The sequence below is a fragment of the Euphorbia lathyris genome, chromosome 1 (genome assembly GCF_963576675.1).
Source record: "Euphorbia lathyris chromosome 1, ddEupLath1.1, whole genome shotgun sequence".
NCBI lineage: Eukaryota > Viridiplantae > Streptophyta > Magnoliopsida > Malpighiales > Euphorbiaceae > Euphorbia > Euphorbia lathyris.
This window is the reverse complement of record NC_088910.1, coordinates 19,791,897-19,863,985: the sequence shown is the minus strand read 5'-3', so window position 1 is coordinate 19,863,985 and position 72,089 is coordinate 19,791,897. Positions and strand designations below refer to the sequence as shown.

At 37.9% G+C, this 72,089-nt stretch overlaps 3 protein-coding genes across 5 annotated transcripts in view; 1 reads left to right on the top strand and 2 right to left on the bottom strand.

Annotated features, from left to right (window-relative positions):
- Positions 1 to 34,183: 34,183 nt before the first annotated feature.
- Positions 34,184 to 36,430, top strand: LOC136223844 (uncharacterized). The gene is made up of 3 exons (XM_066012015.1): positions 34,184 to 34,476; positions 35,599 to 35,744; positions 36,153 to 36,430. The coding sequence occupies exons 1-3, from the start codon at positions 34,392 to 34,394 to the stop codon at positions 36,168 to 36,170; spliced, it is 249 nt and encodes an 82-aa protein (XP_065868087.1). The 5' UTR covers positions 34,184 to 34,391; the 3' UTR covers positions 36,171 to 36,430.
- Positions 36,431 to 37,354: 924 nt separating this feature from the next.
- LOC136223836 (large ribosomal subunit protein eL8y) lies at positions 37,355 to 40,863 on the bottom strand. The gene is made up of 7 exons (XM_066012009.1): positions 40,726 to 40,863; positions 40,590 to 40,637; positions 40,308 to 40,509; positions 38,239 to 38,408; positions 37,875 to 38,003; positions 37,708 to 37,800; positions 37,355 to 37,611 (listed from the first exon to the last, which is right to left on the bottom strand). Exons 1-7 carry the CDS (start codon positions 40,726 to 40,728, stop codon positions 37,480 to 37,482), a joined length of 777 nt encoding a protein of 258 aa, XP_065868081.1. The 5' UTR covers positions 40,729 to 40,863; the 3' UTR covers positions 37,355 to 37,479.
- Positions 40,864 to 64,947: 24,084 nt separating this feature from the next.
- LOC136223815 (glutamate synthase 1 [NADH], chloroplastic) overlaps positions 64,948 to 72,089 on the bottom strand; it is an 11,575-nt gene continuing 4,433 nt past the window's right edge. For all 3 annotated transcript variants that reach the window (XM_066011987.1, XM_066011995.1, XM_066012000.1), the window contains 11 exons: positions 71,809 to 72,089; positions 70,843 to 71,712; positions 70,459 to 70,613; positions 70,031 to 70,192; positions 68,262 to 69,863; positions 67,578 to 67,796; positions 67,190 to 67,458; positions 66,718 to 67,023; positions 66,371 to 66,638; positions 65,981 to 66,238; positions 64,948 to 65,572 (listed from right to left, as the gene is read on the bottom strand). The exon at positions 71,809 to 72,089 is cut by the window's right edge and continues 189 nt beyond it. In XM_066011987.1, the coding sequence (XP_065868059.1) occupies positions 65,291 to 65,572; positions 65,981 to 66,238; positions 66,371 to 66,638; positions 66,718 to 67,023; positions 67,190 to 67,458; positions 67,578 to 67,796; positions 68,262 to 69,863; positions 70,031 to 70,192; positions 70,459 to 70,613; positions 70,843 to 71,712; positions 71,809 to 72,089 (4,672 nt within the window). In that variant the 3' untranslated portion in view covers positions 64,948 to 65,290. The remainder of the gene's footprint in view (positions 65,573 to 65,980; positions 66,239 to 66,370; positions 66,639 to 66,717; positions 67,024 to 67,189; positions 67,459 to 67,577; positions 67,797 to 68,261; positions 69,864 to 70,030; positions 70,193 to 70,458; positions 70,614 to 70,842; positions 71,713 to 71,808) is intronic.

Genomic DNA, 72,089 nt, shown 5'->3' with positions numbered 1-72,089 from the left:
AAGGCATTTGTAAGGGCCTTACGCCATCTTATGTTCAAGCACAAGCTGATGATTTTAGTCCTCCTTGAAATGAGGAAACCTAGCTCTCATATGTTGAATTTGGGTTGGAGTCTTAATTATACTAATTCTAAAGTTGTTGATGCAGAAGGTTTCAGTGGCGATATTTGGATGTTGTGAGGTTGTAACAATGTTGATGTTCGAGTTATTTGCAAGAAGCAGCAATTCATTCATTCAAAAGTTTGATTTTTTCAGATCAGGAACTCAGAGTATTGAGACTTTACTTATGTGTATGTTTGTCCACAACTTTCTTTAAAACAGGAGTTCATGGCAGATATTATCTTCCAGACGCATAGATTAGGTGGTTTAGGGCTGCATAAATCTCATGAAAGTAATCTTGCAATGTTAGCTAAGTTGAACTGGCACTTTCTAACCGAGCTTGGGAATCTTTAGGTGAAAATCCTTTGAGGGAAGTATTGTGTTGGTCATTGTGGCCTCGATATGTTTACCAATCATAAAAACCAGAGTCATACATGGAGGAGCATGGTAAGGAGTCTGCTCTCCTAAAGCATGGCATTGGGAGATTAGTTCGAAGGGGTAAGGATATGAGCTTTTCGTTAGATCCTTGGGTGGATTCGAAATCACTTGTGCTTGATAGTTTAATGTATCCCACACATCTAGAACTAATGAAACATGTGGTAGATTATTGGTGCACTACCGGGGGTTGGGACTGATCTTCTCTTACTAATCTGTTACTGCCTAGTTGTCTATTTAAGCTTACCTATTTTGTTATCTTCCCCAATAATTCTAATGAAGACTATTGGACCTAATTACCATCATCATAGGGTCATTTTTCTATCTCCTCGGTGTGCGACCTTGTTAGAGTATGCCCTAGTCGCAAAATGTTATATTTAACGATATTGTTAATTATAAGGCATAATCTATTAAGTCTTACTTACTTGTGCAAGATGATTAACAATGTATCCAAGATTAGTGATCTGCACATGTTTGGCGGGTTGAGGACTTGGTCAAGTGAAGTCGTGTGGCAATAAGATACTAATCTAAATATCCCTAGTTTGTTATTATCGTGAGAATGAAAATTAACTAAAGACTACTATGTGCATTGGTTGTGATGGTGTTTTACTGATCACAGACATGGAGTGTCAAACCAAGGGCATTAGGGTTTATGGGAAATAAACTCTAGATTAACACCACACGGTTATCAATGTCACGGGTGGTTATCATGTAATGGTCATTTTTTACGTTTAGAGTGAGAAGTAGAAAAGATCAAAACAGTTCTTCATTCTCTGAAGCAAAAATGCCTCTTGTACCTATGGTTCGGCCTATGAGGTTGATACGGGTAAGTGAATTTTGATTCTCGTGATTGCAAGCTGTAGATCTTATTCCGCAAGTGACGAAGTAGAGGGAGTTCTCTCTTCAACTCTTTATTCTCATTCAGAAGATTCTAACTGCTCTACGAAAGGTGAAAGGTATTTTTCCCTAGACAAACCTCCCTATTTACACTAGGTAGCTAGTAAAGTAAATATAATTTCACAAGGAAAGGCTCAAGAGTTCTTTTCGCTTCCAATTTCATTCACGTGGGGATTGTTGAAAATTTTATATTAAATAACAACTTTCGTTGTTGTTTTTTTTGTTAACTTGAGTCTTAAATATATAACAGATAAATGAAGTTTAGAATAACTTAAAATATGTCAACGTATTCTATGTCATGAGATCTTTTTATCGATATATTATGAATGAAAATTGATGCTCAAAGTGAACCACTTGAAATGGTTTGGAGAAGGACAGAGGAAATTAAGCTTCTGCATCCCACATAGGAAAGAAGTGAAAGTTTCCACTAGTTTATAAGTAAAGGGCTTTTACAAGCCTTTAACTAATTACTAGAGAAAAGACTCTCTCACGGATAGGGTGCAATTGAAGCACCGCCGGATTAGGGGTGTACCTGCATGACGCAGACGGCATGAATGTAGCTCTAAAACGGGGGCCTTTGGGCCAGCCTGCTTTTGCTTCGGTCATTTTTTTTTATCTTGTAAACACCTAAGCTGAATTAATTTTTTATTTCAGAGTTTTAATTCCAGCAGTCACCTGTGTTCATGAAGAATCGTATTCATTCATGAATAGTCGTGTCTATTCGTGAATAATCGTATTTGTTCATGTTCGTTCATGAATAGTCATATCCGTTCGTGAACATTCGTATTTGTTCGTGAACAGTCGTGTTCGTTCGAATTCTATATATATATATATATATATACAGGAATATTCACATGGACCTTAATGACCAGGTGAATTTGGTCATTCAATGTTAGATGTGGGCGTATTAAATCTAAGCCACATGATGTTTCGAATCTCCACCTTAGGATTCTAATAAGCCTAGATCTAATGGTGAATGACCAAATATTACATGGTCATTAAGGTGCATGTGATCAAAACCGTATATATATATATATATAATTCGAACTGTCAGTTGAGAGACACAACACTACAAATTCAAATTGTCATTTCTCTGAAATTATCCTACTCTTGTTTATTCAATCTTATCTACTCCTTTGTCCGGTGATAACGTCTTACACACGGTAAGAGTTCGCTTACGCATCTGTTGTATCTTGAGAGACGATCATCAATAGCGATGAAAGCTATTTTAAAGAGACTCTTAATACAAGATTCAGATTTCTATTTACTGTTTATGTTTTTTTCGTTTTAATTATGTTTTTCTGTTTACTGTTTCAGTCGCTTTTATTTAATCTTTATTTTTTATATTTAATATGAGAATATATTTTTTACTGTACCAAGTAAATTTACATAATTAATGTGACTATAAGGGAATGATAACAAGGTGCATTATTTCTTTGATTAAGTGTTATATGCGTATTGAAATATCAAAAACTCAATAAAATTTCAAAGGATTAGGCAGGTGAGTATGTTTTTTTTCCTTTATTTTTTTAATCAGAAGCAGTCCAATAAGAAGATGACAAGCCTTTAATTATTTAAAATAAGAATAAATAATTGAAATCTAATCAAAACCTATATTTTAGTTATAAACAAAGATTAGTGAAAAGAATGGGAAATCAATGTCCACATGATGTCATACTAGAACTTGGAGACCATATAGAGAGCAAGTCATTCATTTTCACAAAAGTCAACTTAGCCCTAAAATAGAGCCATATTATTTGTCTAATTAATTCTCAAAGGTTCAATTAACATATGATTAATTGTTCTTTTTCAATTAATAAAATAAATCCAAGGGTTAATCAATTTTTATAATCTCATTAAGAATTCTCAATTCCTTTTATGAAATTTATAGGGTACGTAAATATCGGGATAAAGAAAAATATATCAATTCAGTAAGATGAAATGAATACTGATACAGTTGATTGTCTATAAAGATGGTTGTAACAGATCATCCCACTACATGAAGTTGGTGAGAAGAAAAAGAAGTTAAATGGTTACAATGACGTGGCAAGTTGGCTAGTAGCAAATTGTATTTTTGTTTTTTCATTTTCTACATTTAGTGAGTTATATATAAAGTTGATATAGTGTACTTCATTGATCAAGTATCATTAATGGAAGGGTTAATACATCATTTGTCTCTGAATTTGTTCAAAAAGTTTGATTAGTCTGATGAAATTTCAAAGTGTCTCAATAGCACTTTCAACTTGATCAAAATGTCTTGATAGCTCTCTCAATTTGTTTAAAATACAATCAATTAATCGCGCAGTGACAAAGAAGTAAGTTGCATGCAGCAGGTGTATTGCACGCACTTTAGAAAAGTAAAAAGACAAATGCTGGAGTATGAGAGTCTAATATTAGATATGATAAGTTTTAGAGTTGAGCAAGTAACTTCTTTTTTTAATATGTTCTAATTTATTCTATGATTTTATGTAATAATATTTCAAAGTGTGTGCAACACACCTTCCATATGTAACTTACTTCTTTGCAACCGAGTGATTAATTGATTGCATTTTAAGCAAATTGAGGGGGCTATTAGAACACTTTGAAAGTTCAGTGGACCAATCAAATTTTTTAGACAAAGTGTAGAGTGCAAATGATGTATTAAGGCTTAATGGAAGATACATTTGATTCATCTTTCTCAATATGGTATTAGAAAATATGTGTGCATACACCTCAAGCAGAATGATGTAGTGGAAATGAGACATAAAAGTTTAATTGTTATAGCTTAAGCATTATTATACTAGGAAGACTTACCTTCATATTTCTGGGGAGAGGCTATATTGCATGTCGTAATACTTTCGAATATTTCACCAAGAATGTTAAATTAGAGCAGTCCTTATCAAAAATTATATGGTTATGTCATACTACTAATAACTTGCCTAACAAAGATAAGTTTTCTGTTAGAGCCTTTTCAGATATACATCTATGTGGTTCAGCAGGTAGAAAATGCTTTGAAGTCTATCCACATACCAAGAAATTACATGTTTCTAAAGACATCATTTTCAATGAGCTCAAGTTTGCTTATCTCCAAGATAACTTGTTTGAAGCAGTTGATATGGGTGTTATTACTGGTTCTTTACTAGTTACTACTCTAGAATCTGCTACACATTCACTCTTTAGCTTTAGTTCTCTCGTAACTCGGAAGCATAATGTCCTTATAGCATTTCCCACTTTATAAACACTTACTCAGGGTGTGAAACAAGAATTAGGTTCCACTTTTTCAATCAAAGCCATGGGTTCAGCTAAGTATTTTTTTTAGCATAAAACTTTCTAGATCAACATGATATTTTTGTTAGATATATATGTATTATATTTGTAAATAAATCAAGGTAAATCAATTAGCTTAATTAGGTAAATCAATTAGCCTAATTAGCTCCTTGAATTATGGTATTATTGTGGTATATATATACTCTTTGTGATAATGAAAAGAGATGGGGATTTCCATCATCTTTCATGGTATCAGAGCACATGCTCCTTTTTTCTTTCTTTTCTCTCTTGTTCCTCAGAAACCCTAAATTCAATTTCCTTCCACCATCAAAATCACCATGGCCGAAACATGGCTCATGGACACGGGTCCCTCCTCCCACATGATGGCAGACTCATGTACACTCACTTCCTATTTTAATTCGAGCACTTATAATCCTCTTATTATTGGCAATGGTAAGACTATTCTTGTTTATGGTTATGGAAGCACAACTTTCCGCCCCCATCTCACATCCAAATCTCATTTCTCCCCACTCACCTTCGCCCTTACCTAGCTCGCCTACCCAAAGCACAGCATCACCGGCTCATACCACCCCTACCACCCACTCTTCTCGGCCAAGCCATTCCCAGGCCCAACACCAGCCCGTCTTACCGCCCACCACCGATGCAGTCATTACAGCCCACAACACCTAGACCCTCACAACCCGCTACATCCTATAGCATGACTACACGTGGAAGATCCGGTATTGCTAAGCCTAACTCTAAATATGCCCTCAACGTCACCTCAACCATAACCATGTCCCCTCTTCCTAAAAATCCCATTAGTGCTCTCCGTGACCCTAACTGGAAGTCTGTTATGCTAGATGAATATAATGCTCTTATTAAAAATGGAACGTGGGTTTTAGTACCTCGTCCTCCTGATGTGAATGTTATTCGTTCCATGTGGATTTTTAGACTTAAAAAGCATGCTGATGGTTCTTTTGAGAGGTACATAGCCCGTCTTATAGGTGATGGCAGGTCTCAACAAGCTGGGTTGATTGTGATGAAACATTTAGTCCTATTGTCAAACCGGCCACTATTCGCATCGTTCTTACTATTGCCTTTTCCAAGTCTTGGTCTATTCATCAGTTGGACGTCAAAAATGTTGGTCCCGTGTGATTAGTTCCAAGGGGGGGTTAGGAACTAATATAACTTTTTCTTAAATTAATCTTGCTGACTTGATAATTTTGGTGAGTTTATTAACTCAGCTTTGGCCAGCTTGGCCGATCTTAATGTAAGACATCTTTAGTCAGATGCTGACTAAGACTGTTTCACTTGAGAGTTGGGAATTGACACTTTTGTGGTCAGCTTCCAACTCAGCACTCTAATTTACTCGGTGTCAGGTTTAAACAGTTTATATGCTGAGTAAATATAACAAGCAACACATGCACATATATATATATATATATATATAATCAAGAGAGTTAGAAATTACTCAGTATCACTTATCCTGGTTCGGCTACTCTGCCTACGTCCAGTCCCCAGACTCGTCCGAGCTTTTAGAATCCAATACTGAGCTCTTTAAGGGTAGAGCACAAACCAGTTACAAGGCAGTTGAATATGCAAGAGTACCTTCCTCTATTCGTCTACTCAACTCCTACTAAATGCTACAACCCAGCACCTAGATTTCTCTTCCACTGAGTATTTACAACTAAACACTCAGCTTGACACTCTCAATTTACAATTGATACAACTTGCTCTTTTTGGAATAAGAACACTTTAGATGATTATAAACCAATCAATCTAGCATTTACACAAGGAATAGAAAGTGGGTGTAAGATTTCTTTCTTGTTTTTGAGTGCTTTGAACTTGTATTTTTCTCTCTTGTATTTTCTGTAATTCGACAATGATCCAAGAGAATTGCTTGTCCTTTTATAGTTGAACTTTGAGGATTAAATGATTTGAATTTGATGTGTCCGTTGAATCCAAAACGGCTCTTTTGGGGGACAAGCTTCTGGTCAGCTTCAGATGTGCAGGCCTATCATGTTTTCTGATTTCCTCAGATGTCAGGCTTGTCTTCTTCCTACAGGCTTTGTCTTCTTGCGGCAGTTTGTCTTATAGCAAAGAACAGTTGACCCATACACCTTGGAATTTGGCTTTTGCGTAATTCCAAGACTTCTATTATTGGTGCAGACAGTTGTCGAATTTGTCTTTTAGCTAACGGATCATTCATGCTGTCCTGAAGATCACTCAGCTTCACTTCGATAGTCATTGTCTTTGATTGTCACCAATTCTCATACTGAGTTCTTTTTCACTCAGCTTCCATGGTCAGCTTCGTTCTACAAGATCTAGTTCTGAAGCAAACTTCTTTTATGCTGAGTTCCGTTCCACTCAGCTTCTTTGATCAGCTTCTTTCTTGAGCTGTTGTTTTGAAGATGACTTATCTTCTCTTATGCTGAGTCGTTCTTCACTCAGCTTGTATTGTGTTCTCATGCTGACTTTGTCCTATCTTAATCTTTATTTCCTTTTGCATTTATACTCAATATTGAACAAACGGATTAGTATAATTAAATCAAAGCACTTAAATTTAATTGTCTCTTAATCATGGTTTAAACTTAAATGATTTTTTCAAATCAAAATCTTGTGGAAAGGTGTTTCAACAAACTCCCCCATTTTGATGTTGGCAAAATATTTAATTTATGGAACTCAGTATTGAAATTCCCCATGATTGAATTACATTTTATTCTTCTGAAATTACTCCCCCGTAAGGGTTGCATATATTGTCTTAGCTTAACTCTAAACCTTCTCAAGACTTACTTGAGTAATTAGGGAAGACATGTTTATACTGACTTAGTTCAATCCTAGACTTTCTAAGATCTAATTCAGATGAACCTAGGTCAACTTTCAGAAGAGTTCAATGTTTACTCAGTCTGATACATGAATAGTTTTGGTATCAGAGTTTATATGTGGATGTATCAGAGTTGATGTGTACTGAGCATATATTTTGAATTTATTTGTTTGTTCAAATCAGCATATAGTATAAAGATAAGCATCACTTATGGAAGACAATGTGAATGAAAAAGATGCTTAATATAAATGGCCAGCATACAAAAAATACATAAGTTAATTTCTTATAACTAAGCCTGAGCTACCCCTTTGCCTTTGTCTTTCTTCTTACTGCCCGAAGTTTCTCCTGCCTTTCCTGCCTTGGGCTGAGTTTCATCAGCTTGTGCTTTCTCCCCCATTTTGCCACCATCAGGCGGAGGAGCAATGAAGGTGTCATTGAGAGCAGCACGAGTTAGCTTGACCGAGTATGCCTTGAGACGTTTCGTGCTTTCAAATAACCCATCAAGCACTGGAACTCCATCATCCAGAACTGAACCTGGGACGCTAATAGATGAGCTGATCATGTTAAGCATGTATTCCTGTGACTTAGTTAGCCATGACATTACTTCCGCTAGCTGGGCATAAGATTGATGGTACATTCTAAGTATAGCCTTGTCGTAAATGTCACGCTGAGCGTTTGTGTGACGCACATGGTGAAAGAGGCTTTGAGTGGTTTGGAGGATAGTATTGGTTTTGATCATATCAGTTTCCATCTCCTCTTTACTCAGATTCAGAAGACGGACAGCTTCACTAATTTCATCCATCGTACATTGGGAAGATGAAGAGAGAAGGTCACGAGTACCAGTCAGCTCAGAAGATAACTTGGTAAAACAATGATCTAACTTGGCAGAGGTAGCGTAGCCCATGTTGACTGTTGGTAAAGCATTGATCTGTCCTTGAAGTGAATTCATGTGATTCACCATCATCAATATCAGCTCAGTCAGCTTGACAAAGGATTCTTGCTTGGGTTGCTGGGTTTGGACTAAGGTCATGACACTTACTAAATCTTTGAGATTCTTGATCTCATTGAGGAGCTGAGTGACAGACGAAATCTCTTGTGATTTAGCATTTGCGGACCCAACAGCATCGGCATGAGAATTGTTTAAGTCCTGAAGAAGATGTTGAGCCAAGTCAATGATGCGACGTCCGGACTCGATTGCATGAAGATAGGCAAATTGTGCCTCAGGATTTAACTCAGTGGCCGAAATTCTAGTAGCACCTGATTGAGGAGGTGTTTGGTGATGTCCTTGAGTAGAAGTGCCAGTATGGTCAGCAGCTAGACTTTGATGTTGATGAGCAGCAGGAGCTGTCTGCTCAATGTTCTGCGAAATAGGATGGGAAGGAGGTGGATCTGCAGAGATCGTTACCTGCTCAACATGGACTTGAGTTGGTGCAGGGAGAGGCACCTCAGGTTGAGCAGGATTTTCCTTAGCGTGCTTGTCTCCTTGAGCATCTAGGACTTCGAGCTCTTGCTCGGCTTGGTTTGGATTTTTTGGAGTCTTGGCATGTTGCTCGGTATGAGTAATAGAGGCTTGTTTTTCCTGTGTAGAGGGCTCAGGATGCGATGAGAAGAACTTAAATTGAGTATCTGTAAGGTCTGTGATTTCATCCCTCAGAGGTGAATCTCCCAGGAGGTCAATAACTAGAGATCTGTAGGCCTTCTTCTTAAGCCTTTTCAACTTTTTGGTCTTTGGGGGAGCGGGGTCAGCAGGAATGGAATCAAGAGATGATTCTACGCCGAGATCAGTGTTGAGTCCTTCATTGACCATTTCTTGTTCTGAGAGCTCATCATCAACTGTCTCATTCTGTACATCTGGACTTTCAACTTCCTCAACATTCTCTGTTTGTTCTTGCTCACCATAAGCTTCTTGATGTTGCTCAACATCCTCATCATGATCATGCTGACCTTCATTGTCGCTCTGTTCTTCTGCTTCTTGATCAGCAGGAATTTGCTCAAGGTCAATCTCTTGGCTTCTGATGAAGTGAGAATCATCAGGAACAGCAAAGCCAAGAGGGACAGCTTCAGCTGGACTTAGCTCAGAAGTTCTCTTCTTCTTCTTCAGAGGGGTTTCCTCACTTTCTGGTTCATCAGGCTCATCTTGCCTCTTTCTTTTCTCTGCTGACTTACCCTGATCAGCATTAACTTTCTTCCCCTTTGAGACAACCCGAATTTTCTTGGGGACAGCATCAACATCCTTTGAGCTGGTTTGGATTGCTTTGCGTTTCTTGTCTCGCTTAGTTTGGACAGCAGCTTCGGCTACAGCGATATTTTCTTCCTGAGGTTGCTCATCATCAGCTTCCTCCTGAGCTTCCCCTTGAGCTTCCTCGATGACCCCTTTTCCCTTCTTGGGCTTGATAGGTTGGTCATATACTAACCCAAACAGCAAGGCAGCTGTGATTTCGGTTCCCACAGTTTCTGTTTCATTGATCAAGTCAATTTGATGATCTTCTAGGATTCTGGTTATAAGGGAACCCAGCCTGAGCTTGATAGTACTTCGTTGGAGTGCTCCTACCAGAAATACGGGCATATTAAGGGGAATGTAGGTCAGCATGTGCCAAATGAAGCACTGTTCGAAATTTGAAGCTGATGATGCTGAGTTGATTTTTGGAAAGATGAAGTTAGTGAGGAGATAGTGAGCCATCTTTTGGTTTTGACCCATACATGTACTGGGTATTTCCCCTTTGTGACTTTCTGGTTTACAAAATGATACCGTGTGGTCAAGCTTTTCTTTAGTGGTCCTGAATTCTGTTCCGGTGTTTGGAAGGTTTAGTAAGGTTGCGAGATAGGAAGGGGTAATGGTGAGCTTCTTACCTTTAACGCGAGTTACTAGATGGTCAGCATCACTCCCATCAACACAAATGTTGGAGTAAAATTCACGTACTAACCTAGGATAGGTTCTTCCAGCGAGCGAAAAGAGTCCAGCCCATTCGTTTTTCGCAATCCACTCACAAAATGGTTGCTCATGTGCTATGAAGCTTGGAGAGAACCAACGACACCTGAGCACCTCATGATTCTTGACACTTGGGTACACCTTAACGAAGAATTTCTCATTCGACTGCTTGTCCTTCTTCTTCTTCTTTGAAGAGGTTGCGAGGTCAGTTTTGGGGTTCTTGTTTGGAGTTTGGTCATGCTGACCTTGTTGAGGAGGAGACTTAGGGTTTGCGTTGGTGTGGTCGTCGTTGTTACCACCACCGGAAGGATTTTGGGATTTCTTCATGATTATGAATTCTTTGAGAGGATTTTGGGATTTCAGAGAGAAAGATTTGAATGTCAAGGATTTCGAGTGTAAAGAGTGATAAGTGGGGATACTTCCACTATTTATAGAGGTGCTAATTGATCCTATTCGTTCAACTAGCCGTTTAACCTCGAGATTATCAACCGACAGAGATTCTGGCATTTATGACACGTTCGACGCATGGGTTTTCTCATTATTGCTTACGTTATCCTAGGTGGCTATTAATGCGTGTGCTAGCATTTAATGTTTTAAATGGGTTTTTCTCAGCATTAAGAATATCAAACGTTTGTGATTCTGAGTAGTCAGTTTTACGTAGGATAGTTGTTTGTGGACTTAGTAACTCAGCTTAGGAAAATCACTCAGCATGTGTGTCTACTCAGCTTAGGGTGATTTCATGTTATTTTTAACTCAGCATGCAGTAGTTACTAAATTATCACAAATCACTTAGCATGGTAATCACTCAACATTCAATTTAGCACATAAAATTATTGAAGAGGATTAGACATACCGATAGCTTCCTGTAGTATGTTAAATTGCTCACGAGCCAAGGGCTTCGTAAAGATATCTGCAAGTTGTTTATCTGTTGGTACGTAGGTCAGCTTGATCGCACCCTTGAGTACATGATCTATGATGAAGTGATGTCTTATGCTGACATGCTTCATCCTGCTGTATTGGATTGGATTCTTAGATAAGTCAATGGCACTCTTGTTGTCACAATTGACTTATATTGTTTCTGTTTTGACACCATAATCCTCAAGCTGTTGCTTAATCCATAGGACTTGGGCCACACAGCTTCCAACAGCAACGTACTCAGCTTCAGTTGTAGACAAAGCTACTGATGATTGCTTCTTACTAAACCACGAAACCAGACAGCTTCCTAGGAATTGACATCCTCCTGAGGTGCTTTTTCGTTCTAGCTTATCTCGTCCATAGTCAGCATCAGTATATCCAATCAGTGTGAAGTCACTTGTATTTGGATCACTATAAGAAATTCATTCTATAGCGACCAAATTTAACGAAGGTACTTCTGATACTCTCGTTAAAAATCACTTTTTACGTGAGTAAAAAATTACTCTAGCTAAACATTAGATTATTAACGACCGTAAATAAAAATGGATGTTATTAACATACATTACCCTCGTTTTAATATGTCATTATTAACGATAACAAAAATACCTTCATTATTAGTAAGCTCTTATCGCCAATTGATACTAAATAATTTATTTTCAAGATTTCCCTCCACTTCCATAAAAAAAAAGAAATTATTTCCCTCCACCACAAAATATAATAATAATGAAACAAATTTAAAAACTCTAACTTCCCCCTCTTCACCACCTGTTCGACCTCACTCCCCCCAATACCTAACTGACCGAACGATCCACCACGAGTGAAGTGGGAGAGAGAAACTCGAGGGATCAGACAAGTAGTATTAGCCGTAGCAACCCATGATTCCATTCTCAGTCTGGCCCATGGAAACAGAGTTGGGCATCAATTGAAGCCATATTGGGAATCTGAAATGGTAAGGTATTTGAGCACTGCAATCCAAAAGCTCTAAACTTTTACAGGCATGTTTTCTTCTTCCCTTATTTTTTAAATCCAAAATTAGAAAAAGATGGAAGAGGTAAGAATTCAATAATGGTGTTGAGATTTACTGTCGAAAAATCTAAAGAAGTGTCTACAAATTCACTTTCAGAAATGCTTGAGGCTTTCGGTTTCCTTTTTTTTTATTATGTGTTATTTTATTCTTTGATTTGGATTAATGCTTAAATCCCTGATTCTGTTTTTCTTATTCGAACGAGTTTGTTTGATTGTAAACATGTTCTTTGGTTTTTGATAATTTTTTGATTAATTGTAGTCTGATTGAGGTTGAATATGTCTGATGTGTTGTACGTTCAGGTGACAAAATATCCTCCACCCACATAATTTAGCAATGGCTCTAACATGTTGATATTCAAGTATTGATAAATTCCCTACAATGACAACATGTCCCTCCTATAGCGGTCACTGGTGGTGAGGTTCAAGATCTCGGTTTCTAACTCTCTTTCTACTTCTGTGCAGATTAGAATCCATTGGAATGATATTCCAAAATCCTGGAAACTGTTGTTAAGTATTACATGTTTCATTATGCTAACTTCTATTTTAGCAATGTAGTCAGCTATCACAGGGAGCATTTTCATCTTTGAGAAAGTGATCATTCTCATGATATTTCAGGTCTACCAAATTAAACTGTAGTCTGCTAAAGGTGATGTCTTGTTTGTTTGTATTTTTAGAATTGTTTCAAATGAGTTGATTATTGTATAAACTGTTAAAGTGAGTATGTTATATTTTGATTTTGAACAGTGTGGAGAAGCAGAGAATGTTGGAGAGTTGCGCAGGACTTGTGGAAGAATGTTAGTGCTTACTGAAATTAAGATTAAAAATGTTTTATTAGCTATGTACGTTTGTTCCCAATTTATTTTCAATCTTGAGATGAATTGATTTTTGTTTTCCTTTTCCCAACTGTTGTGAAAAAGATAAATTTGCTTATATTTTATTGAATTTATAATATGCTGGAATTATTTAATATGTATTTTATTGTATTCAATATTTAGCCAATTTTATATTTTGATAACACAATTACTCACATACATAATTAAAAAAGCATTAATGGCTCAAATGATGACATAATCTTAATAAATTACAATTTTTAGTTTTAGTAAATTCGTGAGTGGAGTTTTTGTATTAACTATCATTTTTAGTGACTATAAAAAAAACTGTTACTCATTATAATGTAACAGTAATGACGGTAGAATATAAGAATAACGACTGTCTATTCATTTATTGAAATGACATAATAACGACGGTAAATTATGGAAATAACGATAGTTTGTCCTCATATTAAAATCTAAAATTAATGACGGTATAATTAATTAACAACGACGGTCGTTACTATCCTAATTATTAAGCAATAACAACATGATATTAACGGTCGTTGTTTGTTTTCAACGACGGGATTAAGTATACTGTCGTTAATACTTTTAACGAGAAAGGCTTTAACGAGGGTCCACGACGGTATATACGGTCGTTATAGGTTAATAACGACGGTATTTATATTTTTAACGACAGAATTTACTCTCGTTATAGAACTAATTTCTTGTAGTGGATACCATAAACCTGCATTAACTGAGCTCTGCAAATATCTGAAAATTCTTTTTACAGCTACTAAGTGAGATTCCCTGGGGTCAGCTTGATATCTTGCACAATAACATACTGAGTACTGGATATCAGGTCTACTAGCGGTAAGGTAAAGTAGAGAGCCAATCATACCTCGATATAGTTTACTATCTACAGATTTACCTTTCTCATCTTTGCATAGGACAGTATCAGTACCCATTGGGGTTGATATGAGTTTACAATCTTCCATATCGAATTTCTTTAGCATTTCTTTGGCGTATTTGGACTGACTAATGAAGATGTCGTTCTTACCTTGCTTGATTTGAAGTCCAAGGAAGAAGTTGAGTTCTCCCATCATAGACATCTCGAACTCAGTTTGCATCTGTTTACTAAACTCTTTTCACAAAGATTCGTCAGTAGCACCAAAGATTATATCGTCTACGTAAATTTGTGCCAGCAGGGTATGTTTACCCTTTTTCTTAATGAAAAAGGTGGTGTCAGCTTTGCCTCTGACATAATTCCTGGTCAGCAGGAAGTTGGTCAACCTCTCATACCAAGCTCTTGGAGCTTGCTTTAGGCCATATAGGGCCTTTTTGAGTTTATAAACGTGGTTTGGAAATTTTAGATCTTCAAACCCTGGAGGCTGACTGACATATACCTCTTTGTTTATAAAGCCATTAAGAAAAGCACTTTTAACATCCATTTGATATAACTTAAAATTCATATAGCTAGCATATGTACACAGTATACGTATAGCCTCTAACCTAGCAACGGGTGCAAAGGTCTCACCGTAGTCGATGCCCTCTTGCTGACTATAGCCTTGGGCTACAAGTCGGGCTTTATTTCGGACTACATTTCCTAGCTCATCTAATTTATTTCTAAAGACCCACTTTGTTCCTATGGTCTTTTGATTCCTAGGTCTAGGTACTAAATCCCATACCTCATTTCTTGTGAATTGATCAAGCTCTTCTTGCATAGCGTTGATCCAATATTCATCGTGCTCAGCATCAGCGAAATTCTTTGGCTCATGTATTGAGACGAAGGCAACATTGCTGAGATACTTCCTAAGCTGATCTCTTGTCATCAGCTTGTTGTCAGCAGCATTAAGAATGGACTTCTCCGAATGTCCTCTTGGGATTTTTATTTCTTTGGGCAATGCTGAGTTGTTTGGAACAGGTGTTTCTATAATCTCTGTAGGAATAGACTGGTCAGCAAAGGTTATTTCAATTTCTTGCTTACCTTTGGTCAGCTCTTGTATTGATGACTCAGAAGCTCTATTTTGTTCAGCGGAAGCTGAGCTTGGTTCATCTTCATTGAGCTGAGTTGTCTTTCCTGCAGGGTCAGCTTCATCGAACTCAATATGGACAGACTCTTCTACAACCTGAGTTCGTTTATTATACACTCTATATGCTTTGCTGTTAGTTGAGTACCCTAAAAAGATCGCTTTGTCAGCTTTGGCATCAAATTTTGCAAGATTGTCTTTTGTGTTGAGTATAAAACATTTACACCCAAAGGCACGAAAGTAGCCAATGTTGGGCTTTCATCCTTTCCAAAGTTCATATGGGGTTTTCTTAAGAATAGGTCTAACTAAAGCCCTATTGAGAATGTAGCATGCTGTGTGGACAGCTTCACCCCGGAAATACTTTGGAAGCCTATTTTCACTCAGCATTGTCCTAGCTATTTCGACACTTGTTCTGTTCTTCCTTTCAACAACCCCATTTTGTTGAGGCGTTCTAGGAGCAGAGAAATTGTGGTCAATACCACTGGTTTCACAGAATTCATCAAACTGTTGGTTTTTTAATTCTCCACCATTGTCACTTCTAATATGAGCTACTCTTAGGTCTTTGTCATTTTCAAGTTTCTTAATCAATGTGGTGAACATCTCAAATGTTTCATCCTTGCTACTCAGCAAGATGATCCAAGTGTACCGAGAGAAATCATCTACAATGACTAAGGAAAATTTCTTACCTCCCAAGCTGAGTGGCTGGACAGGTCCGAAAAGATCCAAGTGTAGTAATTCCAATGGTCTTTTGGGTGAGACAATATTTTTACTTTGAAATGACTTCTTAGTTTGTTTGCCTTGCTGACAAGCATTACACAATTGATCTTTTTCAAATTTAAGTTTGGGCAATCCCTCAACTAGTTGCTTTCTAGCTAGTTTGGCAAGAAGATCCATGCTTACATGACCAAGTCTTCTATGCCATAGCCAGGAGTTATCCTCTTTAGACACTAAGCATATATTTTTAGAAAACTGTTTTTCTAGACTCAGCATGTATACATTGTCTACACGAGGGGCAGTTAAAATCACTTCGTTTGTTTTTCCCTCGAGTATTTGACACTGAGTATCATCAAATACAACCTTTCTGCCGCTCTTGCAAAGCTGAGCTACACTCAGCAGATTGTATTTGAGATCTTTAACTAAGGAGACTGACTCAATAGTTGGGTTACCTCTGATAGTACCTGAGCCGACTATCTTACCCTTCTTATTGTCTCCAAAGCTTACACTTCCACCTCGTTTAAGCTCTAGTGTGATGAACTGAGTTTCATCACCAGTCATGTGCCTCGAGCATGCGCTGTCTATATACCACAGTTTTGATTTCTCCACGCATCTCAGGCTCACCTGCATTTTAGACTATTCATCTTTAGGTACCCAATTCTTTTTGGGTCCTCGTTTGTTAGCATAAACAGGTGCAAAGTCATATTTTAATTTATGACGACATACTTTTATCGTGTGGCCACTTTTACCACAAAAGTCACAATGAATTACCCTTTGAGGTTGATGTTGAGTGTGGTCAGCATTATTGTGCTGAGCATGCCAACATACCTTAGTGGTATGTCCTTTCTTTCCGCAGAAGTCACATTGGACTGTCCGCTTATTGTACCAACACACTTCTCTTGTGTGCCCCTTTTTCCAGCAACAGTCACACTGTGTGAACTGTTTATACTGACTAGTACTTGAGTACTCAGCATGGGATTTTTTATTTGAGCCTCTTATTTGGCTCTGTAGGGAAATGACATCCTTTTTCAGTTTCTTTGAATCTGATTGGACCTTCGAGACAAACTTGTGCATAAGTTCTATGTTACTATGCAAAGTTGAGTTGTCTTGGAGGAGATATCGGAGGTCACTCAGCTTGACCTCTTCAATCTCATCACACCGCCTGCTGAGTGCCTTTACTTTCTTATTGCACTTTTTTGTTAGTGCATATAAATCACTCAGGGCGTTTATCATTTCAGTTCTAAGCACAAGTAAGGATGTTACCTCATTATTGTGTTCCTCCTGGTCAGTTTCATCAGAGAGGTCAGCTTGCTTAGAATAAGTGCAGTCAGCATCATCGGCCATGAAACATATATTTGCCGTTTCATTTGCATCAGCTTCAGATCAGGTTGACTCATCACTATCACTCCATGTGGCCACCATTGCCTTTTTGCTTCCCTTCTTTTCCTTCTTCAGATTAGGGCAGCTTGACTTGATGTGCCCAGTTTGGTGACACTCAAAGCATGTGACAGATTTGGAGCTGTCCTTTTTGTATTTATCACTAGACTCAGCTTTGTACCTGTCGCCTCTTCTGAATGGCCTCTTGCTGTTCTTTTCATTCTTTCTGAACAGTTTCTTCATCTTCCTTGTGAACATTGCCATTTCCTCATCGTCCGATGAATCAGCTTCGGTTGAGTCAGCTTTCATGACGAGTGATTTTTGTTTCTTGTCTTCTGACTTTTCTTTTGCCTCAAAATTTTCCATAGAGATCTCATGAGTCAGCAGAGATCCGATTAGCTCGTCATATTTATATGTGGTCAAGTCTTGAGCTTCCTCCACAGCAGTTTTCTTAGCTTACCAACTCTTTGGTAAGCTTCTCAGGATTTTCTTCACGTGCTCTTCTTCAGTGAAGTTCTTGCCGAGCCTTTTTAGCTCATTTATGATGTTGGTGAATCTAGCGTTCATTCCGGAGATGTTCTCATCGTCGTTCATCTCGAACAGCTCATATAATCTCATATGTTGGTTCACATTTGACTCTTTGACCTTGCTTGTACCTTCGTAGGTTACTTCAAGCTTTTTCCAAATCTCCTGTGCTGACTCGCAACCTGAAATCTTATTGTATTCTGTAGCATCTAACGCACAGTGAAGCATATTGATAGCCGAAGCATTGTTTTGTAATTTTTTAAGGTCATCTTCTGACCACTCAGTTTCACTCTTAACAACTTTCTCATTGTCAACAGTTTTATATGGCACATATGGGCCTTGAACTATTGCAAGCCATGCACTCATGTTTGTGGCTTGAATAAAGTTCTTCATCCTATTCTTCCAGAATGTATAATTGGATCCAAAGAATAGGGGAGGCCGACTAATTGATAATCCCTCTGGGAGTATCTGTGTTGTTTGGTTCCCGGGAAGGAAACGAGTGCTGTTCTCAGCCATTTATCGGGATCAGCTCAAGATAGTTATATCTTTGAGTAGTGAGCTTAGGCTCTGATACCACTTGTTGGTCCCGTGTGATTAGTTCCAAGGGGGGGGGGGGGGTTAGGAACTAATATAACATTTCTTAAATTAATCTTGCTGACTTGATAATTTTGGTGAGTTTATTAACTCAGCTTTGGTCAGCTTGGCCGATTTTAATGTAAGACAGCTTTAGTCAGATGCTAACTAAGACTGTTTCACTTGAGAGTTGGGAATTGACACTTTTGTGGTTAGCTTCCAACTCAGCACTCTAATTTACTTAGTGTCAGGTTTAAACAGTTTATATGCTGAGTAAATATAACAAGCAACACATGCACATATATATATAATCAAGAGAGTTAGAAATTACTCAGTATCACTTATCCTGGTTCGGCTTCTCTGCCTACGTCCAGTCCCCAGACTCGTCCGGGCTTTTAGAATCCAATACTGAGCTCTTTAAGGGTAGAGCACAAACCGGTTACAAGGCAGTTGAATATGCAAGAGTACCTTCCTCTATTCGTCTACTCAACTCCTACTAAGTGCTACAACCCAGCACCTAGATTTTTCTTCCACTGAGTATTTACAACTAAACACTTAGCTTGACACTCTCAATTTACAATTGATACAACTTGCTCTTTTTGGAATAAGAACACTTTAGATGATTACAAACCAATCAATCTAGCATTTACACAAGGAATAGAAAGTGGGTGTAAGATTTCTTTCTTATTTTTGAGTGCTTTGAACTTGTATTTTTCTCTCTTGTATTTTCTGTAATTCGGCAATGATCCAAGAGAATTGCTTGTCCTTTTATAGTAGAACTTTGAGGATCAAATGATTTGAATTTGATGTGTCCGTTGAATCCAAAACGGCTCTTTTGGGGGACAAGCTTCTGGTCAGCTTCAGATGTGCAGGCCTATCATGTTTTCTGATTTCCTCAGATGTCAGGCTTGTCTTCTTCCTACAGGCTTTGTCTTCTTGCGGCAGTTTGTCTTATAGCAAAGAACAGTTGACCCATACACCTTGGAATTTGGCTTTTGCGTAATTCCAAGACTTCTATTATTGGTGCAGACAGTTGTCGAATTTGTCTTTTAGCTAACGGATCATTCATGCTGTCCTGAAGATCACTCAGCTTCACTTCGATAGTTATTGTCTTTGATTGTCACCAATTCTCATACTGAGTTATTTTTCACTCAGCTTCCATGGTCAGCTTCGTTCTGCAAGATCTAGTTCTGAAGCAAACTTCTTTTATGCTGAGTTCCGTTCCACTCAGCTTTTTGATCAGCTTCTTTCTTGAGCTGTTGTTTTGAAGATGACTTATCTTCTCTTATGCTGAGTCGTTCTTCACTCAGCTTGTATTGTGTTCTCATGCTGACTTTGTCCTATCTTAATCTTTATTTCCTTTTGCATTTATACTCAATATTGAACAAACGGATTAGTACAATTAAATCAAAGCACTTAAATTTAATTGTCTCTTAATCATGGTTTAAACTTAAATGATTTTGTCAAATCAAAATCTTGTGGAAAGGTGTTCAATAAAAAATGCCTTTCTTCATGGGCACTTGTCAGAAACGGTATATATGCATCAGCCACTGGGTTTTCGTGATCCAGCTTGCCCTGATCATGTCTGTTTTCTCAAGAAATCTTTATATGGCCTCAAACAGGCTCCTCAGGCCTGGTACCAACGTTTTGCTGACTTTGTAGCTACTATTGGTTTTATGCACAGTAAATCTGATCACTCTTTGCTTATCTACTGTCATGGACCTTATACTGCATATCTTCTCTTGTATGTGGATGATATTATTTTGATATGTTCTTCAGAGTCTCTCCGGCTTTCTATCATGGCACGTCTTAGTGTTGAATTTGCTATGAAAGACTTAGATCTTCTTAGTTCATTTTTGGGCATTGTCGTTTCACATACCCCCGGTCATCTATTCGTTGCTCAAAAATAATATGATGTGGACATTTTGGAATGCGCAGGCATGGCTAACTGTAATTCTTGTGCTACTCCGGTTGATTGTAAAGGGAAGCTCAGTGCCATTTCCATTGTTCCTTATGGTTATCCCACGCTTTTCCAACGACTAGCTAGAGCTCTTCAGTATCTTACCTTCACCCGCCCCGATATTTCCTATGTAGTTCAGCAGATCTGTCTTTTTATGCATGATCCGCAGGTCATACACATGAATGCTCTCAAACGAATTCTCTGCTACATCAAAGGCACCCTTCATTATGGCTTGCATCTGACTCGGTCTTCTCTTTCCTCCTTGGTTTTCTACACTGATGCTGATTAGGGAGGGTGTCCTGACACTCGTCGATCTACTTCGGGCTACTGCATTTTTTGGGAGGTAATCTGATCTCTTGGTCCTCCAAACGACATCCCATTCTTTCCAAATCCAGTGCGGAGGCAGAATATCATGACGTTGCTAATGTTGTCTCTGAATCTTGCTGGCTTCGGAATCTGTTACTCAAGTTATGATGCCCCATAGTCAAAGTCACACTCGTCTACTGCGACAATGTGAGTGCTATTTACCTATCAGTAAATCTGGTTCAGCATTAACAAACTAAGCACATTGAAATGGACATTCATTTTGTTCGTGAAAAAGTTCAGCGTGGTGAGGTGCGAGTTCTTCATGTACCGTCTCGTTACCAAATTGCAGATGTTTTCACTAAAGGACTTCCCTGGGGTCTCTTTGATGATTTTCGTGCCAGTCTCAATGTTCGTCAACCTACCGTTTCGACTGCGGGGGAGTGTTAGATATATATGTATTATATTTGTAAATAAATCAAGGTAAATCAAGATTTCAAAAAAAAAAATCAAGGTAAATCAATTAGCGTAATTAGGTAAATCAATTAGCCTAATTAGCTCCTTGAATTATGGTATTATTAGCTCCTTGAATTATGGTATTATTAGCTCCTTGAATTATGGTATTGTTGTGGTATATATATACTCTTTGTGATTAATGAGAAGAGAGGGGGATTTCATCATCTTTCGATTTTAATTTCTCAAAACAAATACATTGTTGGTTTTATATAAGATTCGTGCTTGCAAAATGCAAATACTATTTTTAGTCCTTTTCCTAGTGGCATTCAACTAGATGCACCGTCATATTTGTGTTCTGATCATGACTAGTATAAAAGGATGGTTGATAGATTGCTCTACTTAAGTGTGACTAGTTAGGATCTTTCCTATATTACACAATAGTTGAGTCAATTCATGAACAAGCCTACACAATTACAAATGGAGGCATTATTACATGTCTTAAGGTATCTTACAAGGACATCTCGTAAAGGCTTATTTTATCCCTCAAGCTGTGATTTCAACCTAACTGCCTATTGTGATTCCGATTGTGCATGTTGTAAAAAGAAACCAGAAAATTAGTATTTGGTTACCGCCTTTTATTGGGTGATGCATTGATTTCCTAGAAATCTAAAAAGCATGGCACTCTTAATAAGTCCTTATTCCAAGAACAATACATGTCTATGGCCACTACTTCTTCTGAGTTGAAGGTGGCAAACATACTTGTTAAATGAATTCAAATTCAATCCTCACTTCCCTACACCTATGTTTTGTGACAACAAGACAACAATCCATAGCTACTAATCTAATTTTCCATGAGAAAACTATACATATAGACATTGATAACCAAATTGTTGGAGATTGTCTTACCTCAGGCTTTATTGTCAAACCTTACATTGAGTATGTATATCAATTAGCATACCTCTTTACAAACCTACTTACATCTAATCATATGAGTTATATGTTTGTCCAATATGAAGATCATATTGAGGAATGGGTGTTGGAATGAAGAAGGATGTATTGAACTAGTGAGATAAAGATGAATGTAGATGCACCTAATTGTCTATAGTGATAGGTGCAACATATTATCTTGTTACTTGAAGTAGTTCAAGTTAGCATAAAGAAGTTAGTTTGATGGTTAAGATGATGTGACAAGTTAGTTACTTAGTAGCAAATTGTATTTTTGTTTCTTCCTTTTCTACAATCAATTAGCTATATGTAAAGTTGATGCAATATACTTTATTGATCGAGTATCATTAACGGAAAGATACATTTGATTCATCTTTCTCAAAACGAAGGTACTACATATGGGTAGAACTTAAGGTAAATCACAACATCGGGTACTTAAGATCGAACAACGTCCTAATAAGATTACGGAAGTACATTTTGTATCAAAATAATAATAATTTAACTTTGCATTTTCTACCAATAAATTCACTTTAAATATTTTGAGACCAGATTCTTACTGAAAATGCTCACTAAACATAATGTGTACTAATTTAACAAATCAAATAAACATAATATGTAATTTAAGTAAGTTGAAATAACTAATAAGACATTTGTAGAGATCGGTTAATTAATTTTTTTAGTTCTAAACTTAAGAGGATGGTGGTGTATTTAACCTAATATAAAAGTAAAAATCAACATATCAATTTCTCATAATTTATAAATTATTTTCATTTTAATTATTTTAGTTTCTAATATAACATAATTAATTTTAATATATGTATGATATCTTATACTTTTGTTTTCCCTGTGCAGGGTATATTATACTTGCACTAACAACAACAACAACAAAGCCTTAGTTCCGAAATGATTCGAGGTCGGCTAACATGAACCATCATATAAAACCATGAAATCAAGTCGTGTCAGCGATACAAATTCGCTCCCTCCACTCCGTCCTATCCACTATTATATTTTCCTCAATTCCTAATAAACTCATATCACTCTCGATCACCCTCCTCCAAGTTTGCTTAGGTCTTCCCCTACCCCTCACCACTACATCCATTTGCCACTCTTCGGTTCTCCTAACCGGAGCATCAAGCGCTCTACGTCTCACATGGCCAAACCACCTTAGTCGGTTTTCTCTCATTTTATTCTCAATAGATGTGATCCCTACTTTTGTCCTAATTATTTCATTACTCACCCGATCCTTTCTCGTATGACCACACATCCATCTCAACATACGCATCTCCGCTACCGACATCTTATGGATGTGGCAGTGTTTCACTGCCCAACACTCCGTACCATATAACAATGCTGGTCTAATTGCCGTCCGGTAGAATTTTCCCTTCAATCTATTAGGCATGTCGGGGTCACAAAGGAAACCCGTAGCACTCTTCCACTTCGACCAACCAGCTTTAATCCTATGAGCAACATCTCCATCCGTTTGGATAATAGATCCTAAATACCGGAAGCAATCCGAGGCCTGAACAACTCTCCCATCTAGGGTGATTGTCCCTGCCTCCCTACTCCTATGGCCGCTAAACTTACACTCCAAATATTCTGTCTTACTTCGGCTCAACTTAAAGCCTCTAGATTCTAGAGTTTGTCTCCATCTTATTATACTTGCACTAAATTTTACTAAATTGATTTTTAATATAATAAAATATTTGATATCAATTTTTTTTTTTGATAAACAAATCAGAAATTTTTACAAATCGATTTCTTACTAAACGATAGTATATTTAAGGGTTAAGGTGCAAAAATACCCCTAACGTTTTGGGTCAGGAGTAATTTTACCCCTAACGTTGGAAGCCAAGAGCAATTTTACCCCTAACGTTAATAAATTGGGTCAATTTGAGAAATAATTCGTCAAACTGTCTTCTTGGTCATGAATTTTGTTATCTACACATCATACGTGTGTCATTTTATCAGTAACAAATCACAAACATTCGTTGGGATGTGAAAAAAATAAAAAAAAATATACTGTCTTTTTGTACGGATTAGACAAAAAAAATTTCTAAAAATCCACCGAATTTATAAATATTAATCTCAAATTCTATTATTAAATTATAAAAAGCATGAAATTGTTTTTTTAGAACGAATTGTTATGCAATTGGTGTAGAATAATGAATAAAAATATCAGTGTTTTATAATAGTGTCTGAAATTGACCCAATTTATCAACGTTAGGGGTAAAATTGCTCTTGACTTCCAACGTTAGGGGTAAAATTGTACCATTTTAGACGTTAAGGGTAAAATTGCTCCTGGCCAAAAACGTTAGGGGTATTTTTGCACCTTAACCCTATATTTAATATTAAATTAGGAATTTTATTAAATTAACATCTTACTATATAGTTTTTTTTTTTTTTTTTTTAAATCTTACTACATAGTTGTATTATAGGAAATTGCAAATTCTACTAAATCGATATTTTACAAAATTATAGTTATATCAAATTAGAAATCTTGTTTTTTCATTAAAAAAATTAGAAATATTATTAAATTGATATCTTATTAAATCTAACTCTATCTTACTAAATCTACTATATAACTCTATCTTACTAAATCTACTATATAGTAGTACATCTTATATATATATATATATATATATATATATTTTTTTTTATAAAAATGCTCAACCATTTCATTAAGTACATCATGAAGATAGTAAGAAAAAAGACCTTACATAAGTACAGGCTAATGTCTAATACAATTTCCATAAAGGAAATATAAAGACTACAAAGAGCAAAAATAACCATAAAAGGTACATTTAAAACAGTAAAACGATAAAACTCATACTTCTCCCGAATCCACCTCCACATGAAAGCCACTGCAAACCAATCGTCATCCTTTAGTTTCTTCCGACTAACTGGACTACTTGGATCTGAGTCCTTTTTACTGGTGCAACCCCGTAGATCGGTATATCTACGTATAAAATAACACGTTTCCGCTCTTGCTAAATCTGAAAAAAGCGTAAACAACGGAGATATAGCTAACAGATGCGAATCAACTGGAGAAAATCCGAAGAAAAGGTATAGGTTTTCAACTGGAAACATAAAAACAAAAATAAAAGAGCACACTAACAATCTAGAAAAAACATAAATACAGCCATAGATGGGAGGAGGAAGAAGAAAGACAAGCTTCCTTCTCCCTCCTCCTACTAGATCTGGTTGTTTTGTTCTAGTTTATGATTGTAAAAAACCAAGTTTAGAAAAGAAAAAAAGAGAAAAAAAGAAATGGAAGAAAGAAGAAAGCAAGAGCAGGGGAGGAGGGGGAGGAGGGCGGCGGCCATACTAGGTGAGGAGAAAGGGATGGGGGGCGGCAAGAATGGGTGGGATACCTAGAGAGAAGGCAGAGCTTAGAGAGAGGTAAAACACCGATATGAAGTTTTTATTATTGGGACTTTGGCTCCAATATCTACAGTACATCTTATATTTGATCTTATAAAGATATATTATCCAAAAATAGTACTCTATTATGTAATGCTTAGATACTTTTGTAACTATGTTAAGAATTTGTTTACTAAAATTTCAATTGATATATATACGTTAAATTGATATAAAAACTTTCATAAATAATTTATACTTTTAAATACATATGTGAGACATAAGATATTCAATGTGAAATAATTTTAAATTAATAAAATCAAATAAATCAAAAATTCTTCAAATTTCTTATAACTTAGGAGATTCTTAAATTGAGAACCCAATGAATGTGGTCAAGCGATAAAGCGATAGGGGTTTCTTCCACCCTTAACTAATAATGAGGGTTCAAACCTCACTTTGATCATGTAGTAATCTTAAATTCTTAGGCCAATTGTCTCATTTATTTGCTTACCGAAATCTGGAGTTTGTATTTTCAACTTAGGTTAGTGTTGTGTTATAGTTATAGATGAGTTCTAGTTAAACCGGAGAAGATGGTGTTACAGGTGATGATATGGTTTGTTAATGTCTCTCACCCTTACTTTTAGCTTATTATGTAATGACATTTGCTTCGAGATGGTGATTGAAACGTCTAGTTTAATCACTCCTTTAAGATGATAACTAAAAAGTTGACTAGATGAGAAATTTTGTGGGCTCTATTTTCTTAGGCATCACGAGTATGGTGTGTTTTCTGGAGACATTTAAGATATTTTTATGGTTAATAGTAGAGTGGCATTAATTTGATCCCGTTGTTCATCTGTTGTTTTCTTTTTGTTGTGTTTTTTAGACTTGTAAACCTTTATGTATTCACCAAACGAGTTTACACAATTAATTAGATAAATCAGCTAACAAAAAAAATAATAAGCTAATAGCTAATATAATCAGCTAACAGATATTTGTCAAACACGCTATAATTTTAAGAAGGGACATTTACCCTTATTAATTTAGGGTGTTGTTAAATCCAGCCCCAATTTTCCACCTCTAGCCCCGTGAAAGGACGAAAGTACCCTTTGAGGCTTTGAGGTGGGAAATTGGGGGAAAAACCTCTCCCGGCACGCGGGCGTGAGGTAATCACGCCTCACCACAGGGTGAGGCGTGAGGCTATCACGTCCGCACCTACGATGAGGCGTGATAGCCTCACGCCTCACCCTGTAGTGAGGCGTGATTACCACATGCCCGCATGAATAAATCACAAAAAAAAAAAATTGTTGATAATTGTGGTTAACTCGAATTATCCGTTTAGAAATAAAATTACGACATTTTAACTCGGATTACCCTTTAACAAATAAAATTTAAAAACATAAACATTAAAATAAAAGTTAATAAACATAAAAGAGTACATATAATATCAAAAAGTGTTAAAATGTATGAAGTTCTATAAAAATAATTTAGCTCGCCCGACGCCACGTCTCCATAAACTCATCCATCTCCCTCTTAATGCGTGGAGCATCCTCGTCAGATCGGTGGGTAGCCGCTAGTTGGGTGACACGCCACAACCAGCTAACCCACTGCAAAAAAAAAAATAAATAAATAAATATTAAAAAATAAACACATATAAACTAATACTAAATAATAATATTAAATAATAATAAACTTACAAATTCGCTGTTGGCGCGAGCATGCTGGACCGGTCCAGCCTGTGGTGCATGAAGGAGATGAGGATGCGAATATCGCATATACCAGTCCATATAAGCAGGATCACAGGCAGTGGGATCGTATCCAACTGGTCGGCATCTCCTCCGATCAATGCCCCGAGCCGATGGAAATCTCCGCCAGGTATCCTCAACTATGACAGAGGAATGCGTGAGCTTGTACGATAAAGATCTCCATGGTCGTACTGCTTTATCAGGTCTAATACGCTCAGTTGGGATAGGCTGAGTATATCCGACCTGTCGCAGCGCTCGATCGGGCATATACGGCTCGACGATGTCTCTACACCGTATCCAACCGGCGTAGGACACTCGAAGCCGATCATCATCGGGGACAGGACCATAAGGCAACCACGTCACCTGAAAAAAAATACTCAATAATAAATAATAATATACTATAAATAATACTTAAATTAATTCTAAAATTTTATAAAATACCTCTGCTGGCGTCATACGGTCCAGCTGCCCGCGTATGGTATCTAGTCGGGCGGTTGTCTTGCCTGGTACCCCGACCTCCCATCTCAGTGCACGGGCATGGTCAGCTGGGATCACGTGAGCTAGTCTATACGGCCGGAACACCGAAAAATACTCGTATATCCACGCCTGCAGTAGGGTCAAACATCCGCATATACCAGAACAATCTCATCTGCTCCCTATCCTCAGCTGTCGGTACAACGTGGCAAGTGTAGCAGACCCCCATGAAAATCCAGCTGCCCCTCTGACACCGCCGTAAACCTCAGCAAGATGGGCCGGCCTAATCCTATCTCCACTCTTGTCAACAAACAAAGTGGATCCAAGCATAAGCCACATCCACGCTGTGGCCCGAGTAGCGTCATCCCTACCCTGGATGACAAGCTTGTGTACAACCTGAACAAATACACCTCCACCACTCTATAAATGTCGGCCCGGCAATAGAAGCTGCTCCCGATCCACCCCAAACATCATCATGCACATGGCATGAAGCCCGTCAGTAGTGGAAGACTCGGACACCATCGGACCGTAGATCGGGATCCGAAGAATCTGCCATACATCATGCAACTGGATAGTTATCTCCCCGAACGGCATGTGGAAGAAGTTCGTATCGGGCTGCCACCGCTCCACGAACGCAGTCAACAGTGGAGTGTCGAGGTTCCTAAACATGATATGTGGAAGGTGAGACAAACCAGTCTTCTCGATCATCTCCTTCAGCTGTAAAATGACACATATACAATTTATACAATTACTGAATGTTTTTTATGTTTATAGTTAAAAATACAAATTACAATAAATGTTGACAAACTATATTATTCTTACCTCGGGTGACGCACTAGAAAACCACTGACACAAATCTCGGCATGTTGTTGATCTGTTGTAGCATGTCAGAAATGACCGAAGCTCTCCTCCCAGCATCTGTGAGGCAACATGTCCTAGAAAACTAGGAATCACGGAACCATCAACGGGGCCACCATCCACCGGTCCACTAACTAGCCAGCTCTCGTCCTCACTAGCTTTGGGACGTTTACTGGTCCCTGAAAGTTATAAAATTATACTAAAGTTGTAAAATTATACTAAAGTTATACTAAAATTATACTAAAATTATAAAATTATACTAAAATTATAAAATTATACTAAAGTTATACTAAAGTTATAAAATTATGCTAAAATTATACTAAAGTTATACTAAAATTATACTAAACTATACTAAAGTTATAAAATTATGCTAAAATACTAAAGTTATACTAAAGTTATACTAAAATTATAAAATTATACTAAAATTATAAAATTATACTAAAATATACTAAAGTTATAAAATTATGCTAAAGTTATATTAAAATTATACTAAAATTATACTAAAGTTATAAAATTATACTAAAATACTAAAATTATACTAAAGTTATACTAAAATTATAAAATTATACTAAAAAATACCTGTAGTCGCAAAGCGACCTCCTACGCGCTGGGTCGGCTGTCTGCCCGGGGTCGGCTGCTCATCGCTATCATCAACCTCGCGATCACGTGCAGCTGCAGACTGTCGCAGTACCTGGGCTACCACATCCAGGTAGTCCTCCATAGAATCGCTATCAGGCTCTCTGTCACCAAAATCCGTTGCCCCCTCCAATCCATGAATATCGGGCTGATCCACAATCGGCCCCCTCCTCAACTGGTCCGTCGCAGCCCCTCTCCGCCTACGACCGGATATATCAATATCACACAATCTCGTATGGCGTGGTGTATCATCCTCGTCGTCCATATCTAGACGACGAGCAGATGACGGGATGGATTTCCCACCCCTAGTAGGCCGCTCCGTCTACAAAAAATTACATCTAGTTAATAAAAAATGGTAACATATAAATTATAAATTACACTAAATTAATTTAAATGTAAATAATGTAAACTTTAAAAAAAAACCTTGGGCGTATGCAAATCACGCCCGCACCACTGGTCGGGCGTATGAACATCACGTCCGACCAGTGGTGCGGGCATTCGAGCATCACGCCCGACCAGTGGTGCGGGCATGTGGCTATCACACCCGCACCACTGGTCGGGCGTGATGCTCTTACGCCGGAACCACAGGTCGGGCGTGATGTTCATACGCCCGACTGCGATTCCGGCGATTTTCAAAATCTGCCAAAAAGATTCAAATCAAAGCGAAATTCAACGAAATAAAACCGTAAATCTTACCATTTTCGCTTTCCCTTTATGGCTTTTGTCACCATCCATGATTCGGTTCAAAAATTAGTCCGTATTTGATCGATTATTGTATAGGGTTCTTGAGAGGTTTTGGGTTTTTTCAATTTTGGTGCAAAGGGTAGTTCGGTCTTTTTCCGAGGCTAGAGGTATAAATTAGTAGCTAGGAATAGTAATTCACTTAGGGTCCGTTTGGTATGCCGTAATGCAATGTAATGTAATCAAGGTCGTAATGTAATCAAAGTTGTAAGGTAATGGAATGGAATAGTGATTCTATTACCATGTTTGGTTGATAATTATGATGTAATGTATACTTATATTTTCCTAATTAAATGCGATCATAAAATTTTATCTACATAATTAAAATCAATGAAAAATGTGAAAAATCGAATCGAAATCAAATACAAAATTAGATTAACCGAAATCAATAAATTAGTATATAGTTTTTCGCTTTTTCATATTTTTTTACATTTTTCTCGTTTCTTTTAATTTCCATTTTCAACATTTTTCACCGCTTTTTTTTCATTTTTCGCATTTTTTCGGTTTTTCATTTTTTTTTTCATTTTTCTCGTTTTCAATTTTCATATTTTTCTACTTGTTGCGTTTTTTACAAGAATGAGAGGTGAGATTGAGATGTGAGATTTGAGAAATGAGAGGTTAGATGACAATGTAATGAGAATTCAAGTCATTTTTCTATGTAATGGGGATTACAAGATTTCTTCAAAAAAATTTAACTCAATGTTTTCTCATTCCATTACAATGAAATTGTAATATGCAACAAAACATAGTAATTAGCCTTCAATGTAATGGTCATTACATTACGAAGGTCATTACATCTTACCAAACGGCACCTTAATTTATCCTTTACATATGTTCAAGTAGCATTAAAAGACTAGTTTGCCCTTGATGAGGCCGTTCAACTTGGGAGCCTTTCTATAGAAGTTGGCCTCAAAATGTTTTGAGCTAACATGGGCCTGGTCCCCATTAAAGGAAAATTATAAAGAAATTCATATTTTAAAAACTATTTACAATTATGTCAAGAAAATATATTTTAAGGATTAAAATTAATAACTTAAAAGTCTGCAATATATTTTCTAGTGTTTATAAATTATGAATTGCAGTCTAAATTTTTTAAATTATGGTGTAAAATCATAATATATAGAACATAATAACATATTAAGAATTAAGTTTGGTAATATGATTTAGTTGTAATTTTATACTTAATTATGATATTCATGTATTTGACCCTTACAATTATACTGAAATAGAGAAAAATATTACTATATTATAAGAAATTTGAAAAAACTAAATGTTTTTTTATTAGTTAAAATATATATCCATTGTATAATTATAGTTAAAATAATATTATTTTTAAAACTATTTTTTAAATTGTGTCAATTCAAGTTCAACTGATTTTTTATTATTTAATTGAAATGATAAAATATATTGAAAATATACAACCTGTTTATGCACTCGACTTTTTTTTTTTAACAATGCACTCGACTAGTGAGGTAAAAAAGAAGAAACAAACATTTTTTTCTTTTTGTGTATTTTTTTTTATGAGATGATTTTCGATTTAAATATTTGTTACCCTCCCCCACTAATTACTATTAGCGAGTTAATGGAAGAACTTTTTTCCTCTTTAATCCTTGTCATTTCCACATGTGGTTATTTGTCTTTAAATATTAAAATTTATTAACTAGTGCTAATTGCTATGAGTGGCAATGGATTTTCACCACTTCATCAAGTTATTTTGTACTCGGTTGATCACAGTAATGTCAAACTGATCCCGTAATTGAAATATACTAGAAAACATACGATCTGATGAAATATATGAGTTTAAAGGTCTACACATGCTTCTCAAGTTAAATGCACTGTTGGTCACTGAATTTATATGATTATCTTAAAATAGTTATTCAACTTCAATTGTCTCACTAAAATCGTTGAACTTTGAGTTTTGTTCCAATTATGTCATTCCGACGATTTCAGTAGTTAAAAGTCATCAGAATGATGTCATGACTGATATGTCAGTATGAATCAACTCAGATTTCTGACCAAAACGACAATTGGTAATCATGTGTCGGTTATTTTTATGAAAAAACTAAATTTTATTTTTTTTCTTTATAAAAATATCTCGACACGTGGCTATCAGAAGATATATATGTGGGTGACATGTATCATTTCAATTAGAGATTTAAGTTGACTCATGCTGATGTGTAACTCATGTCATCATTTTGGTCTCTTTTAATCAGTAAAATTGTCGGAGTGACCTAATTGAGACAAAATTCAAAGTTGAATCAATTTATTGAGACAAATTGAAATTGAATGACCATTTTGAAACAACCATCTATGTTCAGTGAACATTTAACCCCATGCTTCCCATATGCAATCAATCAAGCCTCCCTACCCCTCACGTCATTTAAACACTACAACTGCATCACTGTTATACCAAGGGTGTTTAGGACCACAAACCAACCCCTATAAATAAAGGGATCCTATCTCACAGGCAAAAATCTATTTTTTTTTTTTATTGAATACTAATTTGATCGTCAGAGTGTACTCCAACAACCATTCCAAACGATATAAATACCAAGATCACCTCGGTCCCAACTTCTTATCACAATCTATTACACTAACTACTGCATGATGATTAATTGATTATAGAATAGATTGAATCTATAATTAAATGGATTAAAGATTCTACTAGTTATTACAAGGAAAATTCAGTGTCGGCCCAGCTGATATCATCCAATATAATGAATGGGTAACTAATCAACACATATTAACTTTTTTTTTTTTGGACGCCGACACAATGATGTCGGCTAGTGTTGCAATTTGATAGAGAAATCAAAATTAGATTGGTAAATCAGAATTCATAGGTGGAAACACTAAGTTTTACAATTTGGTATTATTATACAATTAACCTTTTCAATGCTTAATCCACCATATTATACTTTCTTTTAGCTTTTAATCTCAATTAGATTTTCCATGTTTTCATTGCCCCCGTCATACTGTAATCGAACCGAACCAAACTAAACTGAACTTTAATCTATCTATATTCGGCTGGTTATAAAATTAACGAACTCGAACTCAGCATTCTGTTCGTGAACTGCTCGCGAGCAGTTCGTTAATTCAGTTCATAAACTTCGCTTACGAATTACTCATTAATTACATTCATTAACTATACCGATTTAAATTTCTTTTTAACACAAAACTACATAATTTTAAAATCTACAAAATTAAATTGTTTTACATTTCCCTTTTATAGAAATATTATTATTAAAAAAAATAATCAAATCAAGGTTGGTATATGCATGCTCATGAATATTATAATCGAGTTTGTTCATTAATCTATAATAAAATCTACTCTTGAGTTTATGAGCCGAACTTTATCACATGCACCTTAATGAACATGTAGAATTTGCTCATTCACCATTAGATCTAAGTTTATTAGAATCCTAAGGTATTCAAAACACTCTGAGGCTTAGATTTAACAAACCTAGATCTAACGGTGAATGAGCACTTATAATTGCATTTCGTTATTAACTAGAATTTTTTGGTGAATTCTTTTGGTGTAATATTTAGGGTTTATTTGGGTAAATTGCACCCGTGGCCACTGAACTTTACGAAAGAATTAAAATTCCTTAAAATATCATACTTGAAGGCCGCCAACCATCATTTTGAGGCTAAGAATTGAATTTCATACGTTGTAATTTACATGGGTTTCTTTTGTTAAATTAGAATTTTAATAATATTACAATAATATAAAATTCATCTATCTCTGTTTATAGTTTAACCGCCACACTCAAATTGAACCTAAATCGAAATTATCAAGTCTCAGAATGCTATTATATGATTATAATTAATAAAAAAAACTTCAACACAATTTCAATTGAAGATTCAACTTCATCATCTCCTATTTATTAATTTATTATTTTAAACTATACTAAAATAAACAACAGTAAAAATAAAAAGAGTAATCTCACAGGGAATCAGAAATCAGAACAGCGACCATTTCGTTCCCAATCGCCGTAACGAGTAGGCTCCGGTCCTCTAGGCCCACCCATTTCTCCGGTCTCTTTATTCACATCGTAATCATCTTCCTCTTCTTCATCTTCTCCGTTTTCGATTGCAGGATTCTGTTTGATCGCGTCTTCTTCTTCTTCTTTCTTTTCTTGCGATGGTACTTGCTCCGATTTGCTGGACGAGCTCATCCACCGACTCAAAGAGTAGCACACAGAGCGAGTCACAGGCTCCGATCCGGCAGAGGTAAAGGCTAATTTCGGAGTGGAGCTGCTGAACAGCGATGATGAAAATACACGGCCGAGATTGCTGCTCGCCATCGTCAATTAAGGGAAAAGAGATTTTGATTTAACACTTTTATGAGAGGCAGCGATTTTGGGTCGGTACCGATTAGGAGATGGGGATTTAAACTACGGTGTCGTTTTGGTTGGGCTTCAAGCCCTAGATTCACTTTTGGGCCCAACTAGAGGAAGAATGTTTGAAGAAGATAAAAGTAGAATGAGACAGACGAAGACAGAGAAAGCTGATTGAAGGAAGAAATGGGAGGAGGAGGTCAGCAGCTTTTGAAGAGAATTCCACGAATTAAATTCCCACAGCGACATGGAAAAGCTTCATCATCTTCAGGTTTCTGATTCATTTATTTCTACTTTCTGATTGACTGATTCTTCAATTTTGATGGATTGCTTGCTGAATTATGATTTGAGAATAGTATAATTGGAATAAAGGGGATGGATCAATGATTGATCTGTTGCTGTTAGCTAATGTTTACTATGAAATTATTGCTCAATTATTTAGTCCAGCTAAAAAAAGAAAAAAAGTCCAGGAAATTATTAGGGATTTGGTATAAACATTGATTGAACATATGTAAATTTGAGCAGAGTTGAGATGTTATACTTTGATTCACATGTATCTGGGTCCATATTTCTGAAGATTGAGGCGTTATTTGCTTGACCTCCATAATTACTTGATTAGAACAAGAACAACTACTACTTTAGCAAAATATAGTGGAGATTATAGACTTATAGTGGTTTTAGATGAAATGAGACTGTGCTGGAACTATGTGTGCTTGGGGATAAAGGGTCAACTTGGCCCTTCAAGGCTTCAACAACATGGCTTGCAAGATCAATTTCGCTCAAACTGAACTTTGGCTATTAAATTAGCCCTTCAACTTGGCATTTCTGATCAAATTAGTCTAAAATGAGTATTCAAGCAAAAAAAATTGACACGTGTCAAAACCGTCACCAATCATATGGTAACAAGTGTTACTTTAGAGGTCAATGTGATGGCCAAATGTTATAGATTTTACTTAACATGTGATTAGCATTGATCCAGTTCTAAAAACAGATTATATTCTAGGGTCGCTTAGTGGGGACGCGTAGTGCACCGGGCTGCCCTTTATGGAAACATAACTTGAAACGTTTCATACAAGTTTTTAAGAATTTCAAAAACGTGAAATGCTTTAAAATTAAAATTTCCGATGCTAACATAAGTTGTTAAATGCATTCCATTCAGTTAAGAATGGATCTGGCTAATAAAATGGGACAAAGGAAACTCTTACTATAGTTTGATGGAAACCATTTTGTTTTCTTATCAATCACTTATTTCAGCTATATATTATGAGAAAAAGGAAATGTAAATTTGGTGCTAGGCAGCTTGGGTTTTTCATTTGTGTTTAGCGTATTGTATTTCGTGTTATGCAATTGGATAATGGTTTCTCATGTTTGCTTTGTAAATCCCAAACTCAAGAAACATCAACGAGTCAAGACATTCATCACTTCTCAGTGTCGAAGTCGGATGTTCTGGCACCACCCTTGGATACAGCTGTAGGTGGCAAAGCTTCTCTGCAGCCTAAGCGGACGCCTGTCTCTGAGAGAGAAATAGAGGCTGTTCTGGTAAGCCTAACAGTCATCTTAACTTCAAAGTTCATATTTTGTTATTCACCGTATTTCGAGTGAAATGAGTGATTGCGCTTCTTATTAGAAGAATTCGCAGACATGAATCTTTTGAGTTGCTGCTCCCATTTTCATTTTAATTGTTTTAGCCTCCTTTATGTGGAAATAGATATGGAAATCGAAAGACGATATTTGTAAGAGATTTCTTATTATTATCAGGGATAATGGGATGTGATAACATATTACATATTAAAAATTCAGTTTCGGATACGAAACATGAAATGCGAAATGCTATAAAATCGAAGTTTCTGTAGAACATAAGTTATGTCCCGAAATGCTATAGAATCAAAATATGTTTCCTACATAAATGCTGATCTGCACTATCCTTTACCCTTTTCGTGTTTGCAGCTGGGTGGATGCCTTTGATGCTGCGATTGTAACAGTAGCCTCCGCCGGACAGATCTACTAAAGATGCGTGTTGTCTACAAGCTTGAATTGTTTATATTACTTTTTGTCAAAATGTTAGAAGTTGTAATGAAAGATGGAGCCATAAAGAGAGTTATCTCTCGGATCGTTAGGAATAATAAGACCGGCTGCTTCCACGATGTACCCTTCCAATTTTTAAAGTTTAAACACAATGTGTTGTATTATAATATACAAATTTGCAAAAATCTCCTCTTCCTAGATATCTTATTGGTGTTCTTATTTACTGCTTTACTCCAAATAATAAATATGACATGTTTTTAGGCATTGATCAAACCGAATTCACCAACAGAATGGATTAAACATTCAAGCATCCAGTTGCGTTTACATGGACCATAATGACCACGTAAATTTGGTCATTCATTGTTAGATCTAGACGGATTAAATATAAACCTTAGGATGTTTTGAATTTCCACTTTAGGATTTTAATCCGTCTAGATCTAATAATGAATGATCAAATTTACATGGTCATTAGGATCCATGTGAACGCAACTGCATCCCCATTCCATTCATTTGCAACCCAAGTTAAATGCACACGTACACTCCTATTAAGCCTCTCTTTTAATATAAACAAGTAAAGAAATTATTAAAATGTATAAATAATATAAAACCACCTATAAAATTAAACAAATTAATAAATCTGAAGTCATAATTGTTTTTTTATTTTTTTAAAAAAGGGAATGACTAGTTCCATTTTTTTTATATACAAACAAGAGGTTGTAGTAAGTATAGTTTGCCCTTTACAACCTTAATTGTCAGAAATATAATATTTATTGACATTGCATAAATTTGGTACAATTTGCTGTTTGGTATCCAAACTTCTAGATGGGCCTTTTAGATAACTCAAGAGGTTTTTGTAATTGAGCAAAGACTTGTCGGATCAGGAGCGTTAATCTCTCGAACCGGTCTCTATCTTTGACCGAACCGAACTCGAATAGAACTCGAACCAGTCTCTAGCTTTGACCTAACCAAACTCGAATAGTTTATAACACATGCTTTGATTTAACTATCACTTTTGAAATGCCATAGCTAGAAAACCTTTAGGCAATTAAGTATTTCCAACAATTCCTAATAATAACATTATTATAGGGCATATTGTAATAATAAATATAGCTTTTGCTCCTAGATAGCATATGAAAGATTCCATCATTAATTGAAACTTCAGTTTAAATTGCATGTATTAAAAAAATCCCAAGAAAACAGTAAAACTAGCAAAACTTGTGATAGAAAGTTCACTATCCACCTACAAAACTCAGTTCATTCTCTGGGCAGCCTCCTTTGCTAAGACTCTTTCCTTTGCTTTGCTCTTGGCCTGCGATTTCGATCCCATAATGCCACCACCCCACTTCTTTCGGTGCTCATCAAACTTGTCGTTGAAATTGGCCTATATTCATATAAGAAATCAACAATCAACACTAGCAGCATCATACAAAAAACTTCTTACAGGTTGCATATCATATCAGAAGACAATATTTATTACCTTAACAGCCTCCAAAATTTTTGAAAATTCCATTTTATCTTCATTCTTCACGGAGGTAATGCACAAAGCTGCAGCAGTTTTTTTGTGGACAATCTGATTTCACCACAAACAATTTAAGAGACCACAACAAAAATAAATCAGAAATGGAACAAGGACAGAAAACTCACCGCTCCAAGCCTTGATTTGCCCTTCACAATTGCGTAAGGTACCTCCATTTTGCGGCACAATGCAGGCAGCCATACGACCAGCTCAATTGGGTCGACATCATGTGCTATTACAACCAATTGAGCCTTGTTCTACAGAGATGAAGCAATAAGATATTAATGTGGACAAGAGAGAAATATAATGTCAAAACGAAGCAATTACATATCAAGAATTTGACACGAGAAAAGATAATTGCAAAATGCAACTGTTACAAATCAGAATGTGTAAGCATATACTTGATTCATTACCTTAAAGAAATGATGATAAGAAAAGTTCCCAAATTATATATATAACAGCAGTCCGACCCAAGTAAATTAACTATGGTACCTGCTCAATGAGGTAAGTCACATGGTTAAGCCCATATTTAACGACAATCGGCTTCTTTGATTCCACAGTTTTTCCATCAGCCTCGGCTTGTGCCCTCTGAAGAAGCCTTTCCTTCTTGGCTGCCTTGTCTTCAGGCCTATACTTGAGCAGTAACTTAAAAAGCTGTGTCGCTGTAATGCAAACCAATAACATAAATAAAGGTATTGGTATATAACTCGGAGAAGCAACATATATTCTTCACAGTATTCACATCTCATCCAACTATTTTGTTGCCCTTGTGGAGAAAACAGTAGCTTCAATTTCATAAAATTCAAAAAGCTAGAAATTTAAGCACAACAACAACAACAAAAAATGAATATATGATAGTGTCAGTAAACATGCCTTCTTCAAATACTTTTTACAAAGCTATTATAGAGAAGAGCTGGCCACTCCTAATGTCCAGATGGCCTTATTTTTTAGGCAAACAAGATGATGAGACACTTCTAATACTGTATCCATGTACTGCCCTCAGGTATCAAATTTTAAATCTATCCGACTTTAAAATGAATTATGCTCTTCTTTGACAACTTAGAAGAGCTCTTTGCCTAAGGTTTCCGTAACAAAAAAGGGGCAATCCAGTAAGTGAATGCTGTCAAGCCAGGAGGTCAGCCGGTGGAGTATGAGGGTCCTAGTTCTTAGCTGAAGTACTACTTGCTTGTGTATCACCCCACCCTTCTCGTCTACATAGAACTGGAAAATTTCGAAACAGGTAAGCATACATTCTTTCATAAGAATAGGCATAAGGCTTAGCGCAGTAATAGGGCGCCGGGACTAGCTACCTTGGAATTCTATCTTTAGCTTAAAGCGGGTTTGAATGGACCAACATCACTCAATTCTCCAACTGGATGTGTGCATTTTACCACTATATATCAAATATCAAACTGAGGGTCGAGAAGGAGAAAGAGATTAGCAATGGCTGTAACAATAAAGAACAAAAAAGGATACTTCCATTGCCTGTAAGATAATTGCCAAGAGGAGGCATTTTTCTGCATCGAAGGAAAGATAAAATTGAAGCAAGCTACAATTAATACTAGAAGATCCTACGAGATAGATTTCTTATTGAGAAGAAGATGAGTTCCTCACCATGCTGTCATGGAACCAATTGAACTAAAAGCTCAAGCTGGTAGTTAAGACTGGATCATAGATCTTATATAAATGTTCGACACATGCCATCATCATGACCCATTTGAGTGATTTGGTAGGGATCACTTCTTAACCTGACGGTGAGAGAACCGGACACCCCTCTATATCCCACGGCACTCAAAGCGGATCTGAATGTACCAAAACAACCTTCACGCAGGCCAACTAAAAGTTTGTTGGATTGTCAAGGCATTTATTACTTATATATATTCCATTGCGGAGAGAAAAAGGATGAACAATCTCCGCTTCTAGCCGCACTCTATAACCAAGCAGCCAGACATACCACTCTGAAGCTAGCTAGCTTTCGTTCTAACCCGATTTATATCTCTCATAGTGAAATGGACCACCTATCTGAATGTCGAAAATGCACCAGCCACTCCATATGATGTTGGGAGAGAGTGTAATGGCACCTGATCTCATTTCATTCATGAGTGTTCACTCGAGCTTGATCTTCTATTTCTATTAGACAATCACTTGACTTTGTGAAAGACATACCCGGTGGAATTCAACTAAACCAATCCAGCAAGCGAACTTGTAGGTTTGACTGGCTTGAAAGCAGGAAACTCTCATCGGAGAACGAGTTCCCCCGCCTTTCATTAATATATGGCTATCAGTCCTAATATCCATAACAAAAAAAAAAGAGCTGGCCAGTCCTAATGTCCAGATTACCTTATATTTTCGGCAAACAAGATGATGAGACGCGTGTAATATGTATCAAAGTGAAGATGCTTGATGTATCAAATTTTAAATCTCTGAGTTTAAAAAGCTATGAAAAGAAATGAGAATTTCAATTACTATTCAGTTGTAGAAAGAAACAATACGAAAAATTTCAATTAGATTCTTAATCATGATTAAGTTTAGCACTGATAGATTAATTAAATAACACTGACCGAGGTTTTTGTCCAAAGTTTTAGTGAACTGGTTAACGGCAGGAGGAACCTTGAGACGTTGTTTAAGAATCCTTCTTTGCCTCTGAATACGAACAACATGAGGCCACTTGACAAACCTAGTCAAGTCCTTTTTGGGTGGCAATGCGCCGCCTATACCAAACTGCTTTGGCCGCTTTTCAATCAAAGGATTCACAACCTTTTCCTGTAATTATCATCAATCATTCAAGCAACAAGCCTCAAACCATGAAAATCAATACAATAAACAGACATTAAACTACTTACAGTTTTCTTCTTCGCCGGAACTGGGGCCTTCACACCTCTTTTAGGAGCCTGTAGCAATTAATTGATAAAAAGGTTAAAGAAACAATATCCTCTTGCTGAATGTAAGCAAATTTAAGCTTTCAAAAACGAGAAATACCATTGATAAAACCCTTTCTTTACTCCGGTAGGGTGGCTGCTGCAGAACGACTAGTATATGGTGGCGATCGGCGGAATTTATATACTCAAGTAACACTAACCAAATCGACCTATAAAATCACACACAAATGGTCTTGGGCCCGGCTTCAATCCATCTTGAGAAATTTACATATAAGATAAATTCACTTTTCATTTACATAAAAAGCATAAATAATAAATTACTTGTTAATATATCAAAAGTGTTAATTTTTATTTTATAAATGTCAAATTAATTTTTAAAAAATTAACTGCTGAGATGGGCAGCCAAACCTTTTACTGTCAATATCTTTTGGTATGATATAATTAAAATTAGCATTTGATATAACTATTTACAATTATATCAAATTAGTAAAATCAGTATTTTTAATATATTTTAAAGATTAGAATTTATAAATTAGAAATCTATGATATATTTTCTAAGGTTTATGATTTATAAATTAGGATCTAAAATTTTTAAATTATGATTTGTAATATATAAAAAATAATGACATATTAAAAATTAAATTTGAAAATATGATTTAGTTGCATTGACCATTTAATTTTTTATCCCCTTCTATTGGATTCTTTGCCCAAATAATTTGCTCATATTCATTTTTCATAATGTCATAAATTGTAATTATATTGCAAATTGGACAAATTTTACCTCGTATTTAAAAATTTACCCAATTTTCAGTAATTATTAACAAAACATTTACAATAATGAATTTTGTTATCTTCACTTTATTTGTAAATCATATTATCATTAATCAGTAACATATAAAAAAATCTACGATAATTAGAAGACAGAGGAATAGGATCGATGCTATCAAAGACACCAATGGTGTTTGGATTTTTGAGGAGGAGGACATTCGACGTCTTGCCCTTGATTTCTATAAAGATCTGTTCAGAGAGGAAGTGGTGAACTTGGAAAGCGCCAACTCTGATATTTCCTTTCCACGGCTTGGGGAGGATGCCATTAAAGATGCTTTCCTTCCTGTTAACCTAGATGAGATCGATCTGGCCTTCTCTAGCATCGGTTCCACTAAGGCTCCTGGGATTGATGGGATCCCCGCTAGCTTCTACCACAAACACTGGGATACCGTGAAAGAGGGTATCTACAACTTCGTGTTAGGAGTTTTTGGTGGTTCTGAAGATATCAGGTTGGTTAATAAGACCCTCCTTGTTCTGATTCCTAAGGTTGATAAGCCCTCTTCCTTCCTCCAGATGAGACCTATCAGCCTTTGTAATGTTCTGTACAAAGTTGTTACCAAGATTGTGGCTAATAGAATTCGAAAGATCCTGCCTGATCTTATTAGCCAGAACCAAGGAAGCTTTGTTCCTGGCAGACAAATGATGGATAACATTGTTATTGCCCAGGAGGTTGTCCATTCCATGAAGATTAAAAAAGGTAAGAAAGGGATTGTGGCTCTTAAACTAGACCTGGAGAAAGCCTATGATAGGCTTAACTGGAGTTTCCTCCTGGATAGCTTAGTTAAAGCTGGTATCCCAGAGAACTGGAGGAATTTGATTGAGAAGTGAATCTCCTCTCCTGTGTTCCAGGTTATGATTAATGGGGACATGTCTGATGAGTTTGTTGGTCCCTAGTAATTAGTTCCAAGGGGGGGTTAGGAACTAATATAACCTTTTTGCGTTTTGATTATGCTGACCTGAAGTTATTTTAGGAGTTAGTGAGCTCAGCTTTTGGTCAGCACGGCTGATTGTATAATAAGGCAGTTTTAGTACGATGCTGACTAAGACTGCTTTACTTGTGAGTTGGGAATTGACACTGTTGTGGTCAGCTTCCAGCTCAGCACTCAGATTTACTCAGTTTCAGTTTTAACAATTTATAAGCTGAGTAAATATAACTAACAATACATGCACATACATATATATATATTGAGAGAGAGTTCAGAAGTTACTCAGCACGACTTATCCTGGTTCGGCCTCTCTGCCTACGTCCAGTCCCCAGTTCCTCCTGGGATTTTCAATCCAATACTGAGCTCTTTCAAGGTAGAGCACAAAACCCTTTACAAGGCAGTGAGTATGCAAGAGTACGTCCTCTATTCGTCTACTCAACTCCTACTAAGCACTACAACCCAGTACTTAGATTTTTCTACCACTGAATGCGTACAACCAAGCACTCAGTACATACCTCTCAATATTACTATTGATTACACACTTGTTCTTTTTCAGGTAAAGAACACTTTAGATGATTACAGACAATCAATCTAGCATTTACACAAAGAATAGAAAAGTTGGTGTAAGATCTTTCTTGTTTTTGAGTGCTTTGAATATCTTTCTCTCTTGGATTTTTCTTTTTGTTGCTTCTGTGGTTGTGTTATTATCCAAGAACCACCATTGTCCTTTTATAGATGAATTTCTGGTGATTGAAATCATTTGAGGTGATTTAGCCGTTAAGTCCAAAACGACTCTTTTAGCAGACATCTTCTGGTCAGCTTCAGTCTGTTCCGCCATTTCCTTTCTCTGTTTGCTTCAGGCGTCAGATCTTTGTCTTCTTGCATTAGACTTGTCTTTTGTGTCAGTTGTCTTTTACCAATAATCCATAGACCCATGATTCTTGGAATTAGACTTTTATATTTTCGAGGTTTCAATTATTGGTGCAGAGGATCGGCAGATTTTGTCTTCTTGTCAACGAACCCTTCATTCTTATTCTGACTGTAACTCAGCTTCGTTCGTTTCTGTCGAATGTACAAGTTTCATGCTGAGGTATTTCTTAGTCAGCTCCGTTCTGTATGTTTTCTCAAGAAGGAGTCTTCTGCTTTGGTCAGCTTTGTTCGGGTGATGTAGAAGGAAGCTTATGATGCATGTTCTACTCTACTCAGCTTCTTTGTTCTCCCATGCTGAGTTCCATTTCACTCAGCTTTGGCTTTATGCTGACTTTTAACCTGTCTTACTTTATATATATATATATATTTGCACTCAATATTGAACAAACTCATTAGTACAATTAAATCAAAGCATTTAAATTTAATTGCCTCTTAATCATGGATGATTTTGTCAAATCAAAATCTTGTGGAAAGGTGTTTCAACAAACTCCCCCATTTTGATGTTGGCAAAATACATAGTTATGGAACTCAGTTATAAGTTACCCCATGATTGATATTTTTGACATGACTCCCCCGTAAGATTTGCACATCTTGTCTTAATTCTGAATCGTTTACTCTTAAGATATTTTACTTTGTGGGAATGTAAGTCAGTTTTCAAAAATATGTTACTCAGTCTATTTCCTCATATATACTGAGTATGCCTTACTTCTTGTTTGTTCAATTTTAGTTTAATCAACTTGTATTGAGAAGAATAGGACTTAGTATAGATAAAAAGGATAAGCACATTTCTGAAAGTTGCTATGCTAAGTTCTACACATCTAGTGGACTTTATCTACTTCTTCTTCTTTTGATCAGCTTTAGCTATTCCTTTGCCTTTATCTTTGCTCATTGAGGCATAATCTGCAGGCTGAGTTCTACTTGTCTCCCCCGTTTTGCCATCATCAGGTTTATACACAAATGTGTCAGTGCGAGCATGAGCGGAAAGATGAGTTGCGTAGCGCTGGAGTCTCGAAGTACTTTCACGCAGACCATCAATGATAGGGACACTGTCACACTGGACACGTGGAGGAACCTGAAGGGAACTGCTGATCATGCTGAGCAGACATTCATGAGATTTGCTCAGCCAGGTGAGGGAACTTGTAAGTTGACCAAAGGATTGGTGATACATTTTAAGCAAGGCAGAGTCGTAGAATATGCGCTGGGCATTATTGATTCTCATCTCCTTCATGATGGCCTTTGAAAAACTTAAGAGTTCGCTGTTGGAGACTGGGTCAACTTCCATTGGTGTTTTGTGAAGGTTGAGTAGACGAACAGCTTCACTCAGTTGATCGATGGTACATTGTGAGGAGGAAGATACTAAGTCACGTGTGTGGGTCAGCTCAGCATGAAGCTTGGTAACGCAATCTTGAAGCTCAGCATTGGTGACTAACTCAGCATTGGTAGATGAACTGGACTTGGCTAATTCATGAGTGAGCTTGGTGAAGAGCCCTTGGAGGTCAGTAGAAGTAGCATGTCCTGAATTTATTTCAGATAAGTGTTGAACTTTACCTTCAAGGGAGTTCAAATAATTGACCATTGTAAGAACCAATTCAGACAGCTTTGTGATGTGATCTTGTCGTGGTTGCTGAGTTTGAATGGAGGTCATTATGCTGATCAGGTCCTTCAGCCCTTTTATTTCATTCAGAAGCTGAGAGACTGTGGGCAGTTGGGAAGATTCAGGATTGGAATTTGCAGTTTCAGCTTGAGTAGGGTTCAACTCTTGAAGCAGAGATTGAGCAGAGGCAATGATTCGTCTGCCTGACTCAGTAGCGTTCAAGTAGTCAAACTTGGTCGTGTTTGGGTTGGTGGATGGAATTTGCCCTGGTGGTGGAGGAGTTTGATGTTGGCCAGCTTGATTATCTTGATTGGGGACCGGATTCTGCGGCAAAGTGCTGGTAGGAACAGTGTTATCAACATGTGGAGATGGAGGTGGAGGCATGTTGATTTGTGGATCCTAAGCGGGTGAAATGGAGGCAGGTTCTGTTTCTCCTTCTTGAACAGTTGGATTTGGATTTTCAAAGGACTTGGCTTGTTCCTCATCCTGAGTAACAGAGGCTTGTTTTTCCTTTTGAGTGGACTCAGGAGCATTTGCAAAATAGGAGAATTGTAACTCAGACAGACCGAAGAGTTGTTCATGCGGGGTTGAGTCTGCAAGAAGATCAATGATCTGAGCTTTATGAGCTTTCTTTTTTAGTCGTTTGAGTTTCTGTTGCTTCGGAGGAGAGGGGTCAGCATCATTTCCCAGATCAGTGTCAGCTGTCTCCTCATGAGGCTCAGCATGATCCTCGACTTCCACATGTTCAGTTTCTTGCTCTATTCCTTCCTGAGGCTGCTCCATATCAGCATTTTCTTCATACTCAACATGAGTCTCTTGCTCAGTATGAGTCTCTTGCTCAGCAGCGGCTTCCTTGTCTTTTTCATGATCTTGGGTTGATACAACCCAATCTATGGGATCAGCTTCAACTGTTCTTATGGACTCAATTCTCTTCCTTTTCTTCAAAGGAGATTCAGGAGTTTCTTCTTCTTCTTCTTCATGCCTTTTCTTCTTCTCTGCTGACTCAGCTCCTTCTTTTGCTCTGTCAGTTTTGACCTTTTCTTTAGACATCAATCTTACCTTCCTTGGGACATCATGGATGTCTTTGGCACAGGTTTCACTGGCCTTTCTCTTCTTCATCTTCTTCTCTTTAGGTTGCTCAGCAGGAACTTCCATTTGTGTTTCAGGCTCATCTTCAGGCTCAACGTTTAACTCAGCATCATCATTAGCAGCTTCTTCATATCCTTTCAGTGGTTGATTGTATGTTAATCCAATCAACAGAGCTGCTGTGATTTCAGTCCCTAAGGAGTCAGTTTCAACCTGTTTGTCTTTGATGATCTTGGTGACCAAGGAGCCCAGCCTGAGTTTCTTTGCGCTGCGTTGAAAGGCCCCCACTAAAAAGACGGGCATGTTGAGTGGAGTATAGTTCAACATGTGCCATATGAAGCACTGTTCGAAGTTGGAGGCAGATGAGGCTGAGGCGAGCTTAGGGAAGATGAAGTTGGTCAGTATATAGTGAGCCATCTTTTGATCTTGCCCCATACATGTGCTTGGTATCTCCCCTTTGTGATCCTTGGGCTTGCAAAATCCTTTGATTTTGTCAAGGGTTTCTTTGGGGACTTTCTCCTTTGTTGTTCTGAACTCTATGCCCTCGTTTGGCAGGTTTAGCAATGTAGCAAGGTAGGCAGGGGTTATGGTGATTTTCTGGCCTTTTATTGTGGTCTCCAGGTAGTCAGCATCATCCTCATCGACGCACAAGTTGGAGTAAAATTCTCTGACCAGTCTGGGATATACCTTTCCGGCGAGAGAGAAGAGGCCGGTCCATTTGTTTTGCTTAATCCATTCGCAGAAGGGTTTCTCAGAGGCGATGAAACTTTGAGAAAACCATCTGCACTTCAATACTTCCAGATTTCCAACCCTTTTGTGCACTTTGATCATATTCCTTTCGATTTGCTTTGAAGACCCAGCTATGTCAACTTGAGTGGGTTTGCCAGATGTTTGGCCAGTCTGAGTGGTGAGGTTAGGGATTTCGTTCTTGCCGAAAGCCATTGTTATCGAGAGGGGTTTTTAAGATTTAGGGAGAGGGGGAAGATTTCGATTTCTGGCGATTTGTAAGCGTAAAAACAATGAATGGGGACTCTTTTCGCCATTTATAGACACATCAGTCATTAATGTACTGGCCGTTCTTATCTTGGGACTCTAATCGACAAGGATTCTGTCATTTATGACAGGTTCGGCGCATGGGTTTTCATCATTACTCGCATTTTCCTAGGTATGATTTGTTACACGTGTTATGGTGTATTGGTGCAAGTGGATATTTGCCCGGTTTGCCATAATTCAAACCGTTTGTTATTCTGAGTATTCAATTCTATGATGATGGATTTCCTATCTCTAAGTGACTCAGTATTCACAACATATGTATATTCACTCAGCATAGGATGATTCCTCAATATATCTATCTACTCAGCACAGAATCTTTTCTAGGCATTTGTATTAACTCAGCATAGACTATTAGGCTCAATATCTAGTAGTTGGTCAGCATGACAATTACTCAACATTTATTCAACTACTTTAGATTATTGAAGAGGATTAGACATACCAATGGCTTCCCTTAGTGTATTGAATTGTTCACGAGCCAAAGGTTTAGTGAAGATATCTGCAAGCTGTTCATTTGTTGGCACATAGGTCAGCTTGATCTCATCCTTTAGTACGTGATCTCTGATGAAGTGATGCCTTATGCTGACATGCTTCATCCTGCTGTGTTGGATAGGATTCTTTGATAGATCAATGGCACTCTTATTGTCACATTTGATCTCTATTGTCTTCGTTGTTACTCCATAATCCTCGAGATGTTGCTTTATCCATAGGACTTGAGCAACACAGCTTCCAGCAGCAACGTACTCAGCTTCAGTTGTAGACAGGGCAACTGATGCTTGCTTCTTGCTAAACCATGATACTAGACAACTTCCAAGAAAATGACATCCTCCTGATGTACTTTTGCGCTCTAGCTTGTCTCGTCCATAGTCAGCATCAGTGTATCCAATGAGTGTGAAGTCATTTGAGGCTGGATACCATAAACCTGCATCAACTGAGCTCTGCAAATATCTAAAAATTCTTTTTACAGCAATTAGATGAGATTCCTTGGGGTCAGCTTGATATCTAGCACAATAACATACTGAGTATTGAATATCAGGTCTACTAGCAGTGAGGTAGAGTAAGGAACCAATCATACCTCTATAGAGTTTGCTATCAACTGACTTACTCTTTTCATCCTTGCATAGGACAGTATCAGTACCCATGGGGGTTGATATTTGTTTGCATTCTTCCATGCTGAACTTCTTTAACATTTCCTTAGCGTATTTAGACTGACTAATAAATATGCCATTCTTACCTTGCTTTATTTGAAGTCCAAGGAAGAAGCTGAGTTCACCCATCATAGACATTTCGAACTCAGTTTGCATCTGTTTGCTAAACTCTTGGCATAAAGATTCGTTAGTAGCACCAAATATTATATCATCCACATATATTTGTGCAAGTAAGGTATGTTTCCCCTTTTTCTTAATAAACAAGGTTGTGTCAGCTTTTCCTCTGACATAATTCCTGGTTAGTAGGAAGTTGGTCAACCTTTCATACCAAGCTCTTGGAGCTTGCTTCAGGCCATACAAGGCCTTTTTAAGTTTATAAACGTGGTTTGGAAATTTTGGATCTTCAAAACCGGGAGGTTGATTAACATAAACCTCTTCGTTTATAAAACCATTAAGGAATGCGCTTTTGACATCCATTTGATATAATTTAAAGTTCATGAAACTAGCATATGCACATAATATGCGTATTGCTTCCAACCTAGCAACAGGTGCAAACGTTTCACCATAGTCTATCCCTTCTTGCTGACTATAGCCTTGAGCTACTAGTCGAGCTTTGTTCCTAATTACATTTCCATGTTCATCTAGTTTGTTTCTAAAAACCCACTTAGTTCCTATGGATTTTTGATTCCTAGGTTTCGGTACTAAATCCCATACCTCATTTCTTGTGAATTGATCAAGCTCTTCCTGCATAGCGTTCATCCAATACTCATCATGCTTAGCATCAGCAAAATTCTTTGGTTCATGAATTGATACGAAGGCAACGTTGCAAAGAAATTTTCTAAGCTGATCTCTAGTCATTACTTTGTTATTTGCATCGTCAAGGATGGACTTCTCTGAATGTCCTCTTGGAATTTTTATCTCCTTGGGTAGTGTTGAGTTGTTTGGAACAGGTGTTTCTACAATCTCTGCAGGGACAGATTGGTCAGCAAAGGTAATTTCAGTTTCAATTTTACCTTGGCTCAATCCTTGAACTGATGGCTCAGTATGCACATTTTGATCAGCAGACACTGAGTTGGGTTCTTCCTCTGTATGTTGAGTTATTCTTCCTGCAGGGTCAGTTTCATCGAAATCTACATGGACTGACTCTTCCACAACTTGGGTTCTTTTATTATAAATTCTATATGTTTTACTGTTTGTTGAGTATCCTAGAAAGATCGCTTTGTCAGCTTTGGCATCAAATTTTGCCAGATTATCTTTGGTGTTGAGTATGAAACACTTACACCCAAAGGCACGAAAGTATCCAATATTGGGCTTTCGTCCTTTCCAAAGTTCATAAGGGGTTTTCTTTAGTATAGGTCTTACTAATGCTCTATTTAATATATAGCAGGCTGTATTGACTGCTTCTTCCCAAAAGTACTTTGGAAGCCTGTTTTCACTCAGCATTGTTCTAGCAATTTCTACTATTGTCCTATTCTTCCTTTCAACCACTCCATTCTGTTGAGGAGTTCTAGGTGCAGAGAAATTGTGGTTAATGCCATTGGTTTCACAGAATTCATCAAACAATTGGTTTTTGAATTCTCCACCATTGTCACTTCTAATGTGAGCTACTCTTAGGTCTTTTTCATTTTCAACCTTTTTGACTAATGTGGTAAATACTTCAAATGTCTCATCCTTGCTACTTAGCAGGATAACCCAAGTGTACCTAGAGAAATCATCTACAATAACTAAGGAAAATTTCTTACCTCCCAAGCTGAGTGGCTGGATAGGTCCGAAAAGATCCAAATGTAGTAATTCCAATGGTCTTTTGGTTGAGACAACCTTTTTGCTATGGAATGATTTTTTGATTTGTTTGCCTTGCTGACAAGCATTGCAGAGTTGATCTTTCTCATACTTTAATTTTGGTAATCCCTCAACTAATTGCTTTCTAGCTATTTTGGCAAGAAGGTCCATGCTGACATGCCCAAGTCTCCTATGCCATAGCCAGGAGTTATCCTCTTTTGATACTAAGCATATACTCTTTGAAAATTCCTTTTCCAAGTTTAACATGTAAACATTTTCTACACGAGGGGCTGTTAAAATCAAATCATTTGTTTTTCCCTCGAGTATTTGGCACTTAGTATCATCAAATATAACATTCCTTCCACTCTTGCAAAGCTGAGCTACGCTTAGAAGATTATACTTGAGACCTTTAACTAAGGAGACTGACTCAATTTTAGGGTTACCTCCGACAGTTCCTGAGCCAACTATCTTGCCCTTTTTGTTGTCTCCAAAGCTTACACTACCTCCTCGTTTAGGCTCTAGTGTGATGAACTGAGTTTCATCACCTGTCATGTGCCTTGAGCATGCGCTGTCTATATACCAAAGTTTTGATTTCTCCACGCATGTCAAGCTTACCTGCATTTTAGACTATTCATTTTTTAGGTACCCAATCCTTTTTGGGTCCTTTCATGTTAGTGTAAACAGGTGCAAAATCATATTTTAACTTGTGACGACACACATTTGTGGTATGACCATTTTTTCCACAAAAGCCACACATGGTTACCTTTTGAGGGTGATATTGAGTGTGGTCAGCATTGTTATGCTGAGCATGCCAGCATATTTTAGTTGTGTGACCTTTCTTACCACAGAGGTCGCATTTGACAGTTTTATTATGCCAGCACACAGCTTTTGTGTGTCCTCTCTTCCCACAACAGCTACACTGGGTAAACTGTTTATGCTGACCAGTACCAGAGTACTCAGCATGGGATTTATTCTTAGTTGACCTGTTTATTTGGTTTTGTAGGATTGTCACATCCTTTCTAAGTTTCCTAGACTCAGTTTGAACCTCCATGACAGACTTATGTAAGATTTGCATATTTGTATGTAAGTCTGAGTTGTCCTGGAGGATATCGGAGATCACTTAGTTTGACCTCCTCAATCTCGTCACAGCGCCTGCTGAGTGCCTTACTTCTTTTGTTACACTTTTTAATTAGTGTATATAAGTCACTCAGAGCATTTATCATTTCATTTCTAAGCAGGAATAGGGATGTTACCTCATTGTTGTTTTCTTCCTGCTCAGAATCTTCAGATAGGTTGATTTGCTCAGACTGAGATCGGTCAGCTCCATCGTCTGCCATGAAACATATGTTGGCTGTTTCGTTTTGCTCAGCTTCGGTTGATGTTGACTCATCGCTGTCACTCCAAGTGGCCATCATTGCCTTTTTGCTTCCATTCTTGTCTTTCTTCAGACTGGGACAGCTTGACTTAATATGCCCAGTTTGATGGCATTCATAACATGTAACAGGCTTGGAGCTGTCCTTTTTGTATCTGGTGTCACTAGACTCAGCTTTGTATCTGTCTCCTCTCTTGTATGGCCGCTTACCATTTCTTTCATTTCTTCTGAATAGCTTTTTCATTTTTCTAGTAAACATGGCCATTTCCTCATCATCAGTTGATTCTCCTTCAGTGGAGTCAGCTTTCATCACTAGTGATTTTTGTTTCTTATCCTCAGATTTTTCTTTAGCTTCAAAGCTTTTCATTGAAATTTTATGAATCAGCAAGGATCCGATTAGCTCATCATATTTATATGTGGTCAGGTCCTGAGCTTCTTCTACGGCTGTTTTCTTTGCTTGCCAGCTTTTGGGAAGACTTCGTAAGATCTTCTTCACTTGCTCTTCTTCAGTGAAGATCTTGCCGAGTCTTTTAAGCTCATTTATTATGTTAGTGAACCTGGCATTCATTGCTGAGATGTCCTCATTGTCGGTCATTTCAAACAGCTCATACAGTCGCATGTGTTGGTTTACTTTTGACTCCTTGACCTTGTTGGTGCCTTCATAAGTTACTTCAAGCTTTTTCCAGATCTCCTGTGCTGACTCACAACCTGAAATCTTATTGTATTCTGCAGCATCTAAAGCACAGTGAAGCATATTTATAGCCGAAGCATTATTTTGTAATTTTCTGAGGTCTTCCTCTGTCCACTCAGTTTCACTCTTGATAACTTTCTCGTTATCAACAGTTTTATAAGGTATATGTGGACCTTGAACTATTGCAAGCCATGCACTCATATTTGTAGCTTGAATAAAGTTCTTCATCCTATTCTTCCAGAATGTATAATTAGATCCAAAGAATAGGGGAGGTCGAGTGATTGATAACCCCTCAGGGAGTATCTGTGTTGTTTGATTTCCTGGAAGGAAACGAGTGCTATTTTCAGCCATTTAGGGATCAGCTCAAGATTGTTAGATCTTTGAATAGTGAGCTTTTGGCTCTGATACCACTTGTTGGTCCCTAGTAATTAGTTCCAAGGGGGGGTTAGGAACTAATATAACCTTTTTGCGTTTTGATTATGCTGACCTGAAGTTATTTTAGGAGTTAGTCAGGTCAGCTTTTGGTCAGCACGGCTGATTGTATAATAAGGCAGTTTTAGTACGATGCTGACTAAGACTGCTTTACTTGTGAGTTGGGAATTGACACTGTTGTGGTCAGCTTCCAGCTCAGCACTCAGATTTACTCAGTTTCAGTTTTAACAATTTATAAGCTGAGTAAATATAACTAACAATACATGCACATACATATATATATATTGAGAGAGAGTTCAGAAGTTACTCAGCACGACTTATCCTGGTTCGGCCTCTCTGCCTACGTCCAGTCCCCAGTTCCTCCTAGGATTTTCAATCCAATACTGAGCTCTTTCAAGGTAGAGCACAAAACCCTTTACAAGGCAGTGAGTATGCAAGAGTACGTCCTCTATTCGTCTACTCAACTCCTACTAAGCACTACAACCCAGTACTTAGATTTTTCTACCACTGAATGCGTACAACCAAGCACTCAGTACATACCTCTCAATATTACTATTGATTACACACTTGTTCTTTTTCAGGTAAAGAACACTTTAGATTATTACAGACAATCAATCTAGCATTTACACAAAGAATAGAAAAGTTGGTGTAAGATCTTTCTTGTTTTTGAGTGCTTTGAATATCTTTCTCTCTTGGATTTTTCTTTTTGTTGCTTCTGTGGTTGTGTTATTATCCAAGAACCACCATTGTCCTTTTATAGATGAATTTCTGGTGATTGAAATCATTTGAGGTGATTTAGCCGTTAAGTCCAAAACGACTCTTTTAGCAGACATCTTCTGGTCAGCTTCACTCTGTTCCGCCATTTCCTTTCTCTGTTTGCTTCAGGCGTCAGATCTTTGTCTTCTTGCATCAGACTTGTCTTTTATGTCAGTTGTCTTTTACCAATAATCCATAGACCCATGATTCTTGGAATTAGACTTCTATATTTTCGAGGTTTCAATTATTGGTGCAGAGGATCGGCAGATTTTGTCTTCTTGTCAACGAATCCTTCATTCTTATTCTGACTGTAACTCAGCTTCGTTCGTTTCTGTCGAATGTACAAGTTTCATGCTGAGGTATTTCTTAGTCAGCTCCATTCTGTATGTTTTCTCAAGAAGGAGTCTTCTGCTTTGGTCAGCTTTGTTCGGGTGATGTAGAAGGAAGCTTATGATGCATGTTCTACTCTACTCAGCTTCTTTGTCTCCCATGCTGAGTTCCATTTCACTCAGCTTTGGCTTTATGCTGACTTTTAACCTGTCTTACTTTATATATATATATATATTTGCACTCAATATTGAACAAACTCATTAGTACAATTAAATCAAAGCATTTAAATTTAATTGCCTCTTAATCATGGATGATTTTGTCAAATCAAAATCTTGTGGAAAGGTGTTTCAACAGAGTTCTCTCCCTCCAGGGGTATTCGTCAAGGGGATCCTATGAGCCCTTTCCTTTTTGTTATTGCCATGGAAAGACTTGCCCACCTGATCCAAGAGGCGGTGTGCAAGAGGTCTCTCCACCCTGTTTCCATCAGTATTCATTGCCCCCCTATTACCCACATGTTCTTTGCGGATGATGTGATGCTCTTCGTGGAGGGGAATGAGGACCAAATAAAGGTGGTTATGGAGATCCTCAATCATTTTTGTGATGCTTCTGGCCAGAAGATTAGCATCCAGAAATCCCGTATGCTTTCTTCTAAGAACATGGACAACGGCTTGTGCAGAAGACTTAGTGAGCTTTCTGGCATTCCCCTGACTCATTCGTTGGGAAAGTATCTTGGGGTCCCTCTTCATAGCGACAGGGTCTCCAAAGCCTCCTTTAAAGACATTCTGGATAAGACTAACGGTTCGTGTGCTAGCTGGAAAGCTAATTCTCTTTCCCTTGCTAGTCGCCTTACCTTAATCCAATCTGTCAACTGTGCGGCTTCGAATCATATCATGCAAGCCTATAAGCTCCCTGAGCCGGTTCTTAGTGATCTTGATAAGATTAATCGGCATTTTCTTTGGGGAGAATCTGGTGAGGGGAGAAAGGTCCACCTGGTCCCTTGGAAGGAAGCCTGCCAGCCTAAAAGCAGGGGGGGTCTTGGTATAAGGCAGGCCAAGGATAACAATAAAGTCCTTTTAATGAAGCTTCTTTGGAGAATGTGGCAATGCCCCTCCTCTCTTTGGGTTCGTCTTCTGCGTGGCAAGTATCGGAAAGACAGCATCTTCGGCGGCCCAAAGGAGAGGGTTGTCAATTGTTCGTTCCTCTGGAAAGGGCTTAGCGCTGTCTTTGCGGAGTTCTGTTCGGGGATTGGCCTGGAGGTGGGTAATGGCAAATCTATTAGTTTCTGGGATGACATCTGGATTGGGGATAAGCCTCTGATTGAGCTATGTAGCTCTCCTCCGCCTAATGAGATCTGTTCCTGGAAAGTTGCTGATGTGGTGGACTCGGAGGGAGACTGGATCTGGTCTAAGTTCGACTCCTTCCTTTGCCTGGAGATCCTCCTGAAGATTCGAGGAGTTAAAATTAGCAATCAAGATGAGGATAAAGATAAACACTGCTGGGCCTTGACTAATAATGGTATCTATTCTTGTAAATCGGCCTATGAAGCCTTTTCCCCTAATGGGGCTGATCCTCCTTTGGAGATTTGGAAGACCATTTGGGCTCTTAAAGTCCCTTATCGTATTAGGAGTTTCATGTGGCTTGGAGTCAAGGATAGGTTGCTCACTAATGCTGATAGACACAGAAGGCACTTGGCTGAATCAGGAGCCTGTAGTAGGTGCAGTGGTCATGTGGAATCCTTGTGCCATGCCTTGAGGGATTGCCCTAATAGCAAAAAGGTGTGGGAAGGGATTCTCCCTTACCACACCCTTCCTTCTTTCATGGCTTATCCTGAAGTTGACTGGTTCTCTGATGGTATCAAAGGAAAGCTGTTGGCCAACATTGAGCACGGTGACATTTTCTTCGCTATTATCTGTCACCAAATTTGGAAATGGAGGAATGAAGAGTTATTTGCCGAGAAGACTACCCTTATTCCTGACTTACTTGCTTTCTTCTCCAAAAAGCTCTCGGTTATTTTAAGTAGCTATGTTGGGAACCCCCTTGTTAATCCCTCCCCGGTTAAAGTTGTCCATTTGGTGGGTTGGAGTGTGCCTAGAGAAGGGGTTGTTAAGCTGAACACGGATGGCTCCTGCCTGAACAATGGCAGAATTGCTGCTGGAGGTGTTCTTCGGGATGCTGGTGGCGCTTGGCTGGCTGGGTTTACCCATAACTTGGGGATTGGCTCGTCCTTTTCTGCGGAGCTCTGGGGTATTCTTTCAGGTATTAAGCTTGCCATTCGCTTGGGGGTCAAGAGGCTTTTGGTGGAGTCTGACAATCTGGAGGCAATTAATAGGATATCTAATGGCCAGGCCCTTTGTCTTAGTAGCCAGAACCTCATCAAAGCTATTTTGAGGCTTCGTCCTGCTTTCGAGTCTCTTAGTTTCTCCCATATTTATAGGGAGCAAAACCGCGTGGCGGATCGCTTGGCTGCTGCTGGGTATGGGGGGGTGTTAGGTGTTTCTACCCTTTCTGTTCCTCCTCCTTTCCTTTTGCCTATTCTTCTCGAAGATAGGGTTGGGCTCAGCCTTCCTAGACTGATCCCGGGTTAGGTTTTTTGCTTTGTTGTTTTTCCTTTCCTTTTCCTACCAAAAAAAAAAAGTAACATATAAAAAAAAATATGCACACACATGAAAAGAAAAGTAAAAAATTATCTTGGGTTTTGCATCAGATGAAAAACACTTGTATACACGAGTTTTTTTTAACTTAAAAAATCATATGTGTACATGTATTTTTAATTTATTGTTGATGACTGATGACATGATGCAAATATGAAGTAGGGAAACAATATTTATGACTGTGTAGAGCATAATTGTAGTTAATGGTAAATCAATACAACTTGTAAACGTTACAAGTGTAATTATATCATTTATGATATTAGAAGTAAAATTACTCTTAGATATTGATATTGAGGGTATTTTTGCACATTCTTCCCTATATTCATTAAGGTAATTTTTTATCCTTCCGATGTTGTTACATTACAATTGTTGTTGTTGTCCTTGTTGTTTGTTGTTGCATTTAACTATTTCTAGCGGTTGTTAGTTGTTAGATTTTAACTCACGATAAGTAGCGTTCGGTTAATCTACAATAAGTTGTTAGTGTTAAAATAACAAGACGCTAATAATGGTATATTTTAAACCAATATATAATAATTATACAAATTAAAATATTATATAAAACATTTTACCTCAGTATCGATATTATATAAATGTTAGTAAAAATAATCCGAATAAAAATGCAGCCAAAATTAATCTTAAAATTTAATTACGTCCGTAATACCTATATCTAAAAGCTAATTAGTTCTGTCGTCCGCTCTCGCGATTTTGGGAAGTAGCCGCTGCTTTTGCACCTTGCCTCCGGATCCGGTGACGGAATCTCTCCGTGTAATGAGAGTTGTCTCAAGTAATATGAGTTGTGTTATTGCCTGTATGTTCTGATTTTCGCTTAAGTTTGCTGTCTGATTATTGCCTGCAGGTCGATTAATCGGCAATCGGTTTCACTTCTTGGCTACTAATCGATTTTGGTGAATCATTCTTGATTTTTTGGTTCGCGCGATCTATACCGTGATATTTGGAACAATAATTTTATTGGATTTCTCTGGTTCGTGTTTTGCCTCCTCATATAATTCTTGATATTGCTGGTTGTGATATTAGAGAGGAAGAAGAGGTGCAGCGCTGGTGGAGAGGAAGAAGTGACTTGTTGTTTTCATTTTCTAGATTTTGTTTGCCTTCATCACCAATTCTTCTTTTTGCTATGTTGCATTTTGAAGAGGGAGAGGGGTTCAGCGGTGGTGGAGAGGGAGAAGGCGACTTGTTTTTTCACCTAATTTTGTTGAGCTACACCCAAAGGTATAATTGGTTGGTGTTTGTGTTTTTCTTCAAATTCAGAATTTGGTGTTTGTTGTTTTGTTTTGGTTGGCCCTGCTTGTTGTTTGGATATGGAGGCTAGTTTGGCTGGGTTATCAATTGAAGGGGATGTTGCGATTAGCATTGAAATGGAGGCCTCGCCGTCAGAAGTCGAAATGGAGGATTCAGGTCTAAAGTTTATGGGGAGATTTGTCGCTAACAGGCCACTAAATTTCCTAACTCTCCGAAATCGGCTTGCTTTGCTATGGAGGCCGGGGCGTGGGGTTGACATACAGGAGGTAAATAATAACTTTTACTCCTTTGAATTTTTCCATCCTGATGATAGAGATAGGGTAATCGCAGGAGGTCCCTGGTCGTTTGATAATTATACTTTGATAATGGAAAATTGGAGGAATTGAGAGAACCCAGAGATGATAGATTTGTTTGAAATACCGATATGGGTTCAAGTTTATGGTTTACCTGTGGGGACTATGTCTGAAGTTGTTGGGAAACAATTGGGTAACTTTCTAGGACGGTTTGAGGATTATGATGCTAATAATAATCAGGGGTTCCATAAACAGTATATGTGTATCCGTGTTACTATTGACTGTAGTCAACCTTTGAAGAGGTTCAAGAAACTTAAGTGTGCAGGGGGAATATGGTCGCTGGCCACTTTCAAATATGAGCGGTTAGGAATATTTTGTTACATTTGTGGGTTACTGGGGCATACAGACCGATAGTGTGAAAAGTTGTTTGATTTACAGGGGACAGAGGTTACTTGGGAGTGGGGGGGGGGGGGGGTGGCTAAAGGCTCCCATTAGGAGGGGTGGGGATCAAAGTGGGGTGAGGTGGTTAAGAGAGGGAAGTAGTCAGAACGTGAGTGGAAATGGGAGGGGTAGAGGAAGTTGGGGAGGGAGTCGTGGGAGTGTGTTACGTGAGATTTCAAATACCGAAAAAGGCAGGGGAGTGAGGGTGTTTTGAGGTGGGTATTTTTCCTATATCAGGACGTTTCATTAAAGTTCAGGAGGTGTGTAAAGGGGGGGGGGGAGATGAGGCAGGAGACATGGGAGGGGAGAGGGGGGAGAAGGTATCCGATGATACAGAAATGGAACTTAATGAGGCAAGGAAGAGGAGGAGGGAGTTGAGCAAGGGTATATCGAGTCAAGATAATAGTCATATTGGAGGAATCCCTGTTCCAGAAAATGATAAAAGGATCCCTAATGAAGAGAATTCGGCGAGCCCTAATGTTCAGGGCCGCCAATTACAATGAGTTGTGTAAGCTGGAACTGTCGTGGCTTGGAAAACCATCTGGCAGTTCGGTCACTGAAGGAATTGGTTACATCCCAGAAACTGGTTTTTTATTTTTAATTGAAACACTTGTAGAGGATAATCGCATGGTTACTCTAAAATAGCAATTGGGTTTTGATGGTGTTTTTTCTGTAAATAGGAGAGGAAGAAGTGGAGGGTTGGCATTATTATGGAAGGCGGGGGTTCAAATGAGTGTTGTGAGCTACTCGGAACATCATATTGATGCGTTGGTATCTGATGAGGGGGGGGAGAGTGGAGGTTTGTTGGGTTCTATGGGTATGCAGACCGCAGTAAACATGGGAACTCTTGGAGTCTACTAAGACATTTGTCTGATGCTTCTAGTCAACCTTGGGTTGTGATGGGAGACTTTAATTGTATTCTAAGGGAAGAGGAAAAGGAGGGTGGTGCTATTTTCCCGACACGTTTGATGCAAGCGTTCAATAGAGTGGTAGAAGAGTGTGGGTTGTTTGAGCTGGATATGCATGGAGGCTAGTTTACTTGGGAAAGAGGTAGGGGATCAGAGGCTTGGGTTAGGGAGAAATTGGATAGGGGTTTTGCCTTAAGTGAATGGCTCACACGGTTCGCTAAGCACCGGGTAACATCGATCATAAATGGTTATTCAGACCATCTCCCAATTGTGCTAGCTTTAGAACATAAAGATAGTACGCGGAGGGCAAAGAAGTTTTATTTTGAAGACAGTTGTCTGAATGAGAGGGAATTCAGTGAACTCATAAGGGGAAATTAGAAGAATTAGGGTGGCCGGCCTGTGCCTGAGAAATTGAGTAGGTGTATAAGGTTAATGGAAGAATGGGGTAAAAAAATTCAATTATAGGTTTATAAGCCAAATTCGAAAATGGCAAAAGTAAGTGGAGCGTTTACATGGGAGGAGAGACAAAGATTCTATTGCTCAATTTTTCATTGCCAAAAGAAAGCTCAATATGGCGCTAGAAACTGAGGAGAGGTTCTAGAAGCAGAGGGTAAAGGTATTCTGGTTGACTGAGGGGGACAAAAATACTAAATTCTTTCATGCTAGTGTTAAAGCAAGAAGAAAGCAGAACCAAATTGTAGCTCTTATTGATGACTCGGGTGGGGAGACTGATAATCAAGAAGCTATATTGGACATAACACATAATTATTTTCAGGCAGTTTATTCTCCAAATGATCAGAGTGAGACATAGACTGTTAGTGTTATTGAAGCAGTGATTGACACACCCACAAATGAGATGCTTACGACCCCGTTTGAGGTTTGCGACTTTAAGAATGCTTTGTTCTCTATGAATCCAAATAAATCCCCTAGACCTGGTGGACTTAATCCAAGATTTTTCCAATCATTTTGGGATACCATTGGAAGTGAGGTGGGGGCGGTATGTGGGAATTAGCTGAATCAGGGTGAGTTCCCTCCGGATTTAAATGATACCACAATTGTCTTGATCCCGAAGATTGACAAGCTAATCCATCTCAAAGACTTTCGCCAAATCTCCCTGTGCAATGTTTTATATAAGATAATTGCTAAGGCACTGGCTAACAGACTAAAGAGTATACTCTCAGCTATCATTGGAGAAACACAATCAGCTTTTGTCCTTGGAAGATCTATAATTGATAATGTGCAGGTAGCTTTTGAGACAATACATTTCATGAAAAGGCTGAATAGAGGTGATTTTGGGCATGTAGCCTTGAAGATCGATATTAGCAAGGCCTGTGATAGGGTGGATTGGAATTTCTTGAAATTGGTCATGATTCGTATGGGTTTTTGTGACGAATGGGTAAACTGGATTATGCTTTGCATTACAACCGTGAAGTACAGGGTGGCTGTAAATGGGGAACATTCTGATTTGATCAAACCAGGGAGGGGTTTAAGGTAGGGAGACCCGTTGTCCCCATACTTATTCATTCTTTGTGCTGAAGTCTTATCCAAGCTAATTAGTAGGGCTGAGAATCAGAGTTTGATTTCAGGGTATAGAATATGCAGACAAGCACCTTCTGTAACTCATTTGTTCTTTGCTGATGACAACTTCTTATTATTTGGATCTTCGACTAGGGAGGCGAGTGAAGTTATGGGGATTTTGACGGAATATGAAGTGGCTTCAGAACAGGCAGTGAATTTGCAAAAATCAGGGATATTCTTTAGTTCGAATGTTAATGTGGAGCTGAAGGAGGAGATAAAAGGGATACTAAGGGTACAAGCACCGCTTGATACGGGTCAATACTTGGGTCTACCATCGCTGATTGGAAGATCTAAGAGACGCATTTTTGCATTCCTTGTAGATAAGCTGAGGAAAAAGTTTGAAAGTTGGGGGTTTCGGTTCCTATCGCAAGTTGGGAAGGAGGTGATGCTGAAATCAGTTGCCCAGGCGTTACCAACATTTTGTATGAGTACATTCCTTATTCCCCTTTCTACTTGTGATGAACTACAAAAATTAATGAATTCATTTTGGTGGGGTATGAAATCTGATGGAAAAAAGGGAATTCATTGGTTTGATTGGGCTAAATTATGTAATTCAAAAGATTTGGGAGGGATGAGATTTAAGAACCTGCATGTTTTTAATTTAGCCCTATTAGGGAAGCAAGGTTGGAAGCTAATTAATACTCCAAATACTTTAGTAAGTCGAATGTTCAAAGCTAAATATTTTTCAAGGGATGACTTGCTGCTCTCCAAATTAGGTAATTGTAAACAAGGATTGAGATGGAGGGTAGAAAATGGTGTAAGTATTAGAGTATGGGAAGACCCATGGGTACCAAATTTAGACAATTTTCGAATCAATTCCTTTGTTATCCCTGGATTGACTGACTTAAGGGTTGCAGATTTGCTAGAAGGGGGGAGGGGCTGGGATATGAATAAATTGCAGGGCTACTTTAGTGAATCTGAAGTTTCTACTATCTGTGATATTATCTTACCAGTTAACCCTAGGAAGGATGTCAGGATGTGGCACTAGTCCTAGAACGGCTTGTATAATGTCAGATCCGGGTATCTCACAAGAATGAACATGGAGAATAATGGTGTGGTACATGGGGGATGGAAAAAATTATGGAATCCGGACATCCCGTCAAAAATAAAGTTGTTTATCTGGCGGGTGTGCTCTAATTGTTTGCCCACTCGGACTAGGCAAGTCCAAAGAAAAGTTCAGTTATCACTAGAGTGCCCGGTTTGTGTGGAGGATGATGAATCGGATCGATATTTATTCACAGTTTGTTCTTTTGCAGATGAACTATGGCGGGTAGCTGGTTTGTCGGTTCCACAAGTTGGCAGTATGACTTTCTCACAATGAGTACTATAAGAGTTAGAAGATGCAACACCGGAGCGATTAGTCAGAACCTGTTGTGGATTAAAAGCAATATGGAAGCATCGGAATAGAGTGCTTTGGTGAGAAGAATGGTGGCCGACGGATATCAGTTGGCGAACTGTGTTCGATGATACCAGAGACTAGAAAGCTTTTATGACTGTTGGAACACGCTCGGTTAGTGCAGTCACTGCTATCTTTGAGCCGCAGACGTCCGTAATGGAGGATTCTCTCACAGCTGCTGATTCGTTACTGCAGCAGACTGGGACGTCTACGTCTTGGAGTCCGCCACCTGCTGGTTCAGTTAAGTGCAACACGGACGAAGCGATTTTCGCGGGAGATAGAAGGTGTGGTTTGGGAGCAGTTGTAAGGGATGAGTCCGACCGCTTTATGTTCGGCAGCAGCTGTGTAATCAACGATGTAAAGGAGCCAAAGATCATCGAAGCACTTGCGGTACGTACGAGTCTGAGTTGGCTTGCTAGCCAAAACTTTATTCATGCTGTCTTTGAATCGGACGCCAAATTGGTTGTTGATGCATTTAATTCTCATCGACAATACAATTTGGAGTTTGGTTCGATTATATAAGATTGTAGGGCCATCATCAACTCTCACTCTGGATTCAAATTATGTTTTATTCCCCGTTTAGCGAATAGGATCGCCCATTTAATGGCAAGGCGAGCATATTCTAACGCGAACGATAGTCTTTTTAGTGTAATTCCTATATGGCTTGAAAACGTTATTCGTGAGGACGCTGGTCCTGTTAATTAATGAAGTTGCATTAATCGGTTAAAAAAAATTGAATAATCATATGTTTTTCTTTTTAAAATAAAAATTATTCATAAATAATGAATTTACGAATTTATGAATATATGTCTATATTATTATTTCAAAAGCTCACGTGACTGTAAAAAAATTGTTACTTATTTTTCATTTCAAAATATTTTTTGGCTCTCCACAGGCAATTGGATATTTCCATCTCATTTAATTATTTAACAATGTAAAAAAAGTAACGGTCGACAAATTTAAAATTACAATTTATAAAAAATTTATCCCATTACATCACCCAAATTTAAAATTACAGTTTATAAAAAATTTATCCACAAATTTAAAATTACAGTCTGTTAACCCATCACCTAACTTAGGAGAGAAATAAAAAATTTAAAACTATGATAGTATTTTCATCGGTAAATATAAATTTTTTGTTATATTTCAACCTATTCAGAATCTTTCACAAATTTGGCAAATTTTAGATGGAATCTAACAACTGAATCGGCCGCTGATGCATAGTCCTAAACTCCGTAATCCTTTAAATTTTAATTATTATTTGTCAATTGTTTTTTTATTGATTTATCAATAATAAGTATTCAATTAATTATTAAATTTTAGAAAAATAATAATAAATATTAAATTAATTATCAAATATGGTTCGTTTGAGTGGTCAAAGGTCTCAAGTCGCTTAAACTAAATCTCGAATTCGAATCCTAATATACGCAAAAAAAAATTAATCGGACAGTTTATAAAAAAAACATTGAATTAATTATTTTATTGGACATATAGTTTTATAAAATTATTAATAAGTAATTAAATTAATTATTTTATTAGTTAAAAATTTATTAATTGTATATTAATTGAGTGAATGCTGTATAGTGTTTATGACAAATGAACCCTACTAAATTTTGAAATAACAAAGAGTTATAGTGGAGTGTTTCTTATACTTATGTGACACCTAATTGTAACAAACATTTATTACAACCACTAAACATGCTTTTATAGGAGTTGAAATTGTCATGATTGAAGTTGCTAAATGTCGATAAGTTTTAGTGAAATAATAAGAATGATACGAAGGGAAGGAAGATAGTTTACTCACAAAAATATAAATAATATTGAGAGAGAAATTTATTTTTTTTTTTTTATAGAAAAGAGAAATTTAATTTACTTATATGTATTAAACTTCAATAATGATGATAAGATTGATCTATACAACAATAATGACGATAGTAAAATATCTTGCTACGATTACGATTACAATTTCCGTTCTAAATATATAATTTTGGTATGTTGGCATATTACAAAATTCATAATTGAAAATAAATCTAATTTGGAGAGCAGCAAGTCATCCCTTGAATGTTGGCATATAATTTTGCTACGATTACGATTAAATCTAAGCCTCAGGATGCTTTGAATTTCCACCTTAAAATTTTAATAAACCTAGATCTAACAGTGAATGAACAAATTCTACATACTCATTAAGGTGCATGATTTCATCATCATATCGTGTGTGTGTATATATAGGGATAAGGATGTAAACGGGACGGGACGAGGAATGCATTTTCCATCCCTGTTCTCCAACTAGTGGGGAATTCTCCATCCTCATCTCCATGAATTAGACGGAGACAGAGACAGATTTATCCTCATCCCTGTCCTGCAGGAAAAAGGATCCTCATTTCCCATTTACATTACAGATGTTCCAAATACTTCTTCCCCATTCTCCGTTCCCCGCGGAAGAATCACCGTTTATATTTTAAAAAAATTAGAAAAGCCTTAAAACTTGTAAGAAGACAGTAGCTAATAATACCAAGCATCAACAATCATTCTCAAATTTTCCGAACCACAAAAAACTAAAAATTGAAAACCAATCACCTAATTAAAATGTATTTAAATCATAAAAAAAAAAATCAATTATCACGAGGAATAATCAAGGATCCCCCATCAGAGATTAATGGAGCGGGGATGGGGATCCTCACAGGACGGGATACCTTACCCCATCCCCGTCCCATCAGGGGCGGGTCACCAACGGGGATGGAATCGCCACTCCATATATATATATACCCTAATGCATATGATACCACTAAAGATAGGTACAATTCATAGTTGAATCATCCATTAAAATTTCTGTTCCATTCTAAATATATAACGGAGAATGGAGAAACATCGAGTGATAATAAACCGAGAAATTTCATTAATGAAAACAAAACTGTACATTATTATTCTTCTTCAATAAGAGCCATAAAAAAAAGCTAACTGTTGAAACAAGCTTAGCTCACTAAAGCTATCAACAACGGAAAAAAAAAGGCGACGAAAATTATTCTATATATCCTGTACTTCTGCTAGACCTCTTTCACTTGTCTCTAACACCTCTGTTATGCACAACAATTCATTTGATTTGTTTGCCATTTCCCAGTTTCCCATCTTTTAGGGTTGTGTAGAGTATAATTGAATGAGTTCTACTTATTTCAATTCAACCAAAGCATAGTATCAAGATGAAATAAGGGTCATTACCTATGTCATAACTGTTTGTTGTCTCTTGCTAACATCTTGCTGTCTCTTGGCAAGCTCATCTTGCTTGTCTGTGCTTTTGCTGGAGTCTTCGTCTTCCATTAGGTATTTGTCAACCTCGGAAGCTGTCTGACGTCCCTCTGATATTGCCCAGACGACCAGCGACTGGCCGCGTCTGCAATCTCCAGCTGCAAATACGCCTTCCACGTTTGTTGCAAAGCGTCCATACTCAGCTTTGAAGTTGGACCTGTTGTCTCGCTCTAAACCCAACTTTTCTGCCACATTCTGTTTAATCCAAATAAAGCAATGTGTAAATCAGTAAGCATTGATACAAAGGTGAAGATCCCTAAATCTATATTGATCATAATCATCTCTATCTCAGTACTCTTACATAGAAAAGGAAACTAAAACTGAAACTGACACCGAAAAATGAGATTTGTAAGTTCAATTTTATATATACACATTAAAAACATAGAGGGGATAAAAGTTGGAAGATGATCTAGAAAAAGATTAGGGAATGAATGTGATTAATATTGATCTTAATTCAGAAAACATATCCAAATTCTAAGAAAATTGTTACGGAAACGCGATAGTGTTCCAAAACATTTTGTGCAAGTGTTTCCAAAAATTTCTGTTTCCGAAACATGAACAACTTTAGAATCGGAGTTTTCATGCAACATAGATAATACTCACCGCCTCTGGGCCAAGAAAACCCATAGCTAGTAGAACAAGGTCAGCCTGGATAATTTCCTCGGAGCCTTCAACTTCCTTAAGTTGAAATTTCCCACTAGGATCTTTCTCCCATTGGACACGTATCACCTCAAGTCCTTTCACATTCCCATTTTCATCTCCAAGAAAACGTTTAGTCAGCACCTCGTAGGTCCTTGGATCTTTGCCAAACTTGGCATCAGCTTCCTGGTGTCCATAATCTACCCGGAAAACACGAGGCCACTGCAAAAATGGGAAGTCATCCAAGTATTAATATATCAGAGAGTGAAAAAACACATTAGTTGTTGAAGACAAAGGAACAAAATTCCAATGCATTTGTGAATCATTTAGAAAGAGAGAAGGACAAAGTCAAACCTGTGGCCAGGGGTTGCCTGGAGCTCTAGTTTGTGGTGGCTTTGGTAGAAGCTCCAGATTTACCATGCTCGTACAACCATGTCGAATCGATGTCCCGATACAATCTGTACCAGTGTCACCTCCACCAATTACTACTACTCTCTTGCCTTTGGCGGATATGTAGTTACCATCCTGTAGATTGCTGTCAAGCAAACTTTTTGTATTTGCATGAAGAAACTCCATGGCAAAATGAACACCTTTGAACTCCCTTCCTGGTACAGGAAGATCCCTGCATCACCCGGGAAAAAAAGAATATGAGAGTACATCCTTAAACAAACAACTTTCCTGGAGTTGTTTCGGTGAGTTACCTTGGCTTTGTGGCTCCTACTGCCAAAACAATAGCATCATTCTCCTCTCGGAGCTTATCAAGAGAATACTGAGGATCAATTCCAACATTAGCATTGACCACAAAACTGATGCCTTCTCTAGCCATGAGATCAACACGACGCTGGACTACATCCACTTTGTCTGTCTTCATGTTCGGGACCCCATACATCATAAGTCCTCCAATTCGATCAGAACGTTCATAGACAGTAACTGAGTGTCCCATTCTATTCAGTTGATCAGCAGCAGCCAAGCCAGATGGCCCACTTCCAACAATTGCAACGCTTTTACTGCAAGTGAAGTCATGTGACAGAATCAATACCTTGAACCCAGCAAAAAATAAAAAGCAGCAAATTATAGCACGTTCTAGCCAGTCCATCATCTAGAAAAACTTTTTCTTGAAAATGCAACAATGAAATGCCACAATTATATTGGTTGAGAAATGAAAAGACATACCCAGTTCTCGTGAGGGGTGGTCGTGGAACCATCCACCCTTCCTCAAAGGCCTTATCAATAATGGAACATTCAATGCTTTTGATGGACACAGGATTCTCAATGATACCAAGTACGCAAGAACCTTCACAAGGTGCAGGGCACACTCGCCCTGTAAATTCTGGGAAGTTATTTGTCTCAAGCAGACGATCTAATGCTTCTCGCCACCTATTTTGGTACACTAATTCATTGAACTCCGGTATCTTGTTTCCAAGAGGGCATCCAGAGTGTTCCTGCAAATTTATTTATTTTGGAGACTTAGTTGTGGTAGCAGTCATATCAATATACTTGGGTATAAAATAAATGCACATAAACAGAATGACAAAAACTTGAAAAGAAAAGATCTAGGTACCTGGTGGCAGAAAGGAGTTCCACAGTCCATGCAACGAGCTGACTGAGTAGTTAAAAGCGGGCCAGGTTTTGATTCCTCTGCAACTTCTTTCCAGTCTTTCATTCGCACATTAGGATCCCTGTATCGAACACCCTCACGCTCATAAGCAATGAACCCTCGATGTTTAACTGCATTATTAACCCGAGTTGGCCTCCCTAATGGTTCAGCATCTTCAACCTTCTGCAAAGTTTTAAAAGTATATGTTAGATTAAACCATCATGCAATGCCTGCCTGTCAACATCCAATAACCACAAACCAGCTAAAAAGCTTGAACAGGTTGAATCACCACGACACCAAGACAATTTTGCACAGTACCCAGCTCAAATCCTAAAAACCAGGCCAAACTTGTTCATTCATATGCATGCTTTTGAAACAGCTGAAAAGAGGGGAAAATTTAAGGCTCTGTTTGTTTCAAGGCAAATAAATTATTCCTCTTTGACTTCATCTCCTTTTACCTCACAAACACTAGAAAATGAAGAAAATATTTCCAGAAAAGAAACACAGCCTAAGTAATGATAAGACAGATGAAGAAAGAGAAAAAGGAGGAAGATGAGGAGGTTGATGATAAGAAGACGCAAGAGGAAAATGGCGGAACTTGCAGATGCACTTCGCTGATTAAAAGTCAGTAACATTAAGAAAATTCACCTGACTGGATTCCTCATTCAATGAAGCCGCTGCCATCTTCTTGAGCTCCTCAAAGGCATCCTTCTCAATCAACTCTATTTCATCTTGTTCTTCAGCATCTTTAACAGAGGCCTCCTCAGTCTCTTTAAAGGATGCTTCTTGTTTCATTTTTGCAAGAATACGTTTATAATCCCTTGGGAAGACCTTGATAAATTTTGGCAGAAGAGGATCAAAATCAGCAAGTATTTCTCTTGCTAGCTGGCTGTTTGTGTGGCGTAGATGTTGCTGTATCATCATTTTGAGGGTCATAATATCCTCTTCTTCCTCAACTCTATCAAGATCTACTAGCTCCAGATTGCATCTGGAGTGGAATTTCCCATCCACATCTAAAACATAAGCAATACCACCACTCATACCGGCTGCAAAATTCCTGCCAGTTTTCCCAAGCACAACAACAGTTCCACCTGTCATGTACTCACATCCATGGTCACCAACACCTTCTACAACTGCCTTAGCCCCTGAATTACGCACACAGAATCTTTCTGCAGCCATCCCATTGAAATATGCCTCACCGTTTGTGGCCCCATAAAGAGCTACATTTCCAATAACAATGTTCTCTTTTGGATCAAATAAGCTACCTTTTGGAGGATAAACTACAATCTTGCCACCTGATAATCCTTTACCGACATAGTCATTGCTGTCTCCCTCTAACTCCATTGTAATTCCAGGGCAAAGGAAAGCTCCAAGACTCTGCCCTGCACTTCCTGAAAGCTTCACATGAATAGTGTCTGCAGGAAGCCCTGCCATGTGATAACGCTTAGTGACCTCATGACTCAGCATGGTCCCAACAGCGCGGTTCACATTGCGGACTGATGTGTCAATGTAAACAGGGAAACCTTTTTCCAGAGCAGGATGAGCAAGAGAAATCAACTTCAGATCCAAAGCCATGTCCAAGCCGTGATCTTGCTTTTGGACACAATATTGTGCAGCATCAGGGCGAATATCAGCAGCAGGTCTAAGCAACAGAGACAAATCAATATTTTCCAGCTTCTCATTGTTCTTAACAACTTCTTTGTCAACCTCAAGCATGTCCGAACGACCAACCATCTCATTGATTGTGCGGAAACCAAGCTGTGACATTATCTCTCTGAGCTCCTCTGCTAGCATAAAAAAGAAATTGATGACATGTTCAGGTTCTCCAGCGAACTTTTCTCTCAGAACTGGATCTTGAGTTGCAATGCCAACAGGGCAGGTGTTCTTGTGGCACTTTCGCATCATGATGCAGCCAAGAGTTATAAGGGGTGCAGTGCTGAAGCCAAATTCTTCTGCACCAAGAAGTGCAGCAACAGCCACATCTCTTCCAGTTTTCAGCTGGCCATCTGTCTGAAGAACTGTGCGGCCACGGAGGTCATTTGCAACAAGAGTTTGGTGGGTCTCAGCTAAACCTAGCTCCCATGGTAGCCCAGCATTCTTTATACCAGTCCACCTAGAAGCCCCTGTGCCTCCATCATGACCAGCGATAAGGACATGGTCAGCATGTCCCTTCACCACTCCACTGGCAATTACACCCACACCAGCTTCAGACACTAATTTGACACTAATTCGAGCTCCAGGATTGGCATTCTGCAAGATGAAGATAAAACCATCAGCAAGAAAAAAGAAGATATCCGATGGAATCCATATCGCCATGTGTATGCGGTCTCTAAATGAAGCAAACACAGTTTCTCGAGACTGAACATATTTGAGATACGGCACCAGCCAGCTTACAGAAATAAAAAAAATGCTCATACCTTAAGGTCATGAATCAACTGGGCAAGGTCTTCAATAGAATAGATATCATGATGCGGAGGAGGGCTGATAAGTCCCACTCCAGCTGTAGAATTTCTAGTAATTGCAATATCTCCTATAACCTTGTGACCAGGAAGTTCACCTCCTTCCCCAGGCTTGGCACCCTGTGAACCAGAGCAGATAGGTGTCAGAAAAAAATAAATTGATAGGTTAATAAATCAATTGCACATATTAAGTCTCACCCAATGTCAAAGTAGGAATCAGTTAAACATGCAAATGCACCAATGGGTGCTTTGCAATACAGCATCATCTGCCATGAACATAAATGCATAAACAATAGGACCTCTTTTCCAACAGGAAAACAGGGGGCTAAATGGGAAAAGTCAAGCATCAATAGCACAAACCATTTATTGTAGTTATTTAAAGGTACCTGGGCCATCTTAATCTGTAGTTCATCAGCATTTGTAAGATAATAACTTGAAACTCCAAATCTGCCACTAGCGACTTGCTTGATTGCACTTCTCTTTGGATTCCTTGAGCCATCAACAAGAGGCTCCATGCGAGATGGTTGTTCACCTCCCTCACCTTCAGTAATAGAAGGGGAATGATTATTAGCATATTTATTTTTAAATAATAATAATAATAATGAGACCATGATTAGAACCTCCATCAGTTGATTATATTTTTTCTCAAACATATGGAGGATCTAGAAATGGGAGATTTAACAAGTCAATTACATATTTTGAAACTTCTATTCAACTAGGCTACATAGGGAATTTCAAAAACAACATGAAAAGGTTGTATAAAAACGTACCAGTGTTTGATTTCCCTCCAATTTTATTCATAGCCATAGCCAGTGTTGTATGAGCTTCCAACGATATTGAACCATAACTCATTGCCCCAGTACAGAAACGTTTAACAATCTCACTGGCTGGCTCAACTTCATCCAATGGAACTCTCACTTCTGCTTCTTTGAACTTCAAAAGCCCCCGTAAATTACAGGCTTTGTTCAACTCCTGGATACGTTTAGAATATTCCTTGTAGGCTGCTACACTATTACCTCTAGCAGCTTCTTGAAGTTTTGCTATAGCAAGAGGATCATTCAAGTGAATTTCACCTCCTTTTCTCCAGTGGTAATCTCCAGGATTGGGGAGAGCTGTAGATTCAGCACTACCAGGAGGATAAGCCCTGGAAGGAAATGCCATCTCATGCAAATGAAGAGAATCACGAGCCAGCATCTCAAAAGTTGCTCCCTCTACTCTGCTAGGAGTTCCTGCAAAGCACTTCTCAATCACTTCTGACGAAAGGCCCAGAGCTTCAAAAATTTGAGCACCCTTGTATGAGGCCAATGTTGAAATCCCCATCTTAGCTAGAACCTTCATCATCCCGTAGTTGCTTGCTTTGAAATACTTTTTAACTAGCTCATCTTTTGAATGGAAGTCTCCATTAGATTTTGGTGGGATCTTCCCATCAACCTGCAATCTCCAAATGGCTTCTATGGATAAGTATGGGCATATGGCATCAGCCCCAAATCCAACCAATGTACAGAAATGGTGCACTTCACGTGGTTCAGCAGACTCTACTATCAAACCTATTCGGGTGCGTTCAAGCTTTTCAACCAGATGGTGATGAACAGCACCAACAGCCAAGAGGGAGCTCACGGAAACACGTTTTGATGAGAAGGCTACACATGAAAGAATGACAAGCAAAAAAAAAAGGATAAATCAACTAGTTTATTGCATAGCATCATTCAAGGAAAGATAAATGACAAACCACATACCTCTGTCAGAGAGAACCAACAATGTATAACCCTTTTTTATTGCATCTCGCGCTTCAGCACAAATCCTATCCAAAGTTTCCTCTAACCCCTTCCTACCTCGGTTTTTCGAATAAGTTATGTCAAGAACTTTGCTTCGCCAACCTCTATAGTTCATCTTTTTAATTGCTTCCATCTCCTTGATGGATAAGAGAGGGCCTTTTAGTGATAGGCGATGGCATTGGTCCTCAGTTGTTTCTGTCAGATCACCTTCTGGTCCAATCATACATTCCATGGAAGTGACA

Coding starts and splice junctions, on each gene's coding strand:
- LOC136223844 (XM_066012015.1), top strand. CDS start 34,392: ATGGGAGGAGGAGGTCAGCAGCTTTTGAAGAGAATTCCACGAATTAAA. Junction 34,477..35,598: donor AAAAGCTTCATCATCTTCAG/GTTTCTGATTCA, acceptor CCCAAACTCAAG/AAACATCAACGAGTCAAGAC.
- LOC136223836 (XM_066012009.1), bottom strand. Junction 38,409..40,307: donor AACTTTGGACAAAAACCTCG/GTCAGTGTTATT, acceptor TTTGCATTACAG/CGACACAGCTTTTTAAGTTA. Junction 38,004..38,238: donor TGACTTACCTCATTGAGCAG/GTACCATAGTTA, acceptor TCATCTCTGTAG/AACAAGGCTCAATTGGTTGT.